Genomic DNA, 72,089 nt, shown 5'->3' with positions numbered 1-72,089 from the left:
AATGATTTAAAATTAAATAAAATTTGAAATTTAGCTCCTTAGTCACAATCGCCACATTTCACATGCTCAAAACCATATGCACCTAGTGGTTACCATATTAATGGCAAAAATTATAGGACCTTTCCATCATCATAGAAAGTCCTATTGGACAGCATTGATGGATAGAAATATGGCTCTGTGTTTATATGATGAGTGACTGTTTTTGCTTTAAATAAATTTATTACATTGAATATATTGTGTTGTAACTCTTTTGTCACTAAATAATGTGTCTTTCAGATTTTTTAACTCCTCTGCCTGTGTATCTTCCATGTCCTTTATGCAACTACCATTTCTAAACTAATGGAGTTTATGTTGTTACCACTGTGATTTTATTTTATGTTTGATATTACAAATTATTTCATAATTAGCATCCTTATACATTCTCTCTACCTGTCCCTTCTTCAATCTGGGTGATTATATTTCTAGGAGAGTTATTAAGAAGTGGATTTCTAACTCAAAGTGCATGATCATTTTTAACTTTACTTATTGTAAAGTTGCTCTTGAAAGCAGCTATCTAAATGTACAGTCCCAACAAACCCAGCACTCTTTTACCAATTTTATCAAACTTTTAAAAGTTTGCCATGCTTGTGGTTTAAAATCATATCATTGTTGTTTCAAAAGGACTTTTTCTGATGAGAAATTGACTATAAATCAATACAAATTACTGCCAATTTGTACTCCTTTTAGTATTTGTGTTTATCAGTTATTGAATAAAAGAGGTCTTCATATATTTAGGACATTGGTCTTATATCTATTACATGTTAATATTCACTTATTGCTTATTTTTAACTATTTTAAGTAATGTCTGTTACATTTGTAACCTTTTAAAAATGTTTTTGAGAAGCCTCTAGCTCAGAGCCTGAGTATAGCACCTCCTGCTGGGGTTGGAATTGAGGCACCAGTGGGCTCAGGTTTCTAGGAGCCAGTCCAGGACCACTGAGGGCCCTTTACTCTTGCCCCTAAGGCCAGTTGGGAAACAACCTTACTGAGGGCCCCAGTGAGCAAGATCTGTGGCCCCTGGAAACTGAGACTGCAGAGCAATGGCAAGAAAAAAGTTGGTCCCCACAAAGGCCCAAAGTGAAGGATCTAAAATCAGTCTGATGGCAGCTCCACAAGAATAGAAAAAATAATCATTGAAATTAGACCCCAGGAAGGTGTATGAAGTGTGCTTATTCTCTGTCTCTGGATTCAGAACAGCTCAGATCCAGGTACATGCATTTTACCTGAGATGAAATCTGGAGAACTTTTCTCTGTAACAGTTTGCTCCAAAGCACTCCTGAGATCAAGGATGGTGATGGAGTAGGTAAAATTACAATCACCTCCTCCCATAACCAAAATTACAACTAAATTATAGAACAACCAACCTGAATAACCAACTGAAGATTAGCTGAACAGAAGTTTATAACCAAGGATTTATAGAAGCCACATCAAAAGATTCCAAAATGGTGGTGGATTGAGTGAAAGCTACACGGACACTCTCCCAAGACCAAGCTAGAATTATTAAAATATAGAAAAACCATCCTGAATAATCAACTGCAACTGAACACATTGTTTTCAGGTAGTTTTTATCTCCTGCTCTACTACCAGTCAACGTAAAACGTATAAATACATTTCCCGCATACAATGTGTGAAGATGGGCTCCTGAGAGCACCCTCAGAACCAAGGAGGAAAAGTGAAGACCACACAGAGACCAGTAGGAAGTGTGGAGGCATGAGAGGGCTGGCTGGGCTCCCACAGGCAGCAGCTAAAGGTCCAGAGGAATGTCTCAGCTGTGGGTGGTTTCCTCTGAGAACTCTGGGGTCTAAACCTCAAGCTCAGCTTCCCAGCCCAGAGCACCAGAACTGAGAAAGCTGCCCACAAAATAGCGGGCTCTGAAAAGCAGGAGATTTCTGTCTGCCAGGGAGAGACAGCTGGAAATGTAGGCACCTTCTTAAAGGGACAACACACAAAGTTTTGTGTGCAGCCACTCACCTTGGGCTCCAACAATAGGAGGGCAGAGTGGACTGGAACTGTGTAGGAGAATCCAGGGATCCTGGATTGGGGGATAGAGCTCAGAAGGCAGCCATCTGGATTTCTATGCTGAGTCATTCTCCAGTACTCCAGAGGACATCTTTCTCAGGCAGATGTCCTAGCAGCTTTTGCTTGGGAGCAATGCAATTGCCCCTCCTGTTGGAAAACCTCCTGCCCCACCCTGTGAAGTTTCTACAATCCAAGGCTCATCAAGAGACTGAATAACAATCAGCCTCTGAGTACTTTGAGTCTTCGCTTGATTTGATTCTGGACCTAGGACTTGCTTGGAAAAGCAGACTTTGGTGCCCATCTTGGTCCTTTCCAAATGCATCCAGCCCCAGCAGAGAGAACTACAAGCTGTGGAGTGCAGAAAGCTTCGAACAAGGAACTCAGGGCAGTCACAAGCTGCATCTAACATTGGCCTGCACCAGAGACCAGCTAAAAGACTATAAGTCCTAGCAGATCAACCTAATATATAGAAACAAAGCCAAACAGGCAGCCAGATTGAGGAGACAAAAAAAACAAGCCCCAAATGAAAGAACAAAAGAATTCTCCAGAAAAAGAGCTAAATGAAATGGAGATAAGCAATCTATCAGATATAGAGTTCAGATTACTGATTGTAAAGATGCTCAACAGGAGAAAAGAAATGGAAACCATGAAGAAAATTAGGGATGACATAGTAGAAACAAAAGAAAAAAACATTGGAAGGAATAAACAGCAGGTTAGGGGAAGCTGAGGATCAGATCAGCAAATTAGAAGACAGGCTCAAAAAGATCACTTAATTAGAGAACCGAAAAGAAAAAACAATTAAAAAGCAGGAGGACAGTTTAAGGGAGATGTGGGAAAACATGAAACGTAACAATATTCCCATCATAAGAGTTCCAGAAGATGTAGAAAGTAGGCAAGGGTTAGAGATTCTGTTTGAAGAAATAATGGCAGGAACCTTCCTAACCTGGTGAAGAAAAAAGTCAGACAAGTTCAGGAGCCACAGAGAGTCCCAAGCCAGAAGAACCCAAAGAAGCCCATGCCCAGACACATCATAATTAAAATGCCAAAAATTCAAGGCAAAGAGAGAATGTTAAAGGCAGCAAGAGAAAAGCAATCTGTTACCTACAAAGGAGCTCCCATAAGTCTATGAGCTGATTTATCAGAAACTCTACAAGCCAGAAGGAAATGGCATGAAGTATTCAAGGTAATGGAAAGGAAGGATCTGAAACCAAGACTATTCTATCCAGCAAGGCTATCACTCAAATAGATGGTGAGTGATTGCAAGAAATGTTAAAAGGACTGCTGTAACAAGAAGGAGAGAGAGACAGAGACAGAGAGAGAGGCATAAAGAAATAAAATGGCAATAGATAAGTACCTATAAAAAATAACCTTAAATATAAATGGATTAAATGTTTCAATCAAAAGACAAAAGGTAGCTGAATTGATAAGAAAAGAAAACCCAGCCTGGCCAGCATGGCTCAGCTGTTGAGCATTGACCTATGATCCAAGAGACTGAGGTTCAATTACCAGTCAGGGCATATACTCAGGTTGTGGGCTCAATCCCCAGCAGGGGGCTTGCGGGATGCAGCCGATCAATGACTCTCTCATTACTGATTTTTCTTTCTCTTTCCCTATCCCTCTCTCTCTGAAATCAATGAAAATATATTTTAAATAAGGAAAAAAAGACTCAAATATATGCTGTCTACAAGGAACTCACCTCAGAACAAAAGACACACAGGCTGGGGCGGGGGGAGGGGGATCAAACTTCTGGAGGACTCTAAAGGAGAGATCAACAGCAGCACAGTCATACTAGGGGACTTTAACACCCCACTGACTTTACTGGATAGATTTTCCAGACAAAAAATCAACAAGGAAACAGTGACTCTAAATGACACACTAGATCAGATAGATTTATTTGACATTTGCAGAACATTTCACCCCAAACCTGAAGACTATACAGTCTCCTGAAGTGCACATGGGACATTCTCAAAGATAGACCACATGTTAGGACACAAAACAAGTCTCTACAAATTCAAGAAGACTGAAATCCTATGAATCATCTTCTCAGATATTTACACCATGAAAAATTATGCAGCTGTAAAAAAGAAGGATCCCTTGCCCTTTGAGACAGTATGGTGGGATCTGGAAGGTATTATGCGAAGTGAAATAAGTCAGTCAGAGAAAGACAAGTGTCACATGATCTTACTCATATGTGGAATCTAATGAACAAAATACACCAATGAACAAAATAGATCCAGAGACATAGAAGCATGGAAATGACTGACAAATCTCAGAGGGAAGGCGGGGGAGAGTGTGTGGGTGGGGACAGAGTAACCTAAGAACTTACATGCATCTATGCATAATCCATGGACACAGACAATAGTGTGCTGAAGGCCTAGAGAGGGGATGCAGGGTGGAAGGGATCAATGAGGGGGGAAGGGGGATGTTTGTAATACTTTCAACAAGAAAGATAAATTAAAACATCAGAAAAAGAAAAAGCCACAAGACTGGTAAACACGACTATAACTGACCCTGCATGCAGTGGCTGAGAATGAGGAGATGTATTTCAGCTGCAAAGGTACCTGCTGACAAGCAGCAGTATCCATTTCATGCTGGGGTTCCCCAGCCTGGATCATCAGTGCCTGGAAGAGGATCCGGCATAACATCTGGCTGTGAAAATCAGCAGGGATTTCATCCACCAGGGAGAGACAGGAGTCTTCTAGAAACTCAGGTGCACTCTTAAAGGGCTAGAGCACAAAATCTTGTTCTCAGGCATTGACCCTGGGCTCTGACAGGGGGACAGTGGCTCAGAGGGGACTGGAGTCATACAGGGAAAGATTGAATTGTGTGGTTTCACAAAGAAGCTACAGGGACAACCACTGATGTCCTTGTGCTGAGTCCATCTCCCACACCTCCTACGGACACCATTTTTCCTGGCTTGAATCAACCTTTCATGCTACATCAACCTGGAGGAATGAACTGGACCAACCCTCTCGACTCCCTATGGCCCAGCCGTGCCAAGCTTGCACACTGCTGAGGGAGTCTGCTTCTTTCTGGCTGCAACCCATGTGAACCCTTCTGTGTAGACTTTCTTAAAAAGTACTCAAAGAGGTTCATTCTCCCACCTCACCAAGCCTGACAAGTGCTACCATTCTTGTGCAGAACTTGCCCTCCACAGAGCCAAATCTTAACCTGTTTTAGCCTGATAAACTCTACTGGTCTCACTGTGATGACTTCCTGGGACCCTGCCCCATCACAAAAGTCCAAAGGTCCCGGGTAGATGGCAGCTGACCTTGGTGTGCCTTGAGACTTTTGCTGAATGGCCTCAGAACCAGCACTAGCAACAAGCTTGAATTTCTATCAACCTGGTGAACACTTTGCTAGCTGGTGACTCACTGAGAACCTACTTCACATAACTCACATATGACCAGAGACTCTTTAAGTGACTGAGGCTAACAGGCAGTGGGCAGGTGAAGGTGAATCACAGGGTTCTTTGGGCCTTTTGCTGAGTCTGCTACCAGGCTTGGTGCTGGTGGAAGCCAGCATCAGTATGCAACTTAGTCCCTCCCACATGCACCCAGGCATAACAGAGGAAGCCACAAACTGTAAATTTCTTTGTAGCTCCAAAAAGGTAACTGAGGGCCAGTCACAGGCAGCACCTGACATTGACTTGCAAAGAATTCCCTCCCAAGAAGCTCCAGAACCAACACACCCAGTGCCTATCTTCAGACAACACCGAACATGACCCGATTAGACCCACTCACTCAAGGAGAGATCTCAGCAGGCAACAGACCCTGCTGGAGCAAATTCCACTTTGTAGGGTCAACCACTACAAAAGAAATATGCACACTGAAAATATAAAATGGAAAAAGATATTTCATGCAAATGGAAACAAAAAAAAATGCTGGGGTAGCAATACTTACATCAGACAAAATAGACTTTAAAACAAAGGCTATAGCCCAGCTGGCATGGCTCAGCAGCTGAGCATCAACCTATGATCCAGGAGATTGTGGTTTGATTCCCAGTCAGGGCACATGCCCAGGTTGGGGACTCGATCCCCAGCAGGGAGCATGGAGGGGGCAGCTGATCAGTGACTCTCTCTCATCATTTCTATCTCATCATTTCTCTCTCTCATGTTTCTATCGCTCTCCCTCTCCCTCCCTCTCTCTGAAATCAATAGACATATTTTTTTAAAAAAAACAAAGGTTATAATAAGAAACAAAGACGTTACATAATGAAAGAGGGATCAGTCCAACAAGAAGATGTAACCCTTGTAAACATTTATGCACCCTACGTAGGAGCACCTAAATATATAAAGCAAATCCTGATGGACACAAAGGGAAAGATAAACAGTAATATAGTCATAATAGGAAATTTTAACACCCTATTGACATCAAGAGATAAATATTTCAAACAAAAGAATCAAGACAAAAGCAGCTGCCTTAACTAACACACTAGACCAGATGGATTTAATTGATATTTTTAGAGCATTTTACCCCAAAGCAGCAGAACATACATTCTTTTTAAGTGCACATAAAGCATTTTCTAGAATAGACCACATATTAGGCCACAAAACAAGTCTCAAATAAATTTAAGAAGATTGAAAACATATCAAGCATTTTCTCCAACCACAGTGGTATGAAATTAGAAATGAAATTTTAAAAGATGAAAATCACACAAGCACAAGGAGGCTAAATAGCATGATACAATGAATGGGTTAACAATTAAATCAAGGAAGAAATCAAAAGATACTTTGAGACATACAAAAAGACAACGATGCAAAACTTTTGTGGTACACAGTGAAAGCCATTCTAAGAGGAAGATTCATAGCAATATTTCAAGAAACAAGAAAAATCTCAAACAATCTAAGCTTACACCTAAAGGAATTAGAAAAAGAATGATAAACAAAACCCAAAGTGAGTAGAAAGAAAGAAATAAAACAGATCTGAGAGGAAATAAACAAAATAGAGTCTAAAAAAAAGAAACAATACAAAGATCAACAAAACCAAGTGCTGGCTCTTTGAAAAGATACGTAAGATTGACAAATCTTTAACCAGACCCATCAAGAATAAAAAGAGAGCCTGGCTGGGCGTGGCTCAGTGGTTGAGCACTGACCTAGGATCCTGGGAGATCTCAATTCCATTCCTGGTCTGGGCACATGCCTGGGTTGTGGGCTTGATCCCCAGTCAGGGGCTTGCAGGAGGCAGCCGATCAGTTATGACTCTCTCATCATTGATGTTTCTATCTCTCTTCTCCCTCTCCCTTCCTCTTTCTGAAATCAACAAAGATATATTTTTAAAAAAAGAATAAAAAGAGAGAGAACAATCCTATTTACAAGTACATCAAAAACAAACCAAATTCTTTGGTTAATCTCTGCCTCCCCCCACACACGTACCCCACCCCCACCTTCCCTCTGAGATTTGTCAGTCTGTTCCATCCTTCTATGTCAATGGATTTATTTTGTTCATCAGTTTATTTTGTTCTTTAAATTCCACATAAGTGAGATCATGTGATATCTGTCTTCCTCTACCTGTTGCTTAACCCATGGACACAGACAATAGAGTGGGGAAGGCCTGGGGTGGGGGGTGGGTCCTGGGTAGAAGGGGTCAATGGGGGAGGAAGAGGGACATCTGTAATTCTTTCAACAACAGAGATAAATTTAACATAAAAAAAACCCCTAGGAATAAATTTAACCAAGAGGTAAAAGACCTATACTCATAAAATTACAAGGCACTGAAGAAATAAATTGGAGAAGATACAAATGAATGGAAGTATATACTGTGCTTATGGAGAGAAAGAATTAACATCATTAAAAGTTCCATACTACCCAAAGCAATCTACAAGTTCAAAACATTTCCTACCAAAATACCAATGGTGTTTTTCACAGAAGTTGAACAAATAATTCAAAAATTTATATGGAACCTCCAAAGACCTCAAATAGCTACAGCAATCTTAAGAAAGAAGAACAAAATTGGTGGTATCATGCTACCTGATAACAAACTAAATTATAAGGCTATAGTAATAAAAACAGCATCATACTGACATAAAAACAGACACATAGAGTGATGGAAGAGAATGAAAGCCCAGAAATAATCCCAGGTCTATATGGTTCATTAATATATGATAAAGGAGGCAAGAACATACAATGGGGTAAAACTCTATTTGATAAATAATGTTGGGAAAATTGAACAGATAAATGCAAAAAAAAAAAAAAAAAAGAAGAAAGAAACTAAACTACCTTCTTATACTATATACAAGAATAAACTCAAAATGGGTTAGAGATTTCAAAGTAAAATTAAAACCACAAAATTCCTAGAAGAAAACATAGGCAGGAAAATCCCTGACATTTCTCTTAGTAATTTTGTTCTGATATATCTCCTCAGGCAAAAGAAAATAAAAGAAAAAGTAAACAAATAGAACTACATCATACTAAATGGTTTTTGCACAGCAAAGAAAACCATCAACAAAATGACTAGACAACCTACGGAATGGAAGAACATATTTTCCAAGGATATATCTGAGAAGGGCTTAATATCCAAAATATATAAAGAATTCATACAACTCAATACCAAAAAAAAAAAAAGATCCAATTAAAAAATGGGCAGAGTACCTGAATAGACACATCAAAGAAGGCATATAGGTGACCAATAAGCATATGAAAAGATGCTCAACATCACTAATCATCAGAGAAATGCAAATTAAAACCACAATGAATATTACCTCACACCTGTCAAAATGACTCATCAATGAATCAGAAAACAAATGTTGGGACAATATGGAGAAAGGGAACCCTCTTGCACTGTTGGTGGAAATGCAGACTGGTACAACCACTATGGAAAACAGTATGAAGTTCCTCAAGAAATTAAAAATGGAATTGCCTTATGACCAAGTGATTCCATTTCTGGGTATATTTCCAAAGATACCCAATATATGCAATTTGAAAGAATAATTGCACCCCTATGATTATTGCAGCATTATTTACAATAACTAAGATATGAAAGTAACTCAAATGCCCATCAATAAGTCAGTGGATAAAAAAGTTGTGGCACATATATACAATAGAATATTACGTAACCATAAAAATGAATGAAATCTTGCTATTTGCAACAGCATGGATAGACCTAGAGGGTGTTATACTAAGTGAAATGTCAGATGAAGAAAGAAAATTTCACTTACATTTAAAATGTAAGAAAGAAAATAAGTAAGCAAACAAAAGAGAAACAAACTCATAGATATCATATTCTGATGGTTGCTAGATAGGAAAGGGGCTAGGAAATGAATGAAAAAGAGGAAGGGATTAAGAAGTACAAATTGGTAGTTACAAAATAGTCAAGGCGATATAAAGTACAGCACAGGGAATATAGTAATTAATATTGTATTAACTACGTATGGTGTGAGATGGTTACTAGATTTATCAGGGTGATCACTTCATATATTATATAGATGTCTAATCACTATGTTGTACACCTAAAACTAATATAATATTGTATGTCAGCTGTAATTGGGAAAAAATATTTAAAAATAAATTAATTACCAAATTGTACCCCTATTCTGTAGTATCACTTGTAATGTCTCATCTTTCATTTAGGTCTTCTCTTTTTTTCTTGTTTTGTCTAGCCTATAGTTTGTCAATTTTATCTTTTTAAAAAACTAACACTTAACCTTGTTAATCGTTTCTATTGAGCTTCCATTTTCATTAGTTCAAGATATTTTCTAATTTCTCTTATTTCTTTTTTGACCCATTGTTTGTTCAGGAGTGTGTTATTTAATTTCCACATATCTGTATTTTTCAAGCTTTCCTTCTGTTATCAATGTCTAATTTCATACCATTGTGGTTAGAAAGATGCTTGGTACAATTTCAGTCCTCCTAAATTTGCTAAGACTTATTTTGTGTCCCATCATATGATCTATCCTGGAGAACATTTTATGTGCCCTTGAAAAGAATGCGTACTCTCCCACTATTGGATGGAAAGTTCTGTATGTGTCTGCTAGGCCTATGTGATCTAAAATAGGTTCAAGTCAAACATTCCCTCATTGATTTTTCTCACTGAGTATCTATCCACTGTTGAAAGAGGGACATTGATGTTCCCTTCTATTAATGTGTCATTTTCTATGTCTCACTTCACACTTGCTAGTATTTGCTTAATTATTTAGGTACTCCAATGTTAAGTGCATATTTATTATAAATTGTTACATCATCCTGGTGAATTGGCCTCTTATTATTATATAATAACTTTTGTCCCTTGTTATCACTTTTGACCTAAAGTCTATTCTGTCTGATGTGAGTATAGCAACCCCGGCTCTTGTTTGGTTTTAACTTACACAAAATATCTTTCCATTTCTTCACTTTGAGCCTGTGTGTGTCCTTATAGCTAGCATATAGTTGGGTCTTGTTCATTTTATCCATCCACTCACTCTATGTCTTTTGAATGGATAATACAATTTACTTACATTTAAAGAAATTATTGATAATAAGTACTTACTAACTCTGTATTAGTAATTGTTTTCTGATTGTTTTGTAGTTTCCTGGTTTTTTCTTGCAGCCATTCTTTGTGAATTGATAATTTTTTAGTAGTATGTTTGATTCCATTCTCTTTATCTTCTGTAAATCTACTGTAGGTTTTGCTTTTTGGTTACCATCAGGCTTACATGAAACATCTTATATACATGACTGTCTATTTTAAACTAATAACAATTAACTTTAATGGCACATAAAAACTCTACCCTTTTACTAATTCCCTGGCATTTTATTTTCTTGATGTCACAATTTACATCTTTATATATTGTGCATCCATTAAAAAATTATTGTAGCTACAGCTCTTTTTTAACACCTTTGTCCTTTAAACTTTATACTAAGGTTAAGTAGTTAACACATCACCACATTATAGCATTAAGATATTCTGGATCTTACTGTATACTTACTTTTGCTTTTTTGTTGTATATTTTCACATGTTTTTATGTTATTAATTAGCATCCTTTTATTTTAGCTTACATAATTCCTTTCAGCATTTTGTGTAAGGTAGGTTTAAGGGTAATGAATTTCCTCAACTTTTGTTTATTATGGAATGTCTTTATCTCACCTTCATTTTTGAAGGATAACTTTACTGGGTAAATTGTTCTTGGTTGGCAGTTTCTTTTTTCAGCACTTGAAATTCCATTCTCTTCTGGCCTGCAAAGTCTTGATGAGAAATCTGTTGATAACCTCATAGGGGTTTCCTTGCATGAGAGATTTTTTTTCTCCTTACTGCTTTTCATATTCTCTCTTTGTCTTTGATTTAGACAATTTTAGAATAATGTGTATGGAGAAAAATCACTTTGAATTGAAATTCTGGTGGCCTATTAACTTTACGAATTTGGATGTCTATATCCCACCCCAGGTTTCAGAAGTTCTCGGCCATAATTTTTTCAAATAGACTTTCTACCCCTTTCCTGCTGAGACTCCAGTGATACACAGTTTGTTTCTCTTAATGGTGTCCCATAAACCCCATTAGACTTTCTTCAGTTCGTTTTCTTTTCTTTTTTTGGTCCTTCTTAATTTTTTTCTTGCTTCATTTCAATTGACCTATTTCCTAGATCACTGATTCTCTCTTCTGTTTAGTCAAGTCTGTTGTTGAAGCTATTTATTAAATTCTTCAGTTTATTCATTTTATCCTTTGCTCCAAAAATTCTGTTTGATTATCTTTTGTATTTCCTAACTTATTGCCAAGCTTCTTATTTTGTTCTTGTATTGGATTCCCCAAGCATTTTCTTGCAGTTCTCTGAACATCTTTAGAACAATTATTTTGAATTCTTTGTCAAGCATTGGATCTCCATTTTGAGGGGCTAGTTACTGATTGTTTACTATATTGCTTTGGTGGAGTCATGTTTCCCTAATTCTTCATAATTCCTGTAGCTTTGCATAAGTATCTGCACATTTGAAGAAGCAGTCACCTCTTTCAAACCTCATGATCTGACTCTGGTAAAGGAAAACTGTCAGCTGCAGATGTGGGGTGGGAGTGCTGCAATATTCTGTGACCTTGGGTCTAGTGATGTGGGGCATCAAGTGCAGGGGCTGTGATGGTACCAGGTCACTGGTGATGTGATATGGCTTAGGTTGAGGCTGCTGGGATCCACAGCATTGACAATGACATGGATCTTGGTGAGCACTGTGGAAGCAATCCACAGTGGCTGAAAGTACTGTCGGGATTCTCAACAGCACCTGCAGGTCCAGCAGCTAAGTATCAGAGCAGGCTTTGGTGGTAACTGGAGTTGATGGTGTTCACACTCAGCTGCGGGGGCCAGCTGCAGGGGCCTATATAGGGGCAAGAACCAGTTACAGACACTTATATAGCGGTATGGGCCAGAGAAGGCAGAAAGAATTGGAGCCACTGAATGCTCACTGAAAGCTCACTGGAAGCTCCAGGGCTCTAGCTGCCAGCACACTCCCCCCAAGCAGGTTCACTGCAGCAGAAGCCACTGATGAGCATCAGGCTGACAGTGTGCAGCACATAGCTGGAAAGCTAAGCCCCAAGGGAATACTCAGTGGTAGGAGGGGGTCTACACTGCGGTCTTGCACTTGGGGAGTTGCCAGTGGAGTTCCTGGGCTGTGGTGGATGTGGGGGAGGTACTCAAGCTGATGGCATCAGAAAACACAATACTTGTGGGACAAATGCTGGTGAAATCTGCTGGACTTGTCTACGAAGCAAGTCATTGTAAATTGCAATCACTCCCACTGTGTGGCTAATACTGGTATCCTTGCTTTTTTCCTTTTTCCTAGTCCTCTCTGTACATTTCAGTTTTGCCAGTCTGGGTGGGGTGAAATTGAAGTGGGACCTTTGTGTGGTGCTGTGAAAGGCTGGAGAAGTTGGCTGCTCACCTGATCTTCCTTTCCTGGTAAGAGGAATACTTTCTAGCTGGGAAGTTCTGTCTTAGCACTGAACAATGCCAGCTTGGGAGGTGAGATGATGTTGGCCAAATGAAGCTGTCTTATTTTTCTTCTTGTGTAATTATTTTCAGAATTTTTATTCCACTGTGTTGCTAGAATATCTTAGGTGGACTCCAGAGCTCTCCCAGAGTCATTTTTGTTTATGGAGCAGTTTTTGTGTAATTGTTGATCTTTGTGTGGAGAAGAGAAGGCAAGAGTCTTCTATGTTGCTATTTTGGTGGCATCCTCCCTATATTGTCTTTATTAAGTGAATCACTTTTGTTCATTAGCAACCATACAGCTTTTTAGGATTAACAGTTATCATTTCTATTCTACTTCTTAAATGCCAGAAATATTGCACCATTTAGTGTATTACCTTCCACTGGTATCCCATTCCTGTTCACCACAGGAGGGAACTTTAATAATTGCTCCAATACCACCTGCCCAGAACTGTCAACACCCATTACCACCAGTGATGGAGTTCTCATTGCCAGCCAGCCTGTGAGTGATCCAGCTTCCAAATCCCACTATAGACTGTCACTACTAGTATCACTCATGGCACCAACAATATTCCATAGGATTCTTAGGAAACAGACTCTGAGATGAGTTCTGCATGAAAAATCTTTACTGGGTTGACTCTCAGAAGATACACCCATAATGGAATCTGGGAGGGAGAGGCTGGGCCTCAGTGCAGTTGAAATGAGGCCTTAGATATACCTGCAGGTGCTCCAGCATTGACATAACCCTTCAGAGTTGTCCTAATGTAGGCAAAGCATCCAGGCCTCTTAACCTCCAAAATGGCAAAGCATTAGTCATGGTCTGTTAGGAAAATTCCCTGTGAGGAAAAGAACATAAGATCCTGAGAGAGTAAAAAGACTTATCTGTAATACTGTCAACAGTAAAAAAAAAAAAAAAAGACATTATTGGGAAAACTGATGGAATCCAGTAAGATCTGTAAGTTAGTTAATAGTATTATATCAGAGTAAATTTCTTAGTTTTGATAAATGGTCTCTGGTTATAAGGGTGATAACAGAGGGGAAGCTGGGTAAAGAATATAAGGGAACTCTGTACAATTTTTGCAACTTTACTATATATCTAAAATTACTTTAGTATAAAAATAGTGATAAAAATAAGTTGAAAGGAGAAATGAATAAGTGAGAGAATGAGCAGTAATTTATATGCACTATTAAACAAAACAAAGAAATTTTAAAGAAAATGGGCATATAAAGAATTAAAAGTGTCAATGTCATACATATGTCGATGAAGTCTTCAAAGATATTAATAAGTAGTTTTAATAGTTCAAGGATGGTTGAAGACAATTTTTATTGGGTTGTAAATGAAAGGTTAAATTTCTCCTTTGGTAACTATATTTCTCTTTGGGGAACCATATATATAAGAATAGAAGAGACGTTATATAGTTAATTGAACTATTGTTTGCAGGCTTAAATGAGTTCTAAAATGTAGTGTAAGTACAGGACATGATGAGTAAGCCTACTGATGGATATGGAGTATAAAATTTTACCATTTGCCTTTAAAATTCATTTCCAACTGAAAATTGGGAGGAGTTTCCTGATATGAATACATCTCTTGTAATGAAACAGAATTCAAAAGAGAAATTGGATTTCCTCCACAGAAATTTCATGAGAACATTCTATACCTAATCTTTGTTTTCTAAATGTTCTCCAATTAAGCTAATTATAATAACTTTCTAGCAATAATTACAATAATATCTAACATTTATCGAGCACTTGTTATGTCTCAGCACTGGCTGAATATTTTAATTGCCTTATTTGAGAGAAATAAGGGATTTGCAGAATGAAGGAGACGGCAGAATAAACAATTACCTCAGGACAAGCTGGCTTTGGAAAAGAAAAGGCACCTCTGTAGCCACTGAAATGAGTGGGAGATTAGATTAAGAACCCACTAGAAAGCACAAACCCCGACCCAGGAAGGCTGATTTCTTCCCATTTAAGTGCGGCTTTCCCTTCTGGAGAGGCTTGCAGGGAATCTGTACACGTGAAATTTCTGTTTTCCTGCCCACCTATTAGAAGCAGTGCCTGAGGAAAGCAGCCAGATTTTCTGATATGGAAGCTATATGTGCAACGCTGTGCCTAATTCCAAGTTAGGTAGTGCATTTGAAATTCACCTTGAGGGGCTCTGGGTGCGTTTCTAAAAGCCCACTCAGCCTTCAGAGCAGCACAAACAAAGGTGCAAGGAGAAAACAGTGCAGGAGGGAGCGTGGCAGAGAGAGTTTTTTCAATATTAGTTAATGCATTTCGAGCAATTCTAGTAAACCAGTATTTGGGATATATAATTCTGGAATTATATCCTATCCTGCTTTGTTCCTTCAAAATGAAAGGAGCTTTTAACTCCTGGAGAGTGTAAGATAAAGAAGCAATTTTCATACAATCCATAGCGCATTTTTGCTGCCTAATCAAATGAGAAAAATAAATAATTAAATTAAATTAAAAAAGAAAATGAATGCACACCAAAGGGTAGAAGAGCCTTCTTTTTCTTATTGTTCAAAATATTACAGATGTCCCTTTTTCTTCCCATTGACCCCTTCCCCATTCCCTCCCCTGTCCCTCGCCACACCCCATTGTCTGTGCCCTGGGGTTATGCATAACCATATAAATTCTTTGGTAAATCCCTCCTTATTGGAGGTGGGCCATTTCCCAAAAGCCACTGACCCGCCTGGGGCTAAAGGCAAACTGAAAGACAACTGCAGGCCATGAGCTTTGGAATTGAAAGGACATAAGGTAGAATCAGCACAGCTCTGCAGCAAACAGAGGGACAACTTGTACAGAAGTGTTGGTGAGCAGAGATGTGAGGGACCAGCCAGAACCAAAGGACGACATCTGGTCCCAGTTTACCTGTGTTGTATTTCCATGGCTGCCGTAAGAAATTACCTCAAACCAGGTGGTTTAACACACAAATGGCCCTGGCCTGTGGCTTAGTTGGTCGGAGTACTGTCCAGTACACCAAAAGGTTGTGGGTTTGATTCCCAGTCAGGGCACATACCTACGTTGTGGGTTCAATCCCTGGTCAGGGCAAGTACGAGAGGCAACTGATTGATGTTCCTCTCTCCCTCTCTCTCTCCCTTCTTCTCTCTCTAAAAGCAATAAAAGCATGTCCTCTGGTGAGGATTAAAACACACACACACACACACACACAGTGTGTGTTATCTTACAGTTCTGCAGATTGGAAGTCTGACATGGGTCCCACTGGGCTAAAATCAAGATGTCAGCAGGGCTGCATTCCTTCAGAAGGCTCTAGGGAAAGATGTCTCTCCTTGCTCAGATCGTTTTTCAGTTTCCAGACTTCAAAGTTTGTAACATTCCACCTCTGACCCTGTTCCTCTGACCCTGCTCCCATAATCACATCTCTCTCTGTGACCACAACTGAGAACTTCACCCATGTCAGGATCATGCTTGGGCCGACCTAGCAAATCCCAATAATCTCCCATCTCACCATCCTTAATCACACCAGCAAAGCCCCTTTGGCATGAAGATAATGTATTAACAGGTTCCAAGGATTAGGACATGGACATCTTTGGGGTACCCTTCTGCCTGCCTCATTACCGGATGTGATAACATAAGGAGTTTGTGATGAGAATGGAAAGTGAGATAATTGTATCTTAAACAAATAACCATGATGCCTTGGTTTTATTTTCACCCGAACTAAAGATCTTTTCCGAGTAGCTGGGTTCATGCAACATGTTCCTGTGGCAGTACATTATCCAGATCCATCTGTCTGCAGAGGGGTCTGCTAGGTTTCTCCCACAAATGTGCCACTCTTGGTGAAAAGTGGGCAAGTGAGGGCCCAGCAAGAAGGAAGGAGGGGGTGTCCCAAGGAGCATGCTGGGTACTTGGGTAACTGTAGAAGGAAGCAGCCGGCATAAGATCCTGCTCATTGTGTACACCGAGGGGGCCAGCAGGCCAAGGAATCCTTGAACCATCTGAGGCAGAGAGAAAGGCAAGGGGGGTGGAGGATGGCGAGACTGGTGGGTTTTTAGAACAAGTTTGTTCCAGAATCCAGGCTCTGAGAGATCTGAAGTGACCACTCTCTCTGAGGTACTCCAAGATGAGGGTATTTTGACATGCCCACTGCAAAGAGAACAAAGTGTGCTCACATTGTTTCTGTTAAACTCTTTTCTACAAGATATTCCCCTAACGAAAGAAGAATTTGGGCTGACTTGAGAGTCACTTTGCCAGAGGTAAAGTGACTCTCAAGGGATCTGAGGCCCACTGAGTGGGAGCTGAGGCCAGCTGAGAACATGCCAACCCTTGTTGCTTGGCAGAGCTGCTTTATTTGTGGTACCCAGCTGGTTGGAGGGATGAGAGCCCAGACCTGTTTGGCCTGAAAGAGACGGAACCAATACTACTCAACCAAGCTGAACCATGAGAAGGGCGGTTCTGTGATTAGCATCTTCCACCAAACTGTCTGTAAAACACAGATTATGTTCAGAATCTGCAGGCCTGTCTGAGGCTGGTGCATCTGGGCACGTGTGTAATTTTTTCCATGCCCAGATCTCATTAATCTGCCGTGGCGGTGAGCATAAGGGAAGTGAGGGAGACGAGGAAAACCAGAACCTAAGGATAGGCAGGAGCTCAGCATCAGGAAAGAGAGCTTGTCTGCCCACGGAGAGCCTCCTCTAAGCTCCAGACTCCTTGCAGGTGAGATGCAGGGGGATTATGACCAGAAGGGCCACGGTCCCCTGAGGACACAGTCACTGGGAGGCACCACAGCAGATGCAGGGAGCATATCAGAATAAAGCAGGTGACTGGGAAGAACAGGGCCAGAGCCACCTATCCTGGCTCATCCCTGCTAATTTCCATTAGTGTCTCGGTATGAAGCACAAGAGAAAGAGGAATTGTGACCATTACAGGGCGAGGCAGGCTCTTGGAAGGGAAAGAACTTGGGCTAAAAATCAGCAGATGGGGTAATTGGGGTCCCTTCCACCTCAGTTGAGGACCTCTGGGTGCGAACCACTGACTACCAAGCTCTAACTTCAGAAAAATACCACTTGTCCTTTCAAGACTATCCTCTTTCGTGTGTCCCATCTAGCAAGTGCCACCATCATCATCCAAGTCTCTTCCCCCCTCTGGCTGACTCTCCATCATCTAGTCAATGTCTAAGTCCTGTCTATTCTGGGACCAATTCAGAGTCTGGCCTGAGGGAGCACCTAACTTGTCTCTTCTCTGTGTTGGACTCAGTCTTGCAGCATCTGCCTTGTATTCTGAAAGCAGAAACTTCTTATTCTCACTTTCTATGGGCATGGCAAGCAAGCCATCCTCTAGACTTGCCTCAGTGCCAAGGAGGCTGGGTTGCTGGGGGCCTGGCAGTGGAGTCCAGCTCCCGTGAGCGTGGCCAGCACTGCTGAGGCTGCAGGGCCGGTGGGGCTTTCAGGTGGGGCAGGTGGGGCTCAGGGGTCCCACCAGACCACCTCTGGGTATGATTTTGGCAGTCATCCTGCCTATGGCTTAGCTGAATTGTCTAAGTATATTTCCATGGCCTTCTGAGGGATTCTCTGAAGTGTCCAACAGCCTTGCAACAAATCCCTGTTTTTTATATGATCAGCCAGGGCCCGTTTCTGTTGTATGCATACAAGGATCTTGCCCAAATGAGTATCTAGGTTCTGGGTATCATTTCCTGGTGAGGAGAAGAGAGGGGACAGAATCAGAAGTGGTGCTTGAGATGTGGTCTCAGTGACAAGGACTGGGACAGACAAGGCACAGGCCTGGACTGTGAAGTGGCAGGTGGGGCCAAACAGAAAAATACGAAATCTGAATGAGTGCTCACAGCTAAGCCAGAGAGGAAGGATCTGCAATGAGTCCCCAGGAGTCCTGTGGAACCAAGATGTGACCGAATGACCAGAGCAGAGGGAAGGTAGACAGAAGCAGTGAATAGAGAAGCTGAGAACAGAGACAGGACAGCCCAGAGCATACTGCAGCTGCTCCAGGGGAAAGTGAGGAGACCAGACTCCCGTGGAGCTCCCGTCACATCCTTTGTTCCCTGTGACTTCCAGGCTGTGTTGAGTCAATCTCCTTTGCTCCTCAGTTCTCCTGGGTGCAGAGCCCCTGAACCTTCCACACACAGGTTCAGTGTCTCTCTGGCTCTGTGCACTGCTATGCTGGCTTCCATGATCGTTTCAGAGATGTCAGTGTCTCCCACCGGACTCCAAGCTGCAAGAGGGAAAAACTCGTGTCTGTGATGACTTAGCACCATATCCCCAGTGTAGACCACACAATGGGCACTCAATGACTATTTGTTAAATTAATGTCTGAGAAAGGAAAAATCCATTTTTACAGTAATTAATAGTTGTCTTAATATTGCATCCTCACAGGTCGGTGAAGTAGTCACTGTTGCCCCATCTCACACTCGGGAAATCTCACACTAGAGGGGTGATGCCGTTGACCCACTGTCGTGTGAAGCTGACCCAGGTCTGCTCTCCCCTGTACGCAACCGCCTCCTGACAGCTACTCAGACATAACGCAATGCAAGGGGCCCAGGACTTGCAGTAGGTGCACCCACTCTACCCGTTTGACTTGTGGGAAATCGCTCTTCCTCTCTGATTCTAATCCGCAGCCAAGGACTTTAGGCTGAAGCAGGGTGAAGCTGTTGGCAGCTGCTGCCACAGGCCTATTTTGTTCGACCAGCACATTGTTATCATTGAATCTGAATGTCCTCGAGCAAGTAAGAGCTCTACAGTCAGTTTTCAAGTTGCTCACTACACTCAGCTTTCCATTTTTAATTCTCAGGACACAATTCAAACCTTGTTACCTACTTGGAGTTTGTAAGCTTTTGAGCCTTGAACTTCCGGACTAGCTGCCTCTGCACCCTAATTATTCACAACTCTGCAAACATGCTTGTCACTTTCTTCCTCGCCACATATTTCTTGATGAACCCAGAGTTTGCTAGGATCCAGGCCCCCAGGCCCAAGGAGAAGACAGTGTCACAGTACAGTTGTCTCCTTCACTGTGTCAGTATATCTAAGGGTTATTTTGAGTATTTTTAAGATAAGCACTCAAAGATGTGTTCAGACCCACAGGAAAAAAAAAAGGAATGCCTACAAAAATACCTCGTATTATTCAGAGGAATTTAAACCATATGTTTCTGCTTCTTTTATTGATTCTTTTATAAGCATACCATTAAAATGCACTAGTCTAGGAGTTGTTTGATGTCCCAACAGCTCCCAAACATTTTACAAGCTGCTTTCTTTAGAACCAAAGGATATGTTCAACTTACCTAAAAGATGTGGAAAGCACCCAAATCTGAAGGATTCTTTCACAATCTTTAAATTGGATGCAATAAATTGCCTGCCTTTAACTCTCCATGATGGATAAAATTTGTACTAGTCCTTGGGAAACCAGTCTGATTTGGTTTCTGGGTACATTGGAAAGAATGTCCATGAGGCAGCTGGCCCTTTAGGAGAGCTGCAGAGTTTGTAAATGTGCCTTTTCTGATGCTGGGTCCCATTCTCTCAACTGCAAGTTGCTATGGAGTAGGTGGAAAACAATCGAAGGCCAACGTTAATAATCTCTTCATCCCAGGTATCTCCCTCTCATATTTTACTTTACAAGTTTGTTTTCATAAACAAATGCCATTTCCTTTTTTGTCTAATCATCAGAGAATAATCATCTTGTCCCACCAAGTGGATTTACATCCAGCAGAAAGCAAAGGCACGCTATGTCTTCAATAGTCTATGTATCTTGTTGAGACTCAATGCATGGCTTCAACTTGGCTCCTGAAAAGAGTTTATGAGTCTCTTACCTTCACTTCCTGGAACTCCTAATAGGTATGTCTCCCTCCCAAAGTAATATTTTTCATTCTGATAAAAATGATACAGTAATAGCTTAGACATCTCTATTTGTACAGAGGTTTAGTCTGCAGACTAAACCATGTAGTCTTTCTTTTTGCATTTATTAAGGTACAATTGACATATAACATGACATTAGTTTCAGCTGTACAACATAATGCTTGGATATATGTATATATTGTAAAACAATCACCACAATATGTTTAGTTAACATCTACCACCAAACATAGTTACAATTTTCTTCTTGTGATGAGAACTTCTAAGATCTGTTCTCAGCAACCTTCAAATTTACAATACAGTATTACTAATATAGTCACTGTGCCGTATATTACATTTCCAAGACTTATTTTATAACCAAAACCACTAATTCTCTTAAATCTTACTAAGTATTCTCACAGCAGCCCCGGAACAACCTTCTCCCATCCCATTACCCAGAGAAGTTGAGTGACACCCTAGGTGAGAAGTTAGTAAGGAAAAGCTGAGACTCAGGTTCCCGCATTAAAAAATCCTACCTTAGGGTTTTCATGCATGAACTACTTGGTGGTTACCACAGCACAGTGACTCTACCCCATGAATATCTGGGTTGGATCAGTGAGTGAATGAGCGAACCTCCAGCACCAAGGAGGCCCGAGGTGGGATGGGGGTACCTGATAGGTGGCATCCACCAGCCTATTGTAAGGTGAGCCCAATGGTTGGACTGCCTTTCCAGTGAGTTGATGAGAACCTGAAAGGCTGAAGGGAGGGAATAACGTAAGGCTGACTGGGTTTGTTATACAGCAAAAAAATACAGACCAGTCAAACTGGAGGACTTCTAGAACTGCTCAGTCATGTAAGGTAAAAAATAGCTTTGGGCATCTGGTTCTTTTCGCAGTGAAAGAGCAGTTTAGAGAAAAGCCAGTGCTTTTGCTGTAATTACCGATTATCTAATACTTTGAAAAAGGTCTCATGTTTGCAGTTCCAGGGTGATTCAATGTGGAATACAGCTTAGCTGGTACTTTGGTCCAGGATGGCCCTTGCTCTGGCCCCAGCAACACTGCCGCCCTCCCATGTCCAGGGTGCAGGGAGAGGATGACTTAGTGGGCTCTAAATTCCCCAGGGATAAGCATTCACATGGGACAACACCGAGCCCTTCTACAAAGTCCCACCAGCTTGAACTTTAATTCATACTCAACCAGGCATTTTCAGTCCAATGTCTCTTGATATTACAGGAAGCAAGGAGCTCTGCTTTCTGTCTGTCATCCATCAAAACTGCCCTCTTAACCTCCAGCAACAAGCTTTACTTTCCTTGAAATTCTTATGTGAGATGTCACTTTAAAAAAATAAAAAGGACTCTATACATTCTTAATGTGGTCACAGGCTCAGATTAGCAGAGATTTAATATTGCCCACGCCGTTCGGAGGAGTCACCCACCTCATGTCGGCCTCTCACGGAGGGAGACTCAGAAGCTCTTTGCCCATGGCTTCAGCCTTGAGTTCCCAGGCTCCTGCTTCTGACCCCATACATCTCAGCCATCTGCCCATTAGCCTATTTCTCTTATCATCTAGCCTTGTTGCAGTTTTCTTGTGTAGGACTTAATTCTCCCTTCCTACCTGACACCCCCAAGACACACACAAAGACACAATGACACACACAGAGATACACGAAGATACACACATGACGTACAGATGCCTGCACACACACACGCTTCTCTTGACCACACTTCTTGTACTTTATGGTGATGCTTGTGCGTGGAGAAAGCTCTTGACATTTCAACCTGGCATCAGAGGCAGGCGGTGCTCCCAGGTGTAGTCCCGGCTGAGGTCTAAACCCTCCCGCATTGCATGTTACATAAGAGCACAGGTTTAGGAATCAGAGAAGCTGGCCTCCCAATCATGTATGCACTGCATCGTGGTTGTGAGATCTTAAACAATTTCCCAGTCCTCTGATCCAATTTTATTTTTAACATGAAGACAATCTCTTATCTCAAAGGGTGATTGACAAGGGTTAAGTAAAATGATCCATGCCATTTTTGTACATTCATACATACTGAACACAGGTGTCTGCTGGTGTCATCGTGTATTTTCTGTGATCATGGGCTTTGTCCTGCATATTCCTAGAGGCATTTTAAATATCAAGACTGGCTGTTGTGACTCCTCACAGACAAGGCAGTTCCTTGCAATGCTGAACCATGTCTGAACCTTTCAGATTTTTGGAATTCACTCTCCTTCCAGAGTCATATCCTGAAGAACCACAGAGCCGGTCTCTGACATCTGAGCAAACGTCCTTTCTCATGTCTCAGGCATAAGGAGCCGTGCTGGGCCTTCTCAGGCCGGCTGGCTGGACACCGCAGAAACTTGACCAGTCAGAGCAGCTCCTTGGAGAAGGTGACAGCAAAACCAGGCTTGCTCTCAAAGATTGCCGTATGTCCTTGGCCTCCTGCCTCCCTCTCTGTTCTCTCCATTTCCTTTTGTATAGTCTCTGCCCACAATCAATGGGGACACTGCTCAAGAAGCAGTTTCTTGTGTTTTCTCATCTCTTTCTTCTCTTGACATGGTCTATGTCACCCAACCCCGCAGTGTCACTTACCACCCACAATCAGATGATGCTCAGATGTGTACCTCCAGCCAGGCCCCTTCTCTGAGCTCCAGATATAGACATCCTACCACCTCTTTGACACCTGCTCCTAGATGACCCAGGGACTCTCAAGTCAACATTTCCAAGATTAAAAGCAACATCCTCCCTTCCTGCCAAGACTGCTCACCTTTCTCGCCATGAATGGCAGTACCACCCATCCATTTCTTCAAAGCATACCCCTCACCACATCACTTGCTTTGCTTGCTGCCTCTCCAGACATAACTGTCACCAACAACTGTCACCTACGTGCAACAGCGAAGGGAACCTCGATGCTGTGAAGCGGAACCCAGCTTCTCATAGCTTTATTGACCTATTGACTCACTTCATCCATTCATCCTTTCAATAAACATTGTCTGATAGTACACTTTTCTTTTAAAAGAACTGCAGCTTATTTTTTGTCATTTGGATTTTAAATAGTTTTAAACACTTAATTTAAACATAAATAATATTTAGATAACATTTTATTGCCTCCAAAGGCTTTTCTCATTTCTCGTAACAACACGACAGAGTAGAAAAGCAGGGCCTGGGTGGCATGGCTCAATGTTTGAGAGTCAACCCATGAACCAAGAGGTCATTGGTTCGATTCCCAGTCAGGACACATGCCTGGGTTTGGGCTCAATTCCCAGTAGGGAGCGTGCAGGAGGCAGCCGATCAATGTTTCTCTCTCCCGTCGATGTTTCTATCTCTCTATCCCTCTCCCTTCTTCTCTCTCTAAAATCAATAAGAACATTTAAAAGAAAGAAAGAAAGAGAGAGAGAGAGAGAGAGAGAGAGAGAGAGAGAGAAGAAAGAAAGAAAGAAAGAGAGAGAGAGAGAGAGAGAGAGAGAGAGAGAGAGAGAGAGAGAGAGAGAGAAGAAAGAAAGAAAGAAAGAAAGAAAGAAAGAAAGAAAGAAAGAAAGAAAGAAAGAAAGAAAGAAAGAAAGAAAGAAAGAAAGAAAGAAAGAAAGAAAGGAAGAAAAGCAATGCTTAGTAGGCCCATTTTTCATATGAGCCAACTGAATCCAACTTACTCAAGGTTACGGCACAAATTACCATCAGAGCTGGGAGGAAACCTGGATGGCAGGTCTCTATGATCACTGTTCTTTCAATTCCATTGTGTTCCCTCTACACTCACGAGGTTCCAGCTCATTGATCCTTCCTCCTTAGCACCGAGTGTCTGGCCTACCTGCAGAGCTTCCGACTCAGCTGGTCTGGGGTGGGGCTGAGAATCGCATTTCTAACAATTTCCTAGTGATCCTGATGTTGCTGGTGCAGGAGCCACTCCTTGAAAACCACTGATGTGATCCAACCCTTTCACCCGTGTGCTTGTCCCCACTCCTCTTCACCTCCTATGGAGAATTTGGACACTCTCATCAGTCCATGCCTCCAGATTACCCAAAAGATTAATTTTTGGATTGAGCTAACCAGCTGAAAGCCCCCACCTGGCCCCACCCTCGTTGTATGTCCTCCTGAGCACAAGGTTCTAAGAGGTACTGGATTAGTGACCTGAGCAGAGGGCTGGGCATCAGGGCACGCAGTAGGGCCTTATGGGAAACTGCCTCCAAGGGACGTGCTGTGTGTGCTGGTGGGCATGGCGGGCAGCACTGGTACCACGGGGATGTCTCCCCAAAGTGGGGAAGCATCAGCGTGCTTTCCCCAAGCAGAAGGCTTGGCTTTCCCTCATGGACGCTGCAGCTCTCATCACCAGTGAGTTCCCCTTCTCCTTGGCCGAGGGGACTTGGCACCACCTCTACCTTACAGCCATCCCTGGAGGTTGTGGGCCTTGAGGCTCCCACTCCTCCCTGACCCTCTGTCTCTATTTTCCCCTTGTTTTATTAGCATGCTTGTTTGCAATGTGTGGTGTTTGGTTCTGCAATATGAGAGCCTTCGATCTTTCATGACAAACGGACCGACAGCTGGGTAGGCAGAGAGACGGGTGCCCTAGAGGGCTTGTTGTTAGCCCATGGCAGGTCCTCTCCCAACCAGGAATAGTGCACACGCACAGAGATGACGGCATACATGGTCTGCCATCGACTTTGTATCAGACCTTCAAGATGTCACGTTGGAAAGGGCTTTGAAATGTCACAGACATCCAATTGCCATTTTTTCCAGCCAAATTAGTTCATTAAATTAGTTAATCCATAAACAAACCCAAAATTGCCTATGAGTCTTGTATACTCATATTTTTTGGCAGCATTGCAATTGGTATAATCTTCTCACAAAGAAATTTGTGAATATATATTAAAGTAAATTCAAAGTTCTGTACTCGTTTTGATATCTAAACTAAATATGAAAGATCAAATCCCCATGATGCTGCTCATCAAAGCAGTATTTCTCATCACGTAACGAAGAGGTTAGTCAGTAATGACTCACACCTATATGGAATATTATAAAGTTATTAAAAGTATTGGTCAACAAAATTGTAGACCACCTGAAAAACATTAATATTAAGCAAATCAAACACAAAGAAATAATTGTGTGACAATAAAAATCATGATAAGAAAAATTACTGGCAGAATTGATGACGGAGTTTCTATAAGGTGCTGAGATTTGCTGTGATCACTTCATCTTGTGTCTATTTTCCAAAACTTTTTATCATGTAGTCATATTATTTTACAATAGAAAAGCACATTAAATAAATGTTTAAATGTTTCTGTTGAGAGCAAAATTCAAGGTACTTGAGAGGATCAGCAGGCAGCCACAGGCCTGGCGTGGAGGCCAGAAGTGGGCAGAGAAAACAATAGCACGAGCCCAGGCTCCGCAGGAGCAGCTGCTGCCAATCATCAGGGCTCAGGGAAACGAATGTCCAGTGTATCTGAATCTCCACAGATCAGCAAATCGGACCTGACACACCAGCTGTGGGTCTGAAGCTCTTATTGTCATAGCTCAGATTCTCATGGAGCATGCGGCCCTGTCCCCTGGGCTGCAGTCTGGACGTTTGCTGGCTGAACTTTTCTAGGGAACACAAAAACCAGCACGGAAATGCAGGGAATCATGCATTTGAAAGGGGGCACGATTTATTTCAATCCAGTAGCTTTGATTTTCAGATCTGAGAAGATAAATGTGACTAAGAAGCACTGTGAGTGTGGAGGTCGCCGAGAGACTGCAGAGAAACCCCCAGCCTCAGGCCCACATCCAGGGAGATGCACCCAGGAGGGCCTCCCCTTCCCCCTCAGCTCTCCTTTATGAGGGGACTGTCCACCGTGAGGAGCACAGACATCTTCAGGTTCTCAGGGAGGTTCGTGGACTCCTCTCTGAATATTTTCTCCACCCCTTACCAGTGAGGCAGCCTCTGAGATGATTTGTTTTAAAGGGAAGCTCCCTGTTCCTGAAGCTCCGAGATGTTGGCTGGTCTCCTGGACAGTCCTGAGTGGATGGATGCTGTGGAATTGCCTGGACCCATCAAAATTAACCTTTTGTGAGGAGCTTCGGGGGGTTTGGGAGCACTAGGAAACCTACACCAAAGGTAGCCTTTCAGCATTGGCTGCATTTTCCAAGGGGAACCCCGTCCTCTGAAATGAGAGAAAAGCTGGAGGCTCACTCAGTAAACACAGACCCTGAAGAGGAAGGGAAGGAAGGTAGAAACCACCACTTTCTCAGCCATATCCAGGCTTCCTGAGCCCATTTCATTCAGTATTTACCCACGTCCTTTGCAACCAGAGGCTTATGCTCCAAATTAGGGCTTCTGAAAGCAAAACATCACAAGCATTTGGCGTTTCCCTCATCCCTCCTGTGCTCCCCAGAGCCCCACACCCTGGAGTCAGGCATCGGTTACCCACATTGTCTCTACACTAGTCAATACCAAAGCGAGGTCCAAGGACGGATATTGGCCTTGACTTTGGAGACCCGCAGGATTCGACCTGACCTCCTGCCTGCACACATCCCAACCAAACCACACAGCTCTAATAAAAACTCTGGGCAAGGGACACTATTTGTGTTTCAACTCTGAGTTTTCTTGAGGGCAGGAAGTGACTTTCTTCATTGTCCCCAGTGAAGTCCCCCAAACCCTTTTGCTTTTGCTTTTTTTTTCTAGGCTAGATCTTTCCAGCATCTTAATCATTTCTGGGACCATTCCCAAGACTTTCTCTGGTTTTCTAAATCTTTCCTAAAAGCCTCTCTTTAGTACTAAATAAAAGCAAGCTGAAACATTCCTTGGACCCAGAAGCCTCTAGCTTTGCATGGCTTGCAATCTTTCAAGAATGAAAATAATAATAATAATAATAATATAGTAATAATAATAATAACATCTTTGAGAAATGAGTCAGGCAATAAAGTAACCCCCCCTCTCAATGCGCTGTCTTCACGGGCTTGATACCTGGTCCTGCTCTACACGTTTTACACACTGGAGAAAAGGCTGAAATGCTAACGCCTTGGGACCCTGCCACAGTTTACAGAAAGCACCTTCACCTTCAAAAGCTTCTGTGTTAATCAAAGGTGATTAAAACCAGGTCCTCGCCGAGGGCGATCTTTCACAGTTCGGAAGACGTAAGGAAAAGCAGAGATGCTTATCTGGCCAGCTCGGCGGAGATTTGCTCCTTTCTATAAAAATACACATGCTGACAAAACCACAGCTGTAGATTTACAATTTGTCTGATTTGACTACCTTTCAGCACAGGAAAAGCTGGCTCGTAGACTCCGTTAGAGGGGCTGCTACGGGAATTGTCGTTGAAGACGAGGCCCAGCCTGGAACACAAACCAGAGATCAAGCTCAGGCGACACCTCGAACACCACCTTCGGGATGCACCGTGAGTGCTGCCTCCCCCAGGCAGAAGCAGCCCCCCATTCTCTGTGCCCCCACAGCCCTTGGTTGGCTGTTAGCAGCACGTTGAGGGGTCTGTTGTGATTCACGATGATTCGCATTGTGGGCATGTGTGCATCGCCACCTAACCCGGTCACCCAGGAGCCCCTTGTATTTCAGTGGCATCCACTAAACCTTTCCCGAACTGCTAAAGGCTCCTCCTTGGAAACCCAGGAGAACTTCTCTTTCTTCTAAAGAGACATGAAATGGGAAACATTGGCATCTTCGATTCCATCTAGACACAGCAACTCATCCAGGCTACTGACAAGGCAATTCATTGTAAGACAGACCCTAAGACACCTCTCTTCATGGGCAGACTTCAACTGAAAATGCCCCAGCTCATAGGGACAAGATGCCAGGGGGTGAGTGGAGGCTCCCGGCCAGCACTTTTAGCCATTCGGTAGCACCCAGACAGGCCTTAGGAAAGAGCACTTCCAAACTTATTAGAAATCAAAAACAAGCAAATTAAAGCAATGAGGTGCTCTTCACAATCTACAAAGTTTTTAAAATAGTAATTTTGATAAGGCCAGGTTTTAATGGTTACTCTCACACACTAATTTGGGGGGGGGGGGAGCATGATATATTGGTACACGTTTTCTAAAAATCAGAAAATATTCAAAGAAGGTAGTCAGCGGTATAAACAAAGATATTTGCTTTAATAGGTTCATTGAAGCTTTATCTTTAAAATAAGAAATTTTAAACAAATAGCTATGCGACAAATGTGGTGATGTAAGTACTAGTATATGCCAAGCTATGCAGCAGTAACAAGTAAATGTTGAAATTTCAGGGGCACAACACAACGAAGGTTTATTTCTCACTCAAAGTCTGATGTAGGCTGGGCAGCTCCAGGCAGCTGTCTCCCGACACGGACCCTCAGAGCCCTGCTGCTTCCATCTGCCATCTGCCATCCCTGGCATGGGGAGAGGTAAGTGCTGTGCCAGGCTCAGAGGTGGCATCCCCTCTCACTTCTGCCCACATCCCACTGCCCTTCTTAACCTGCTGGCCCCAATCACACTGCGAAGGAAACACAGCCTTCCTACGTGCTCGGGGGGAGGAGGCACCGTGAAGGCCCCGTGTCCCGGCTCCACCACAAACCCTAAGTGAAGGCCGTACATTCGGACAACGGAGCGTGGTGCAGCCATTGAAGGCGTTCGCAGAGGACACGAATGACATGGACACCTTCACATCACACCATGGTGAGCGAAACAGGGGAGTCACGACAATAAATACAGACAGTGCATTATCCCGAGAGCGTGCAAACATGCATATGTGTGTGCACATGTGTGTACACACTTAGCACCACGTTCATAGCTGAGTTATTTCTGTGTCGAAGTAAATTCTTTTTTTATTCTTTTTCAGCTTTTCCCTAACTTCTCTTCAATAAGCGTGCTTTACTCTCAGAGCAAAATGTAATAGTAACTGATTAAAAGTATCATTAATAGATATGCTACATACAAGAGCATAACAAGTAATAATAATAAAGAGGCTATGAAGCAGCTAAAGCTGTACATATATTTACGCCAGTCCTCAGACCAATGTTCAAAGTGTTCCTCCAGCCTCCGGAGAGTCACTGCTAAGTGAATTGTTACTGATGGGAATATGTATATTAGGGGAGCAGGCAATTTTCAGAATAAACTGATAATACAATTTTGGCAAAAGAAGGTTTGGAGTTGGGAGCTGTGGGCTATTTTCCACACTATCATGTGTATGCTAGCTCCTGGAAGAGGAAACTTCACATCTCAAAACCTAAGTGCTTTTCCAGGGTTGCCATGAATATGCAGTATTTCCAAAATGTGTTCTCAAGGTGTTCAGCACTAAAAGCATCCCTTAATTCTGGGACAGGCTGGATTGAGCCAGGACAAGCAGGGTCCTTTACTGCAGAGCCTAATGAGCTCAGAACACACTCACATGTCTCCTGAGTATCCAAGTAGCAGATCTAATTACTTGCCCAAGAACACTTGTTCTAAGAACATCTTATGGAACTACAGCTCGGATAAACACTGTGAAAAATGTTTATTGACTGAGATACTGAGATTAAAGCTATATGTTGTTTTTGTAGGATTTGTTATTTTTCCATTTGCATTTCTATTAACAAGGATTTGTTAATTTTTCTTCATTTCCATTTGTAGGATAAAAGGTCATGTAGCAGGAACTCAGCTGGAGCTGTGCCGCTTCCATCCCACGATTCCACCCTGACACAACTGGAGGCCGGCAGAGGCCTGCTGGAGGCTGTGCGTGGAGGACCATGGGGCCTCCCGATGTTACTCATCCGAAGGAAAAGACTGTGATTCAGGGCTGTGTCCGGACTGGATGGGATGAGGGAGCATGAGCACAAGGCGTGAGCAACGGTGATTCCAGCTGTTCGCCGTAATGGGACAGATCACAGGCTTCAGGAGAGATGTGTGGACTGCAGGCCCAGAGGGAAGGGCAGATCCAACCCAATAGCCCAGAAATGCATGAACCACACCCCGCATCTCCCAGGACTACGGGGAGGGAGATGGAGGGGACTAGAGCTTCCACAAAGTGGGGAGGGCCAGAACCTTTTCATCAGCTACATGTAGAAGGAAGGGAGGGAGGAGAATAAGGGGGAAATTTTAACAGAGGTGATCAGGATCAATGAGTGAGAGCCCATAAAGCAGCTCAAACGATAAAGCTCTGCTCATAGACCAAGCTCTGCTCATAGACAAAGCACAGCGCAAGGCAGCTCTAAGGGGAAGGATGGAGAGCGAGAAAAGGGCATTTTTCTTGGTGTGAAACTGCCTTGTCCTCGTGCCTCCAGGTGAGTGTCCCCTGTCGCAGCTTGATGAGCTGGGGAGCACCAAAAGGCCAGCGATCTCCTGGGTGTGGAGAAAAGGAAGAAAGTGCTCAGGGCAGAGCCAGGAGACCCTGCGCCAGCCACAGCCATGCTTTGGGTCTGAGATTTTCCTACTGGGAAATCAGAGGGCTGATACCATTAAGATTTTTAAAAATTTTTAGGAGCTGACTTCTGTATGTATAAGTGAGATGTTTCTGTTTGGAAAATGGACTGCATGAAGATTAAGTAGGCTCATTGCCTTAAAAACACACCTTGGCAGCGCTCTCCTATTTCAGCATAAAACAAGAAAATGATCTCTGCTTCAGACCAGCAGGACAGAGTCATAAATCCCTTGCTGATCCTGGGATACATTTCCATGTCTATTCTTAGTTAATCTGGAATTGCTGAAAACAAATTCTCAAGGGGAACACTGAGGCAGAGAAAGGCTAAGCGAGTGTTCCTAGTCAGATGGGGTGAACACACAGCTACTTTCAACCTCCTGCACCCGGACCTAACTTGAGTGGGTACTTGGACTCGTAAGGCATAGCCTTTCAGGAGGTGGTGCTGCTTCAGAAAAGTAAAATAAAAATTGCCACAACTCTGTTTTTCTTCACCAAATGTGGCCTACATACAAGGGGTCTCTAAAAGACAACGGGAGTGACAGTCAAGTACCAGGTGGAAACAATTAACCCAATGTCCTGTAAGCCCAGGTGGCTGCAGGCCCAACCACTCCGTCTCCATCCACCAAACCATTATGACGGATTAGGAGAGCCTGCCCCCAACAGACAGACATGTGGGATTCTCAGTCGTGCCCTCGCGTCACCTTTAAGAAGAACCAGGACATTCTTCGACATTATGTTCCCTACCCAAAGGGGACTTTCCCAGGCTCCTGCTGTTCTGTGACTAGTGGGCTCATTTAACACGCCACAAAAGCAATGCTGACGGTGTGCGGTTTTAGGGATGCCATCGCCTAACGTCTGAGGATCATCACCAGGCCGGAGAAGACGCCTGCGTTCCCCTGTCCCTGGGCTCGCTGTGGTTCCCCTCCCTCGCTGCCTGCCTTTACAGTGGCTCTCTGAGGTTCGGTAAGGGGAGCGTAACCATGTGGACTTGCTCCAAAGAACCGACTGAGAAGCCACAATTTCTGTGTCCCTAGATGGAAACTGCCCCAAGATCTTAAAATAGCTACAGAGGATCAAAAACACTCTGCACGTATGAGCTGGGAGCCACTCCGAGCGCAATAGAGATGCACAGGAGACCATCTAAGTTGGATGGATGAGAGACTGAGACACGGGAAATAAAAATACAACTTTACCTGATTAAATCAGCTAAGGAAAAACTACCACTGCAAAGTAAAATAAATCAGTAAACAAAATGAAAGAAATCAATTGTTCTGTATCCGTATTTGAAATCGATGCGAATGGGCTGAATTTCCTTGGCCCACTGTAGAGACGTTCAGATCAGGCTAAACTGAGACCGACCAGTGAAGCATCTGGAAGAAACGCATCCAAACAGCGGTGGAGGGCGCGGTGGAGGCCTTCCGCTGCCACAGAGACGGTGACGGAGAGAGGGCGCTCACTCCCCCCCCCCAATACAGCGAGAAACTCGGGCCAGAGAGCAAAGGGCAGAGACAGCAACCTGGTACAGAAGAAAGCAGCCCTAAGAAAACCTGTTTTCTCTGGCCAAAGGAGCAGAATGGGGGCAGCCTCACAAGTCAGAAAAACTCTGACAACTGTTTCACTCCAGCCAAACACTACAGGAAAAAATGCAGCCAAATCTTAATTACAGAAATAAAATACACAATAAAAAATATGAAGAGAGACTCGGGAACATGTGAAACTATAGCTAAAGATCTAATTCTTAGGTCAATAAATTCCCTGAAGGAGAGGAGAAAAAGTATTTAAAAAATAATGGTAGAGTATTTCCCAAGTATGAAAAAATATATAAACTTACATATTCAAGAAGCTGAGCAAACCCCAAACAGAGTAAAACCAAAGAAATTCATATCAGGATACATCATAGGCAAGTTTCTAAAAATGAGAAATCAAGTTTTAAAGGCAGCCAGAGAGGAAGAGTAAGTTTTCCCTGTACAGGGGAAACAATTCAAACGACAGTAGATCTCTCATGAGAAACCAGTGAGTCAGAGGAAGTAGCACATATATAATCCTAAGCAATCACTGAAAACTCTACACATAAGAAGTTACACTGACAAACACTATAGATAACTCAAAATGGAATTCTAAAAAATGTCAAGTCACCATAGGAAGTGCCTAAAAAGAAAACAGAAATACAAAAAGTAGACTCAGAAAACAAAAAATAAAATGGCAGACTTAAGCCCTAACATATGAATAATTATAGTAAATGTGAATTATCCAAATGCACTAATTAAAAAGGGATTTGCAGGGTGGACTAAACAAAAAATATTATCTAACTATACACTATCTACAAAACAACTCACTTCAGATACAGTCACGTATGTAGGTTGAAAGTACATAATGGGAAAAATTTACCTTGCATGTTTAATGAAAATAAATCAGGAAAATAATTACATTAATATCAAACAAACCAGACTTCAGGAAAAGAATTACCATGGACAGAGAGATACATTAACTAATGATAAGATGGTCAGTCTCCCAAGAAGACATAACAGTCCTAAAGTGTACATACCAAACAACAGAGCTGCAAAATATATGAAGCAAAGCTCGATGTACATCAAAGGAGAAATAGATGCTTCTGTCATTATAGTTGCACATTTCCACCCCTCTCCCAACAATTAATAGAACAATTGGATAGAAACTCAGCAGAATAAAGAACTCAATAGCACAACCAATTAACAAAACCTAATTGGCATATACACAACACCACCCCAAAACAGCAGAATACACAGTCTTCCCAAGCATTTGCAGAAAGTATAGAAAGATGACCGTAGTCTGACCCATAAAACAAACCTAACGAATAAAAAATATTTAAATTACGCAGAAATTTTTCTCTGACTCAAATGGAGTCAAACTAGAATGTAATAAAAGAAAGGTAATAGAAAAGTCTCCAAACATTTGGAAAGTAAACAACACACTTCTAAGTAATCCATGGGTCAAACAAAACAAACCATAATTGTAGAAGGAGGAAGTTAGTTCAGCAAGATCACAGGGAAAAGGTCAACACGAAAGGCAATCATATTTCTGTATGCTCACAATGAACACACAGAAACCAGATTACAAATACAATTTACAATAGCTTCCCCCAAAATGAAATAGATGGAAATCTAACAAATCATGTACAGGACCTGCATGCTAAAAACTACAAAACACTAATGAGAAAAAAAAGATGGTCTAAATAAAGAGATATACTATGTTTATGGATTGAAAGACTCAACATAGTAAAGATGTCAGTTCTCTCAAATTGATAAGGTTAATGAAAACCAGGTTAATGAAATTTCTATCAGAATTCCAGCAAGAATTTTTGTAGATATAGACAAACACAGTTAAAAGTTTCTATAAAATGCAGAGGAACTAGAATAACTAAAGCAGTTTTGAAAAAAAAATTAAATAGGAAAATTTACTTTACACATGATATAGCTTTATTACTCAAGGCTATGTTGTTTTTTCAGAAGGATAGACACATAGATCCATGGAGCAGGATAAAAGCCAAAAAATAAAAAATAAAAAAATAAAATAGGCTCATAAAGTACACCCAACACAGTTTTTATAAATTGAAAACATTTCAATGGAGGAAGGAGAGTCTTTGCAACAAATGCTGCTGGAAGAATTGGGCAGCAATAGGAAAAAAAAAGGTAACCTCAACTTAAACCTCACACTTGTACAAAATTAACTCAAAATTCATCATAGATTTAAATATAAAACTATAAAACATTTAGAAGGTAGCATTAGAAAAGATCAGTTCCTAGAGCTATGTGAACAGTTCTTAGACATGACATCAAAAGCATGATCCATTTTTTTAAAAATCAATAAACTGGACTTCATCAAAATTAAACACTTTTGCTCTGTGAAAGAACCTGTTAAAAGGGCGCAAAGACAAGCCAGACTTGAAGAAAATATTTGCAAACCACACATCTGACAACGGCCTCATATGTAGAATTTATAAGAACTCTCAAAACTCAACAATAATAAAAACAAACATTCCAATCAGAAAAAAAGAAAAGATACGACAAGATATGTCAGCAAAGGATACGTGTTGGGCAAACAAAGCACGTGAAAAGAGACTGGGCACGGCTAGCCACTAGGGAAGCGTAAATTAATACCACAGGGAGCCACACGGCACATCTCTGAGGGCAGCTAGACTGACAGCCAGTTACAGTGCCAAATGGGAGCGTGGGTGTGGAAAAACGGTATCTCCCACATTGCCAGTGGAAATGTAAACGGGCACGGCCACTCTGGAAAATAGCTTAGCAGGTTTTCTAAAAATAAATAAACATACTCTTATCACATAACCTAGCAATTGAACTCCCAGGCATTTATCACAAGGAAATGAAAACTATGTCCACACAAAAATCTGTGTGACTGTTAATAGCAGCTTTATTTGTAAAAGCCAAAAACTGGAAACAACTCAAGTGTCCTTCAACTGGTGAACAGTTAAACAAACAAACTGTGGAGCACCCATGCCATGGGTACTGGTCAGCAAAAAACCAAAATAACTATTGTTATAAGCACAACTCAGATGACTATCAAGAGCAGTGTGGCAAAAAGCTGATCCAAAAAAGTCTTATACTATATGCTCCCGTATATATGACATTCTTGAAATAAATTATAGAAATGAAGAAGGAATTAGTGCAAGTTGCCAGCAGTCAGGGCTGGTGAGGCAGAGAGAAGTGGAGATAATTATGAGTGTCCAGCATGAAGGTCATGTTCGTGATGATGAATCGGTTCTGTGCCTGAATGGCCTGGTGGTTACATGAACCTGTACCTATGATAAAATGACATCGCACTACACACACACACACACACACACACACAGGTACCACCGTCAATTTCCTGGTCTTGATTAGGTAAGATGTAACCCTACGGGAAACTCGACAAAAGCCACAGAGAACCTCACTGTGCTTTCTTTGCAACTTCCAGTGAATTTATCATTATTTCAAAATAAAAAGTTAAAAAATAACACACAATAACAAAAATGGATTAAAAATGAGGAATGGGCAGGAATATAATAAGTAGACTATAACACAAAAGAAATGGGGTTAATCAATATGAAAATCAGATAAAGTGGAATTCAAGGGCAAAAATTTAAATTGAAACAATTAATATTAATAGCACCAATAACAAGAGATATGATCCAGAAAAATATATAATAGTCATTAACTTATTTATACTTAACAACCTAGGAGTCAAATAAATAAAATAAAACTTTACGCAAATACTTTTAAAACCTTTAAACAGCAGCTGAATCATAGCAGAAGATTTTTTATATATTTCTTTCAGTTCAGGTATAGAAGATTTTATAATATAATCAGGGAACTTGATTTTATGAATATGTATATAAAAACTTACCTGTTATAGCAGCTCTGCAAAGAATGTTTTCTTTTCTTCATGAAATATTTGTAAAAGTAAACCATGCTATTGATCACAAAAGAAAATCTCAATGAATTTTCAGAAATAGGAGTTGTACAGTTGTGTTTATAATCACTGTTCAATAAAATCACATACACCCAAAAGATGACTAAAATGCCCATTTGAAAATTTAAAAACTGTCTATCCCCTGAATCAAACAGAAAATTACATATAGAAGACTGACTTATAATTCAATGAAATGGAGACTCTTTCGTATCAATGTCTATGTTCTACAACTAAAACTATATTCAAGGACAATGTTTGGCATTGAATATTTTTCTACTTGTAAAAGGTTGACTAAAACTAATTAAAGCAACCACAATATATTCTTTATCTGTATGAAAATGTGTGGGAGACAATACAGAAAAACCTAACAATTCTCTCTCTAGAGGAAGTTGGAATTGACACTGATGGTTGAGGAAGACTTTAGAGCCTAGTATCCCCTGAGGCCCAGAACCAAGAGGCACAACTGCCTTCCCACCCCCTGTGCCAGTAGTGACCAGGGGTTATGCAGAGGTCAAAAGAGGACATGGGAGCTGAGACCTGGTTCCTTTTCCCCTTAAAAGAAAATCCAAGTGTCTTTCTGTGGGTCCCTAAGAAGTGAGAAAGCCCTGAAGGCCTTCACTGAGGAGTCAATTTATTATTTAAAAGTTGGTTGTCAATCAAAGGTTTTCACATCAAGCCATGCTGAATGGAATGCAAATATCCCACAAAGAATCTATGGATTCTTTCAGGAGACCACAGTCAACACGGCAAGCAGATTGGCTGCAGAGCAGAAAAGGAGCGGCCCTGGAAGGCAAATGGGGATATGGGACATGCTGGTGGGGGCTGAGGGCTGGCTGCCAGGGCAGGGACCACTAGGGCAATCAGAACCAGCCACCCCTCAGGAATTGGGAACCGGACCCTCGCATGGGACAGGAAATAAGACAGGACTCTGTATTAGTGTGGTGGCAATTATCCTCCCAGGATGTGTGCGCATGTGTTGTATGTATATACATATAATTTGTTTACCCGCTTTTCACTTAAGAGGTAATTCTGATCACCCTCCCTTCTGCAGATCCCGACAACTTGTCCTGCCCGCTGTCAGGAGGGTTCCCTGCAAGGCACAGCTGTCAGGTTCCTGGTTAGTGGCGCAGCCCAGGGTCAGCAGAGGCTCCCTGTGCCCCCCCACCTGGGCTCCAGCCTGCGGGCACACCTTCCTTCTCCTCCACACACGGAATGAGCAATGAGAAGCTCCGCTGGGTCCCCACAGTCCCTCCCTACACGCCTACCTTCTGCACGGCCCCACTGCCCCCAGCCCTGTGCTCTAAGCTGGGTGTTTTAGGCTCTCCCAGGGTTGAATCCTAGAAATTGCTGGTTCCAATGCCATAAACCTCCTATCACCCAGACTTTATGTCTGGGGACTATTTACAACACCATGTTCAGCCTTGCAACCCTTTTGCAGACTTTTTTCAATGTCTTCATTTCAAAGATAAATACATGGCCCCACTCACCCTTGTAAAACTGGGAAGTCTGCGTCCTTAAAGCATGATGGAAGGACAGAGTGCTTGTTCAGAGACCCAGACCCAGGGAAGATGGTGCTGTAACCAGAGAATCTTAAGAACCTGGGCAACAGATACAGCAAAGGTTGGCAAGGGGAACATTCATTCAGCAACATATAAATAGCTCCTTCTGGGGCCAGGCTTCTCTGCCAAGTGGCAGGGATGAGGTGAGCGGGACAGCCAGACCCTGGGAGGTGCAGGGCTTGGTGTGGCCCAAGGAGGTTTCTTTTGTGGAGTTAAGGTCCCCTGGAGAACTGTATTTGAGTCGCCTGGTCACATGACATCAGTGTCCCTGTCCAGAGCCTGCAGCACCCGTGGGAGCAGGTGCCATCCTGGTCCAGCTTCACAGAGCAGGAGAAGCAACTGCAGAGGGGAAGCCCTTTGGCCAGAAAAAAAAGCTCAGACAAGTGTAAAATTCCAAAAAAGCTCAATTTTTAAATAAAGTTATCAGATCAGAAATCCAAACAGTGAGCACTTAAGAGCAAAGAAGCACATAAAATAAGACAGTGCGGACTCGGCACTTTTTTGGATGGTGAGAGGGTGAGAGTAATGGTCACTGCTTTTAGCGCCTGGGAAGGGTTATAAATAGCCAGAGGAAAGGAATTTTCCCATCTGCTCTTTCACACACACACACACACACACACACACACACACACACTTTTACACTGTCTTCATTTTTCAGATGGTCCAAAATTGAAACAAATGAGTTACTCGACAGGAGACGCGGAACATGCCAAGTTTTCACCAGCAGTGAATTACTACCCCGAAAGGGCTCGGCGCGTGAATGTGCGCAGCCGCAGCAGGACACAAAGCAGCCAGGCTCCTGGGAGGGCGGCTCGGGAGGGAGGGCTCCTGGGAGGAACCGTGCTCCACTAACAGGACAGGGCCCCTGGAGCCAGGACTGTGAACGCCCACCCTTCCCGGCGTGCCCAGAGAGCTCCTTCCGTGGGCAGAGCCCAGCAGTGGGAAGAGAAGACTCTAGAAAGCCAGGAGGGCTTCCTTGTTTCTCATACAGGCTTGTATTTGGGACCTGAGGGGTGGGGATCAGACCTGGAGGGACATGTCCCACTTTATAGTCAGTGTCACAAGGAGCATTCTCCAAAGGGGAGTGAGGAAGGCCAGGATTAGAGACAAAGCCTCTTGTAAGGACAGACGACAGGCAGATGTGGAGGCAGGTCTTGGTGGCGGCTTCCTCTTCCGGCCACTTCCATCGCCACTTGTGCCTTCCGTGGTTGACCACTGGACAAGCTCCCAGATGGCTGTGGCCCGGACTCTGCTGGCCTGAGACCCACTGATCCAGAGCTCCCCAACCGCTGTGCCCTTCCTGGCGCGGCCTCCGCTCTTGCATTTGCACGGGCGTAGGAGACCCAGTCACTTTTGTTTCGATCTAAACCATAGAAAGGAAAATCAGAACTTTTCTGTCTCATTTATGGCCCCACCCACGGGCCCCTGATGTTTTCCATCTCCACGTGACTCATTCCTGTTCTGAGACCGGTCAAAGGAAGTCAGTGCAGCGGGAAACAGTGCTGCCCCGTGAACAGGCGGTCCAGGGGGACACGGGAAGGCGTGCGTGCCCAGGTGCTGCTGCACTGCCCTTGGGGGCATTTGCGACAGAAATACTCATCTGTTGATTCGTTCGTCTATTTCTTTTGCATTCAGTAGCTATTTTCTCAGGGTACTGGGCACCGAGGGCTGGGGAAGGGACAAAAGTTAATTGGTTTAACAAGTAAACACTGAGTACCTACTACGTGCCTGGCTCGGTGCTCCAAACAGGCTGGGACTCAGGGGTTGGTAAGGCCAGCGAGGTCCCCCCCTCACCGAGCCTGGCTTCCGCTGGGGGAGACAGGCAATGGGCAAGGGACCACGAGGGAAGCAACAGGGCAAGGGGAAGGCATGACCTGGGAGAAGCTACTCCGGAAAGGATGCTTCCACTGACATCTGAAGCTTAAGGGGGAAGTCACCTCAAGAAACAGGACGTGTTTCCAGTCCGCGTGAGAAGCTGAGAGTTGGGAAAGGCCGCGGTGTGTTCAGGGCACAAGGGAGGCCGGCGGGAGTGCTGAGCCAAAGGGCGTGGTGCTTGTCGTGAGGATGGAAAGCAGGGAGTGACAGGCGGATGGGCCCTCTGTGGGTATGGCGGGCAATGTCCTGGCGCTTTACACAGCAGAGAGATGGGCGGGGTTCATGCCTGCAAGGCCACCTGCTGCTGTACCTGAGTGGCTGAAAGAGGGGGCCAGGGGGGCAGCCGGGGGCTCCTGTGGAGATGGGGAGAGGCGGTGCTCTCACACAGGGGGCAGGTAGAGTGGAGACAAGCGGAGAAGTATGCGGCTTATTTGGATCTGCTCTGTTCTTTGCGGAAAGGGAGTGAAAGAAAAGAATCCATTCAAATGCTCAGGTTTCCACATTGAACAAACAATGAACGGTAGCAGTCATTCCTGAGATGGGACTGCCGGGAGGACTCTGCTGGGAGGTGGGGAATGGCGGGATATCGGGCCCTGCCCTGAAGAAGCTGAAATGCAAGTCACGGTGACAGGTGTCCTCTTGGGTGAGCGGGAACACGGTGTGATCTCTGCTACGGAGTGGGTGCTGCTCACTGGTCACGCAGCTGACCTCCTCCCTCCTACCCCCGCCTCCATCTGTCAGCAAAGCAGTGACAGGACATCAGATGGGGCTCCCAGGCCCCCTGCTCGGATATTCGTCCTGGGCTTGGAAGTATGGCCAAGAGAAATTGGAGGCTCGAAGTCTGTACTCCTTGGCAGGTGATGCAGCTCCCTCAGTTTCCAGCAGCTAGGAAAGGACGCCCGTGCGGATTCCTCCCGGTCAGATAGCAGGCCCGGCTCGGAGAGCGATTTATGACACTAACGGGCATTGAAAACAAAAGCAGCTGTCCCCCAGGAGAGGGTTCACGGGGTGGGGGAGTGTGTCCAAGGTCCCACAGCCAGTGTACGAACCCATCTGAGGGTAGTAGGGTGAGCCAGAGTGAATGAACCACCATACTTTACACCAAGCACAGTGTTTCCAAGGGAATCTTGAGGAAATTATAAAATCTATATTTTCAGTAAGAGTAGAACCTTGTTTGCTGAGGCAAGGGAAAGAACTATAAATATTATCAATGTCACTAACACAGGTTCACTACATTCCTTTGACCTCCCAAGGCAGTTTGACTTGAGTTATCACAAAAAGAAAAAAACACACACAACATTGCCTGGCTGCAGAGAAGGCTTACACTCCGCCACACATGCGCCCCTGAGGTGTGAACGTTGGGAAGCGCATAAAGACTTTCCTCCAGAAAAAGTGCAAAATTGGCATCCATCCTGGTTGGATAATGAAACTATTTGTTCCCGAAATATTAGCAATGAAGCTCACTTCTTTAAAGATGATTGTAATAAAATTGCAAGTAATTAGCATTTCCAAAATTTAATCATGGTGTGTTATCAATTAGACAAAAGTGAACTCTCTATTCTCCGGAGAGTAAGGGTGCACCTTCATCTGTTCGGTTTTATCTGCACCCCAACTTCAGTGGACCTCGTGCAGCTTTGGGCAACCACCGTTCCTCTGAGGCTGATAAGGTTATGCCACTAGGGAAAGAGAAGGCTACTTCTGTGTTGTAATAGCTGGAAGAGATTCGACAAGACAGGAACTTCCTACCAGGGAATAAACGATGCAGTAACTTGCAACAAATAGACAAAGTGCTGTAATCCATTCAATTACCAAAACAACCCCATTTATGATGTCACTTGGAATTCCAGTCCTACTGAGTTTGATGCTATGCATGATTTTCTGCCTGCCAATGCAACAATCTCAGCTTGAAATGTGACCGTGTGCTTGACTTTGGAACCAATGCTCTAAACATAGCTTATTTCATCCTCGTGGCCACACATTAATGCCAGCTGGATTGAAAAATCTGACATACAAATGTAATCATGGGCTGTTAAAAAATACAAACTTATTTTAAACCCATGGCCTCTGATCCTATATGTTTCACTTGGTGCCCAGATGGGGAGCACATTTTAACTACCATACATGTTCCAGGTTGCATGTTAACAATGGGTACAAGCTTTGGCATTATGCCAGCCCTATCTCAGCAACCATTTTTGAATGGGTTATTTCTAGCCAAAACAATGATTCGCCAAGCAGTTCCAAGTGAAGTACCCAATGAGGAGCCTAAATTTGCAATGTTTAATAGACTCTCGGCTGCAAGAAATAAACCAGTCACCAATTTCAAACTGTCTGAAAAGAAACCACCCCAGAATAAGAAATCACAAAGTGCAGCTATTATCAAAAGCAGCTCTTAAAATTCAAAGGAAATATGAGGCTAAGAAAGCTGCAAAGCAGAAAGTAAGCAATGGCAAGAACCAAGATTTGGCACCTACCCCTGCCCCACAGAGCCCACCATGAAATACTGTGTCTCTGTTAACATCTGGAGACCCTGAGATAGATGCAAAAGGAAGAACTTAAAGAAGGCCTGAAAGCAATTCAACCTTGAAAAACCAAGCAGCAACTGAGACAGCTGCAAAAGCAAGGAGTTGGAAAATTTTAAAAGATACCTTCCTTTTCCAGTAGGTGGGAGATTTGGAACTGGCCCCGTTAAGATCCGCAGAAAGGAAGTTGTTAGCTTAAATCCATGGAAACACGTCTTCTGTATTCAGTCTTGTTCTGGAGAACCCCGAGTGTCACCTGCCCACCACGCACCCACATCTCATCTATAACTCACCGCTTATCCAAGCTTTGGCCTATGTGTGAAATTAGTTACGAATGTCCATTAAACTGACTTCCTACCTTTCAATACATGTTATAGGAAAGAGAGGTGAAATTGGTAGCTAAGCTCAACAGACTGAAAATCAAATATTATTTTATTTAGTATTGTGCATATAAATGAACAAAGCATTTCAAATTAAAGCAAATAAATATATCCCATTAGATTGATTTTAAAAAGTCAGCATACAACAAAGTGAACAAAAGTTTGTTTCTGTGACTTTAGAATGAGTATTAATTTCTTTTCCTTGAACTTGCACTAACTCACAAACTTGTTCAGTAGAAACTCAACACAGTGATTTTGTGCACAACTTCCTTCAGGGGTCTTTAAAATTTCCATTATTGTATTTTTAAACCAAGACTCAGGCTCTGCTCTCTCCAGTGAAAAACCCCAGATGGAGTCTGAATGTGTGCTTCAGTATCATTTTTCTTCTCAAAAAGGAGACTCTTTGGTGATCTGGGGTGGCCAGGATGGAGCTGGACACGGATCCTGGTGCGCTGAGCCTCTCATTGATTTCTCATATGTATATTGCGCCTCCCACAAAGCACAAAGCATAGTCAAATATAATAAAAAATCCCATTTGGAGTCTGTCAGGAAGGATATTAATAATACACATGAAAGTTCCTAGTAGATAACATAATTTTAGAAAAAAAATAATAATGCAATTAAAGTAGTGGAACATTGAGAAAAGAATACAGCGTGGCAAGAAATAGTCATGGGGATGGGGTGTAAGGCACAGCGCAGGGAATGCAGTCGATAATATTGAAATAACTGGAAGGGGCCAGGCGGGTACTGGAAATGTCAGGGGAAACACTTTGTAAAGTGTGTCATTGTCTAACCGCTCTGCAGTGGGTGGCAGGGTGCTGTCCTCAAACTTCATACGGTGGAGGGCAGGTGGCGCGACACAGGGAGTGGTTTCTGCTGCCCGGCTCCTTAACGCGGCACTGACGGGGGGGACCTGGCTCCTGCACTGGAGCGGAGCAGAGGCGAAGGTGGAGGTATCCTCTTTCCTCTTCTTGCGGCCCCCTCTCCCCCTCCCCAGGGAAGTCCCGCTGGACCTTGAGGGCTCTCCCCCCGCTGCGTTCCTGGCGGTGAGCAGGCCTGCCGACGCCCCAGGACACCTTAGGACTGAGGTTCCTGGGAAGTGAATGGTTCGCAGGGCAACAGCTGAGGAGGCGGGGCTCTTTCAAGGGGAAAAAGTGATTCTCATGGATGAAATGCAGGCAACATTTCTTGCCATTCCCCAAGAAGAAAAGTAGAAATAAAGGGTTTAATTTTCTTCCTGTGTGTCTTCCCTTAAAAAAACCCACCAAGCGAGCAGTGCCACCGGCTCCTCCGCACAGACAGAGCCTCTGCTGACTGAGTCCCGCGGGCGTAGGAAGTGAAGGGTGGCTGGCGTGAAAGAGGCAGGCCTCCCGCAGATCCCAGAGAAGGTCCTGGAGGAGGGCCTGGGGGAGGGCCTGCAGAAGGGCCTGCAGAAGGGCCTGCAGAAGGTTCTGGAGAAGAGCCTGGAGAAGGTTCTGGAATTCCTTCTCACTCTGCTGCAGCTCTACAACCCCCTGTCTTTTCCTTAATTCCATGGCTAGAGAAGCTTTAGGACAAGCCTGTACTTGCCTCAGCCCCCGGAAAGCCAGTTGCAGTCCAGTTCCTATCACTCCTGCAGCCGGGTCCTTTCTCTGGGAGCACCTGATGGAAGAGTGTGACCAAGAGATTTAGTCCCAGGGCTGAAACCAGAGGTAATGAAAGGGTCCAGGAATGCAATAGGGGCAAGAATCCTCAAGATCCAGCTGGACTTCACTGGGGAGGGGGAGAGGGGAGTGGCAAGAAGAGGAAAGAGGATACTTCCCCCTTCGCTTTGCTCCACTTCAGTGAAGAAACCTGGAAGCGTCCACCGTGTCCCACCCCTAGGATGCTCCGGGAGGTGTGGGGACCCAGGTAGTGCACTTGTCATTCATGCTCTCTTAGAATCAGCAATATCCAAACACAGCCCTCTTCGGAATCTGCTTTCTAACCATTTCACAAGAAGAAGCTGTCATTTGGCCCTGGCTAGTGTGGCTCAGTGGGTGGAGTGTCGGGGCCCATGCACCGAAAGGGTTGTGGGTTTGCTCCCACTCCCGGTTGGGTTGGGTCCCCTGTGGGTGTGTCTCTCTCACACCCACGTTTCTCTCACGCACGCCACCCTCCTCCCTTCCACTTTCTCTGAAAAGCGATGGGAAACAAACAAAAAAGCTGTCATTTGTTCACAGAAGTGTACAGTTTCACATTTGTTCACTCAAATCAATTTACTGAGACACTCTGGGGACAGCATCGTGTGAGACTCCGGGGAGCTAACAATGAGCGAGACAGGGGTGGCCCCTATCCCCAGGGAGCTCGCAGCCCAGTGGGGAGACAAGCAGCAAAAACGTTCCTCAGTCAGTGGTAGTGAAGTGAGTGTGCATTGCAAAACATGTGAAGACACCAAGTAGAACTTGCGGTGCAGCGTGTGGTAATAATTATAGTAAATGCAAATGGGAGCAATTCCTAAATTACAAGGCAGAGGTGGGAGGCGCTGCAGTAAGCCCTGGACATGGTTCTCCTTGGAGGTGATGAAATGGTTCAGAACTGGGGTGCGTGCATGGGGGAGCTTATGTGTTGGAGAGTTTTGCTGCAGATTAATGGGATGGGCTGCCAACAATGTTTGTGACCTTCAGGTGTCAGAATATGTAGGTCTTTCTCCGTGAGTGGTTCAGTTATTTCAGGAAAAGACCCTACAATCTCCTGCCTTGGCATTGGGGCCTCGGGGTGTCTCTAAATCAGTTAGCACCTAAGTTATTTCTCCTTTTTCCACTCAGTTTTCTTTTGTGTGTGATGTCTCCCAATATGGAGCCTATTTGTCCCAGTTTCTTCAGCAAATCTCGTCTCCTGTGTGTGAGTGACAGAGGAGGCTACATAAACTGTGGCTCCAAGTGCAAAATGAAAATGTGGGTCTCCTTGTTCAAAAGCTGGGAAAAAGTGCCGGTAAAGTTCTTAAACATAAAGTTTTTCCTTTGTTCCACAGTCTGAACTATTCTGAAATCATTTAGGATTATGGGTTCAAGTTTCTATTAATTTTCATTAACTACTTTAAAAATAATATTTATTTAGAATTAATAATTAAATATTTCTTTGGCTAAACACTATTCCCCATATCCCAAGTCTTCCTCAATTTAATTATCAATAGTTTTATTTTATTTTGCTGGAATAGATTCTCCAGAAATTTCTTATTGGGCTTCTTTCTGATTGGTAAACTTTCTGAGTCCTTAAAGGGCTTTTTAAAAAAACAATTTTTACCTTGTATTTAATTTTTTTGGGAGGGGGGGAATAGATTCTAGTTCAAAATCACATTCCAACAATTTTGAAGATATGCTGTGTTGCTTTCAGAAATCCTCTCTTGCTCTTGGGAAATATGATTCCAACATGAGGCTCCTTTCTTTCTAGAGAAGCTACATTCTCCCCCTCTCCGTCTTTCTCTCCCTCTCTCCCTCTGTCTCTCTGTCTCTCTCATTTTGCTTTGTCAGCCTTCAGGACACTCTTTGCATCGCTGATGTTCTGAAATGTCACCACGGTGTGTTTACCTGGTTTCTCTGTTGTCCCACCTAATGTCCAGTGGCTGCCTCAATTTGAGGGCTCAGGTCTTCATGACAATCACCATCTGTTATTTATTGCCTCTCTTCAACTCTCTTTCATTTGTTTCCTTTTGAAAGTTAAATTAGGCAAAATTTGGAACTCTAGAAAACTCACTCTGTCTCAGGGTTCCTTCAATATTTTCCGTTTCTTCGTCTTTTGGGACTCCATTTTGAAAGAATTCTTTGTTGCCAGCTTCCAGCTTACGAAGTCAATTTTCAGCTATTTTAATTCTGCTCTTTAACTCACTCTTTTATTTTGTTGATCTTGTTTTATCTTCATATCTCCAGGGTTTTGCTTTCATTTATAAAATACTCTCATCCATTTCTGTAATAGTATATCATATGTTAACATTAATCAGACTTGTTCTAAAGAATATCCTGGCACTCTAAACTGTGTTTCCTACGGCAATTTCTTCTTCATATAATTTATCGTTTCAATCCAGTGTTGAGATTCTTGGCCATTTTGGCATTTTTGTCCTTGGCTGCAGAGTAGGTGCACATGCATTTCTGCTGGGGTAGGTCTGATATACATAGTTATACTTCTACTCATATCTATATGTATTGAATGAATGGCATCAGTCTTCCCAGGTGGGCAGCCTGTTCTGGTATTTAAGCGTTTTTGGTGGCAGACTAACCAGCAATGCCGATTCCTAACTCTCTGACTTTGAGTATATTATGTGACTTCTCTGAGCCTCAACTTTCTAGTCGGGAAAACCGGTGCAGCACAAGAGCAAGGTGAGGAATTAATGTGACCTTGCCAGTCTGTTACCAGTACCTGACACATAGAAAACAATACTGTAAATATTAACCTCTATTTCCAGCTGGTTCAGCACAGAGCCTGCAGTGGGGAAACCGACACAGGAATGAGTCCCTTACGGTAAAATTCGCAATGTGATGATGGAGGACTTTGATCCGGGAAGTCACCCTGTGCCTCGCTCGCTGTCCCTGCATAGGAATCTGCCCCCTATCTGTTTTCTGTCCTGAAAGTTCAGGCAGGAGGAGCCCTGGGGACGCCACACAGCCCCACAGCATGGAGATGACCGCACTAGGCCATGTCTGCGCAGGAGAGCTCTTCAGCAGTTGGGTGTTCCCAGCTTCCTGCTAAGGGTGGGGACCCATGGCACCCTTGGGGCTGCCATCCTCCACACCCCTCTGTTCTGTGTGTTTTATTTTGATTTCCACTGGTAGCTTTTGAGGACAGCTGAGCATCTTCTTTCCTCCCAAGAACTGACAAGGTAAACTAGCCAAAATCAGCAGCTGTTGGTTTGCTTAATGGGGAAAATATCTCCCAGAGCTGCCAAGGATACATGATAGAAGGGGCTCGAGGAAGCCTGAGGTTCTTTTCCCAAGCTATAAAGCAAATTTTAGCACACACACAAAATCTTCAGACTGCTCACTTCCTCCCTCTGATTCCCCAGGGAGACCCTGACCTGCTTTTCAGAGGCACTGCCCAGCAACTTATGGTGGCCTGAGTTGGTCCATAAACACATTGGCAGTTGCTTCTGCTTGTCTCTGCTCTTTCTCCATGTCCCAAAACTCCTTGGAGCTGGACCTCAGTTATCCTGACAGCAAGAGAAACCCTGCGCCCAGCCAGGAGGAAGGCCCTTTCCAGGCTGGCCACCATTCCTGCCTCTCAGGCCTACAATCAGCCTGGGTGTGCAGGCTTGGCCAAGCTGTAGGCAGTGGAGAGGGGACACCGTGATGAGATGTGACCTTGGGTGTCCATGCTACCTGACAGCAGCCCACTCCTCAGTTACAATCCCGGCAGATGAGAAACTGGGGCAGGGCACATCGTTTCTCTCAGTCCTCAAATCCCACTTCTGTCCTCTCCCTGCCTTTAGTGCCCCACCCTGGAGGGTTTCCTTGAGCTAAATCGCTCCAAGCTGCCGGACTTCCCGCTCCAGCTGCTGAGCGCACTGCTGCTGTCGGGTGGGAGCGGGCTTCTCTTTCCGGTGCTGGGAGGAAAGGAAGAGTCCAGCTGAGACCTATTCGTCTTAAGTGCTTCCAGCTCAGCCAGTCAGGACAGAGCAGGTCTGCAGACTGGGGTGAACGCAGGTCAGAAGGGAAGAGACAGCCTCTATAAACATCAACAAAACTCCCGGAGCTGGGGCCGGAGCTGGAACATCGCCACTCCTAGACCAGCTTTTACCCAAAGCCAGCCTTGCAGTAAGCAAGGCCCTGCTTCGGCGATGAGGAAGGGGCAGCGGGCCTGAACCTCGCACCAGCTCGGCCAGCCTGGCTCATGGCTGCCCTGGCTGGATTCTGCTTGCTGGGCCAGCCTCACCCGAATTCACAGATTAGGCTTCATCCAGCACTTGCCCCCCTTAGGGAAGGGCTTTTCCTGGCAATGGCCAGAGCTTTGCATGGTGCCCATGACTACTTCGAATGGCAACTGTAAACTTTTTCTTTGTGCCTTTCATCCAGGCATCTCCCGCCTGCCCATTCCTGGATAGTCTGGACAGCTTCTCAAAATGGACCCGAGCTTCCCCTTGATATCAGAAGGCATAGAGCACAGCTTTGAGCTGACTTTAGAGTCAGCTTTGTGTCCAAGTCCTGGCTCTACAAACAGCTGTGTGACCTTAGGCAGGTCACTTAATCTCCGATCTCTTCCTTCCCCCGTAGTAAGATGGCAGAATGGAAGCTGTCCTGGTAGCTTCCACAGAGAAGGAACTCTACCCTGACCAGCCCCCTTGTCCCTCCCAGCCCTTCTTTGGCAGGTTGAAGGACAAGATGTCCCCCACCACCAGTCCCTAGCACTTTCCTAAATCCTGCTCTGTCTGGGCTTCTGCTCCATCTGCTCTCACAAACCGCCCTGCAGTGTTGGGACAACTCCCCTCATCTGAGGGACCAACCTGACCACATCTCCACGGTGTCCAATCTGCCCAGCCTCCTTGTACCACCTTTATTACAGAGTCTGCCCAACACAGGGTGGTCCTTGGCTGTGGGCTCCTAGGGAGAGGGACCAGGCTGTGCAGCCTTCCTCTCAGCAGTGCCTGTCTGCATGGTTCACTCCTAGTGGGAAAGAGTTAAGAGGCAGGTGTGCCAAAAGTCAACAGCACCATTCTGGGAGTCAAGAGAACCCGAGTTTCACACTCCAAGTTACCCAAACACTTCAGCATGAAAACATCCTCGAAACTGCTCCTGCCATTGTGTCGTCTACCTGAGAGAATGGGCCAGCTTCCACTCAGTGCCCAAGCCAGAAAGAGGCCTGGATTCACCCTTCACCACCGCCTCCCCCAGCCTCTCCACCCAACCAGCCTCCGCATGCTGTCGGTGCTGTCTCCCTGGATCTCGGGTTTGTTCACACCTCTCCGCCCCGTTTCACCCTGGTTCACGCCTACATCTCTCATAGTCTTTTTAAAACACAAATCTGATCATCACATTCCTGTTCAAAAAAATCTTTCAATGTTTCTCCATGACTCTAAGGTCAACAATAGCCCTTAAGACGACTTCCAAGGCTGTGCACAACGTGGCCGCTCCCCACCTCTCCAGCCCCAGGCACACCTCTTCCCTCTTCACATCTCATGTCCGGACTCTGGAATACACTTTAATGCAGTGATCAGAACAGGCCTCTAGTGCCACGGAGCTTTCACCAATGCCATTGCCACCAGCTGTACGGTCTCATGCCAGCAATGTCCTTTTCCCAGCCTGAAAAACTCCTCTTTGCAGGGGCCTCACCTCCAATATCATCTCTTCCAGGAATCCCTTCCTCCTCTCCCCAACTTAGTTTAGGTATCTGCCCTCTCAGTGTGTGTGCTCCCTTCATCCTGCATGGAAACTGCTGGTTTTCTTGTCTGTGTTCCACCTAGTTGGAGAGGCCTCAGTTAGCAGCGATGGTCTCTGCTTTTCAGTGTGGCATCCCTGGTTCCTAGCAGGGCACAGCCCAGGGCACACAGACATTCAGTGTTTCTCTAACACATGCATTCTCCATCTCTAGAATTGAATTTGCCAAAGGTATAGGTAAGACTACTCCAGATTAAAAGAGACTGAGGAGATAAGACAAAAAATTCAACATATGAACCTGGTTTGGAACCTAGACCAGATAAAGGACATTTGTGGGACAGTTGGTGAAATCTGCATAATGCTTATAGATTAGACAAGTGTCATATTAAATTAATTTCCTGGTTTTGATCAGTGCATTTGTGTTTACATAAGACACTAACATCTGGGACGTTTGAGCAAAAGGTACATAAAAATTCTTTGCACTATTTTTGTGCCTTTTTTAAAGTATAAAATCACATTAAAATATGTTTTTAAATATAAGCAAAATAAAGTGTAGATGAACTGGAAAGAATGAGAACCAACTGCAGGATTCCCTAAGGACTTGACTTTCTTAGTAAAGTCAGCACCAGTTTTGCTTTCCTTCTGCCTTTCTCTTTCCTGTAGCCAGTAGAATCCGTGTTAGGCATGGGGAAGGGTGCTCACTCCGAGTGTTCACACGGGAAGGCTACAGGTACTGAGATCGTGGGGTCAGGGTCAGTCTCCAGAGCCCTGCTCAGTGCCATCGCACTAGTCTGCCAGTTCACTGCTGAGTTTCCCATCAGTAAAGGCAGACAAGTGCCAACTCAAGCCCACTGGCCCAAGTGCCTTTCAACTGGGCAAGTGCAGGGAAAGCAACTCCACTGGATTTGGATAAACACTGGAGCTTAGCTTTTAACCTTCCAAGGACAACGCTTAAAACATTCATGGGAATGGGTTTCACAAACAGGGAAGCACCCCAGGAGAAAGCAAGCCCCACACAGCATGTCTGCTGCCGAGCCCCCACCCAGAGCTCAAGCCCCTGCCTTTCATCCTCAAGCCAATGTGAGTCACGCTCCACCTTGTCCTCAGGACGCAGATGGGACTGAGCCAGGGTTTGGACCCTTCTCAGCAGATGTTAGGGGTGCAGGAGGGGCTGCAGGTGAAACTCCAGGCCTAGTTCATCAGCTCCAGACTTCAAGCTAAACAAACATCCCCTGCAGGCTCTGCTCAGGCCAGCACCCTCTGTGAGCACAGCATGGCCCTGCTCTCTCCTTCCATCCTCAGGAGCCGTAGGACAGACACCGTCAGCTGTTGCTCCCACAAGTATAGAATCACTCACACTCAGAGGCAAGAGACCTGGACAGTGCTCGCCCAAGCTAGAGAAGGGGAGCCAGCCTTGGCTTGGGCATTCGGGGTGACATGGTGACTGCTTTCCCATGCAGCTACCCCTGGGGCTGTTAAACAGAATGAAATGGAATCTGTCTCTGGCAACTTCCACCTACAGATCAAAGTACTACCCTATGGTGACTACACAGAATCAGTTTGTTTTCTCTACCACATTGTAGTTTTCTTTAAACATCTGGAGACAGCAACCCCAAGACTTCCTTTTCGTCAGATTCGACAGCTACTTGGAATTAGACGGTTTTTTTACTCCCTTCCACATAGCATGGTTTCTAGATCCCTCAAGATGTAAATCACTCCCTCCAATATTCATCTTCAAGGTGCTTTCTATATTGCAGCAGACAGTTAAAATATGAAGCTCCAGACAAAGCAGGCCTCACGGAAGCCAGCAAAACCTTCTTCCATCTCTGCACTAGTGCAGGCCACACATGCTGTTTTAGCACTGTGTGATGGTGTCGGCTCCCCTGAAGCTGCAAGACACCCAAACTTCAACACATTTACTCTCGATACCTACACAATTAAATTCTGTGTGAAAAATATTTTATGTGAATCGCTTTTGATTTTGTCTCTGCAGTTAGTACAAATGTAACCCCTGCTCCTGGGCCTCTGGAGGGCACTGGAAAGCCCCTGTAAGAAGAGTGGCTCCCAGGGCACTGCCTGAGACAGGGGAACACGCAGAAGCCCAAGCCTCAGCCTGGCCCAGCCCACCAGGCAAGGCCTCACTTATTCGTAGTGAAACAGGACAGAAGAGACCCCAAAGCACTGGAACTTGCAGATGCGGTGATGGGAAGCCAGTCTGCTTGGGAGGGGAGGGGAGGGGAGGGGAGGGGAGGGGAGGGGAGGGGAGGGGAGGGGAGGGGAGGGGAGGGGAGGGGAGGGGAGGGGAGGGGAGGGGAGGGGAGGGGAGGGGAGGGGAGGGGAGGGGAGGGGAGGGGAGGGGAGGGGAGGGGAGGGGAGGGGAGGGGAGGGGAGGATACTCTGGAGGGGAGGCAGCCCCAGATGTGTGGGCACTTGGCAGACAAATGCGCCAGGAGGTCTGTGAGCCTAGATACGGGGCCTCGGGGCCTCAGACAGCCTTCCCCACCTCCACCAGCAGCAGCTAAGACACAGGCTTCACTCAGGCCCTGTGCTTCCAGAAGAAAGGAGGGTAAGGGGATGGAACGTACACCTCACAAAGACTCTGCTTTTACTGCTCCTGAAAGAAACGCCAACCCTTTTCTATCTTGATAAAATCCAGGCTCTCAGGGCATCCATTCACTTCTGTGGAAGACAAGAGCATCTTCCTTGCTCTGGAAGCCTCAGTCTGCAGGGAGAGACTCCACCCAGGAAGGCGGCACCAAGCCAAGCTTCCTGCAGCAACAAAGACCACGTCACATTCACCACATTGACCCCTCACAATCACAGCTCAACTGAGAACGTCTGCCACAGCGCCCTGTCAGGAAAAAGGCGATGTGTTAGATTTTCTGTCATCACACAAAGAAAGGCAATAAAGTGGAGCCCTAGCCTTTTCCTACGAAAAGCATCAGCAGCAAGGAGCCCCCGGCAGCCTCCTGTAGGATTCCCGGATTACAGTGTCTGTGCCGACGCGGCAGGGCAGCTGGGGCCAAGCGGTTCCACAGCTGAGCCACCGTGGATTGGGTGGTGGCTGCGCTGAGCTGCGGGCCGCCTGGGCGGGGCTCTGTGCAGCCTGGTCCCAGGCGCCTGGCAGGCTCGGCGCCCTCAGGCCCCATCTCTGCTGCCTTGGCCCAAAGGCGTGGCATTTGCAGATGTTCCACCTCGTGTCTGGTTGAAGTGGTGATTTGCTCTTTCACTTAGATTGCTCATTTTCTCTCCTTTCCCCTTTAGGCTTTGTTGCTTTTGTCAGTAGTATTCAAAGCATCTTTATACCATAAATCTCAGTGCCTTTGGATTAACTGTTCTTTGATTAACAGGAAAATTAACAATATATTTAATATAAAAAGGATATATAGTAATTAAAAATGGTCAGCCTTGATAAAAGGTAGAACTTTCAAATCAAACCATTCTGAGAGAAAAAAGAAAACAGCCAATATTTACCAAAGTTTACAAAACATGAGAAAAGAGGAAAACAATAACTAGAGGATTTATTCTGTGCCAAGGACCGCTTTAAATACTTTGTATGCCCTGCCAGAGTTAGAGAGCCGCTCAGTGGCTAGAGAGTTGGCCCGCACACCAAAGGGTCTCAGGTTCGACCTCAGTCAAGGGCACATACCTGGGTTGCAGGTTCGATCCCTGGCCCTGGTCAGGGCCCATGTGGGAGGCAACCGATCCATGTTCCTCTCTCCCATCAATGTTTCTCTCTCTCCCCTCACCCACACTCCCTTCCACTCTCAAAAAAAAAAAAAAAAAGAATGGAAAAAATACCCTCCCAAGAGAATTAACCAAAATAAATAAGTATTTTTATATATTCACACAATTTTGTGAATTATGAGTCTTCGAAGAAGAGAAACCTTAGGTATAGAAAGAACTGGCAGCCTGCTCATGGTGGCTCTGCTAGTAGCTTTAAGAGCTGGAGTTTGAACCCAGAGCCCACACCCTTAACTCCTATACTCTACTGCTTCTTCCTCGATGCAGTTTATTAAATACAAGCCATAAAATCAGATTACATAAATAAGACCAAGTATATCACTGATCACAGCGTCTGTTACCCTGTTAAAATCCCCTTTTGGAGGACAAAGTCTCTCAAATTGAGTCAAACCAAATATATTATTTACTTAATACAAAATCTCATAAGCACGCACACAAGATTAAAACTAAGATAGACTGGGTATCGAGTTGTTACACAGCCTGCTTACCTGCTTGTTTCTCACAGTCCAGGGCTGATTTCCCTTCCATTCCCTCATTTGCAGGTCTCTCTTCAAAAGGAAATTATCTGACCAGTGGACGAGAGAAGGTAACTTCTAAGGGATCCCAGTGACCCATTCAAGTGCCACACATTAAAAATTAAACAGGAAGGACATGTTCCTTTCCCTGGCAGTTGCTGGGACCACTCTGCTTTATCACTGCGGGAACTTGCGGAGCTCCACCCTTGGGAGACCACGCTGACTCTACTGTTTGTCCCTCGCTCCTGGTCTTGGGCTGATTACGTGACTGGGTCATCCCAGTCTGCAGAACCAAGTTTTCTCAATTTAAGGAATGAAAAGGAAATTTCAGTTTCCCCTTAGACCTAAGACTAGCTCTTCATAATGAAGCCATTAACCTTGCTACTTGGGGAGTTCACCTGGCTCTGTGTGCAGTTAGTTAGGAACCCGGAGAAGACATGAAAGTGTTTACCTACCTTTCATGGTCAAAAGAAGAGTGGAGTTTAACAGACTTAGTTAGGAAACTGAGAGAATAAGAATGCAGAAGACGGAGGATTTACATAATAAAATTAACAACCTTAATTGCATAGCTTAACACACAGCATGGAGGTGGGCAAAGACGCGGAGAGTCTATGTTAATCCAAAACAGTGATGGTTTAAAACTCGATGGAAATATTATAAATATCTAGTGTGTACTCTGCTATAAATCTTAATTAATTTGAAAGGTAAGGATTATAACAAGTCCATATGAAAAATAAATCCAGATGCTAAGAATAAAAAGATAATGTCTCTTCACAAAATAAAATTAACATTTAAAAATACCCAAGACAAAATTAAAGTCTACTTAAAAATGAATGTGACTGAGCCCTGGCTGGGTGGCTCAGTTGGCTGGAGCATCGTTCTATACACCAAAAACGGTGCCGGTTCAGCCCCGTCGGAGCGCGTACAGGAGGCAGCCAATCTCTCTCCCTCCCTCTCCCTCCCTCTCCCCCCCTTCCTGTCTTTCTAAAAACATCAATAAACATATCCTCAGGTGAGGATTAAAAAATAATATTCATAATAAAAGTGAATGTAATTGTGAATATTATATGTCAAAACCTTTCATATGTGTCCAAAGAAGCAGTCTGAGGCAATACCTTAAAAACATTTCCCTTAAAAAATGCTGAAAATACTGAAGTAAAGATTTTATTTCAGTAGATCTGCAAAAGAAAAAAACAGTAGACAAAGCTGAGGAAGGGATTCATAAAGATAGAACAAAGGAGAGTGAAGTAAGAACAGAATGTAACAGCATCAGGAGCCCTCGGAGTGCAGGCTCCCTCCAGCCCGCTCAGGATCGAGCCCGCAGGCCGCCTGGTGCAGCACAGCCGGGTGGCATCCCGGCCCCGGGGTGCCCAGCTCACTGGTCTCTGCCCAGCCCTCCTCAGAAAGGGCTTTCTCTAAACGAGCCACACCCTGGCAGCTCCTGTGCTCAGACAGGGGGGAGGGATGTACCTGTGGAGGCAGAATATAATTCATATAAAAGAAAAACTTGTTACTCTAATAGAGGGTTTTTTCCCTCCTAATGATAAAATTTGGCCAGTTTCCTCTTTCCCCCGAGGACCTGGTCTCCTGGAGGCACACACCTGGGTCCTTTCCAGTCTTGCCTCTCCTCCGCCGTCGGGGACGGAAGCCAGCTGTCCCCTGGAACTCAGCACCCAGCACAGGGGCTTCCTCCAGGGGTGGGCAGGCGGTGTCCCCTGTGTGAGAACATGGGTCCTCAGAGTGTGCCTCCCGCAGGGTGGCCAGAGGGCAGGAGGCAGGTCCTGAAGCTCCCTCGTGCTCCTGTAGGCCTGACCTCCCCCGGGTGGCAGCACCCGCAGCTGAGCCACTGGCACGCACCACTGCCCACCCCTGGAGGAAGCCCCTGGGCTGGGCGCTGAGTTCCAGGGGACAGCTGGCTTCCGTCCCCGGCGGCGGAGGAGAGACAAGACTGGAAAGGACCCAGGTGTGCGTCTCCGGGAGACCAGGTCCTTGGGGGAAAGAGGAAACTGGCCAAATTTTATCATTAGGAGGGAAAAAAACTTCTATTAGAGTAACAAGTTTTTCTTTTATATGAATTATAAAAGAAATAGAGGCTCAAAAGACCCATCCCCCCCAAAGGCAGCAAAAACATAAATATAAATGTTGCCTATTTTATTATAACTGCTCTGTAGCAAGCTTAAAACTATATAAATGATAGAATGTCTGATGCAAAGAATAATAAAGGCGATCACATGCACCCCCTCACTTGCTACCTGGAGCCTGAGTGGGAGGGGAGGCCTGACCTAGGGGATGCCACACAGGTGAGCCCAGCAGGCCACCTGGAGCTGCTGTACCACATGGCCCACTCTCCCTTCCGGACAGAGCCGCGTCCTTTCACGTGTGGGGGGCAGAGCCCACTGGGCCTCTGTGGAAGTCCCCTCCGTTGTCCGTGCTTTGCAAGAGCAACAGCATCTCCCTCAGCCTCCGTGAGGCCCGTGTGCCGGACGGCGCGTGGCTCTCCGGCCAGGGGCCAAGGGACCAGGGGCAGCTGCCCAGGAAGTGCCCTATCACAAGAGCAAGACAGGCAAGTAGGAAACAGAGGGACCTCTGTTTTGATGGGACAGTCAGCTCAAAACTGGAGGACCCTCTGGGCCTGGGGACCTGGGGAGCACAATGCTGACCTCACTGGCACTCAGGCTCTCTCGGCTGCTGCCAAGCCCAGCTGCCAGCCTCTTTGCTGCTGATCACATGGCTCTAGCTGGGGCCGAGTTAATTTCTAACCCTATCACTTACCAGCTGGACAGATCATTTCATCAGTGAGAAACTTCCCTTGCTTATCTCATTCAGCAAATAACATTATTATTAAATGAGCAGTTGTTTGATGGCAAGTCTTGCAAACTTACTGATCATACAACACTAGACAGACAGTGCTCCTCTGCCATTGTGGCCCATCTCACATGTACGTAAAAATTCTCTCAATCAAATGGGTGGGCGTTAGCATTCAAAGACCTGGAAACAGACACACTCGGAACTGCTGTCAGGGTTCTGGGGGGTGAGGGAGTCAGATGAGGAAGATGGATGGAAGTCAGGGCTTGGGTTCCGCAATCAGACCAGCAAAGTCCTTCAGTCCCTCTGGAAGGGAGGGCTGGGCACCGTGACGTCGCCCCATCCAGTGCTGTGAGTCTCTGGTTCGGACTGTGGCCTGCACCCCACCTGCTCAGCAGCCCTGAGGGCGACACCAAGGAGCTTAGGCCCACGTGAATATCTGCTCTTTCTCTGCTCACAGTCTCCCCGGGGGGATGGGCTACCTCAACTGCAGAAGCCTCTTTCTCTCCGAGCGGAACACGGAGAGCCGGAGCCCAGCTAGACCGCTGAAGCCCCGGCTGCGGAGACGCCCCGCTTCCACTGCCAAGGCCGCCGTGGGTGCACAGGCCTCCCGGGGATGGGCAGGCGCTCTGGGCCGCTGCGGGGCCTCCCCATGTTTGGGCAGGAGGGCCATGTGGGACAGGGATGATCAGATGATGTACCCAAATTGCGGATCCTCACTGTGCTCAATCTGAGGGAGGCCTGCGGGTTCTCTGCTAGGAGGAGGCTGTTTGCTCACAGCTGGCTGAGTTCTGGAAAATAGGGAGGGCAGAGGACCCCGGTGGAGACCCTAATTGGCTGTCAGGAGAGGCCTGGGGACGCCAACGCCTGGCTCCCTTATTAATGTGCACGCAGAGCCGCAGGGCCAGATAGGTCTGTCTCAGGACAGGTGATGGCTCCGCGGAGGAGGCAGCGCAGTCTGGGTCCTGGCCTCCCGCTGTCTGCAGGCAGGGGAGCTGTGAACGGAAGGGTCAAGGTGACATATAAACAGAGTGATGGCCAAGCAGCCTTGTCAGGTGCTTATGTCATTGTGTCCTAAGACATTTGGAAACAGGTGTCAATACAAGAGCATTTTGTCAGCTAGTGACAACCCAAGTTCTCACTGTTCTGCCAAGGAGACGTGCCCTCCGCCCGGGCCAGGCATGGTGGTGTGGAGCTATGGACCTGCCCGGGAGGGGGCAGTCTCCAGGCTTGGCGGGTCATGAGAAACCAGAACTGCCAGGCCATCACGCTGCTCACAGGACCTGGTTGGCACTACTCGTGTGGAAATATTAAGAATAGAGGGCAGAAAAAGAGTTAAAAGGGAGCTTTGGGTGCAGCAAAGAAAGCAAGAATGCAAGACCCGAAGCAAGGAGAGCAGTCTACAGACATGTCTACTTGCGTCTGTGCACTGAGCGTCCCTCCTGGCTGCCATGGCCCCGCACGGTCTGCGGCATCCCTGACGAGCCGAGCCTCTTCCGCACTGTCTTTAGACCAGGCACCCACGCGGCCTGTGTTCCACCTGTGGTGATTTTACACACATCCCTCCCAGCAGGCTGTTTCATGCATGGAGACCGGGCTCTTCTGCCGTCTCCACTCACACAGCGCCTGGAACACAGGGAGCCCCCAGTGCATTCACCTAAAGGATCATCCTATGGGACAAGAATAACATCCACATTTTTGGACAATAAACTGAGACTCTTTTATTGTTTTTTTTGTTCTTTTGAAATGTATCTTTATTGTTGAAAATATTACAGATGTCCCCTTTTTATTCCCCCATTGGTCCCCTCCACCCTGCACCCGCCCCCACCGCAGACCTTCACCACACTATTGTCTGTGTCCATGGGTTATGCTATATGCATATAAATTCTTTGGTTAATCTCTCCCCGCCCCCCGCCCCTGCCTTCCCTCTGAGATCCCTGTCTGTTCCATGCTTCTGTGTCTCTGGATCTATTTTGTTCATCGGTTTATTTTGTTCATTAGATTCCACATATGAGTGAGGTCATGTGATACTTGTCTTTCTCTGCCTGGCTTATTTCGCTTAGCTTAATACTTTCCAGGTCCCTCCATGCTGTCCCAAAGGGTATGAGATCTTTTTTTCCCCGTAGCTGCATAGTATTCTAGAATGGTTACCATCAACAAATCAACAAATGACAAGGGCTGACAACCATGTGGAGAAAGGGGAACCCTAGTGCACTGCTGGTGGGAATGCAGACTGGTGCAGCCAATATGGAAAACAGTGTAGTTTCCTTAAAAAATTAAAAATGGAACTGCGATTTGACCCAGTGATCCCACATCTAGGAATATATCCTAAGAATCCCAAAACACCAATCAGCACTACTTACAATACCTAAGATTAGGAAACAGCCCAAGTGCCCACTAGCAGATGTCTATATATCTTTTGACCTCACCTTTTATTTCTTCTTTGACCTAGTCATTTTTTTTTACTATGTTGTTTAATCTCCACATGTTTGTGGATTTCTTTACTTCCTTTTTGCAGTTGATTTCTAATTTCAAGGCATTGTGGTCAGAGAATATGCTTGGTATGATTTCAGTTTTCTTGAATTTGTTGAAGCTAGTTCTGTGACCCAACATATGGTCTCTCCTCAAGAACGTCCCACGTGCACTGGAGAAGACTGTATAACCTGATGTTCTGGGATGAAAGACTCTGCAAATGTCAATTATGTTAATTTGGTCTAAAGTGTCATTTAAGGCTGATATTTTGTCATTGATTTTCTGTTTGGTTGATCTGTCTAGAGCTGTCAATGGACTATTGATTGTGTTTTTGTCATTTTCTCCCTTTAGTTCTGTGAGTAGTTGCTTTATATATTTTGGTGCTTCTTGAATGGTGCATATATGTTGACAAGTGTTATGTCTTGTTGATGTAGTGTCTCCTTTATCATTATAAAATGTTTATCTTTGTCTTTTGTTACCTTTGTTATCTTTAAATCTATTTTATCAGGTGTAAGTATGGCCACATCTGCTTTTCTGTGGGTACTATTGGCTTGGAGAATCATTTTCCACCCTTTCACTTTGAATCTACCTTTGTCTTTGCAGCTTGGATGTGTCTCCTGAAGGCAGCATGTGGTTGGGTTTTGTTTTTGTATCCAACCTGATACTCTGTGCCTTTTTATTGGTGGATTCAGCCCATTTACATTTAGGGTGATTATTGACGTATGAGGATTTCCTATAACCATTTTCTCTTTTGTTTTCTGGTAACTCTGTGCCTCCATTGGTTCTTTTCCTTTGTGTTTCTGTTTGTTGTTTTTGTTTGGTGGTATCCCATACCTCTTTCCTTTGTTTCTTCTTTTTTTAATTTATGTGTCTCAGTTTTGGAGTTTTTTTGTGTGTGGTTACCATTAGGTTTATAAAAAAGAAAGTTTTATATAGCCAGTAGTTCTTTTATTTTTAATCATTACCCGAGGATATTTTTTCCATTGCTTTTCAGAGAGATTGGAAATGAGAGAGAGAGGGAAACATTGATGTGAGAGAGACACATCGATTGGTTGCCTCCTGAAGATGCCCCTACCAGGGCCGGATCAAGCCTGCAACTGAGGTACATGCCCTTGGCAAGAATCAAACTCGGGACCCTTCAGTCCACAGGCCGATGTTCTAACCACTGAGGCAAACGGACTAAGGCCAGTATTTCTTTTTTTTAATGCATCTGATCTCCACCCTCCTTTGCAAATTCAGACTACTAACCTCTCCCTTTCTATGTTTTTGTTTTCACAAATTATCCCTGTTTATACTGTAAGTTTGTTAGTACTCTTACTTGTAGTTTTGTGACCTCCTGTTCTTTGTTTTAGGTAGAATAACCCCCTTGAATATTTCCTGTAATGGAGGTCTTCTGGTGATAAATTCCCTCAGCTTCTGTGTGTCTGGAAAAGTTTTCATTTCTCCTTCATATCTAAAGGATAACTTTGCTGTCTATATTATTCTTGGCTGCTAATTTCTCTCTTTCAGTAGTTTAAATATTTGACTCCACTATTTTCTAGCTTGTAGGGTTCTGCTGAGAAGTCCAATGATAATATAATGGTCTTTCCTTTATAGGTTACTTTATTTTTTTCCATGGCTGCCTTGAGAATTTTTTCTTTGTCATTAATTTTTGACAGTTTTAATATAATGTGCCTTGAGGAGGAAGGCCTTTTTGGATAGAGGTAATTAGGTGTTCTGTTCACTTCTTGGATTCAAGGATTAGCTCTTTACATAGGTTTGGGAAGTTCTTGGGAACTGTGTGTTTGAATAGGCTCTCTGCTACCTTCTCCCTCTCTTTTTCTTCTGGTATGCTTGTTATTCTTATATTGCTCTTTCTGATGAAGTCAGATAGTTCTCGTAGAGTTCTTTTATTTATTTATTTATTTATTTATTTATTTATTTATTTATTTATTTTTATATCTTTATTGATTTCCTAGAAAGGAAGGGAGAGGGGGAGAGAGAGAGATAGAAACATCAGTGATAAGAGAGTATTAATCGGCTGTAGCCCACAACAGGAGCATGTGCCCTGACCAGGAATTGAAACCCGATCTCCTGGATCCTACGTCGATGCTCAACTGCTGAGCCATGCCCAGCTGGGCTCTTTTATTTATTTTTTATGCTCAAGTCTCTCGTTTCTTTCCTCTCTCAGTCCTAGATTTCTACCTTTAATATCACTAATTCTTTCCTCTACCTGACCAGCTCTATTTCCTGTGCTCACTAGTTCATTCCTGATCTCTTTTATTGAGTTCTTCAGCTCCAGAATTTCTATGTGGTTCATTTTTTAAAGTTTCAGTCTCTTTGGTAAAGTACTTCTTTTGTTTGTTGATTTGTTTTCTGAGCTCATTAAACTGCCTGTCTGTATTTTCTTGCATCTCATTGAGTTTTTTTCAGAACTGCAATTTTGAATTTTCTGTCATTTAAATCACATATTTTTGTGTCTTTAAATTTGTTTTCTGGTGATTTTTTTCTTTTTTTTCTCAGCTGCCTCATTACCTTGGTCATTCATGGTAATTGATGAATACCTTCTCTGTCTAGGCTTCTCTGTCTAGGCATCTCTAGTAGACTGATACAAAGAAGTCTTTCTATTATTTTTCAGCAGGTGGTTCTGAATCACAAGTTTTTTAGCTCTCTTGCACTTCTCTGGCTTTTCAGATCTGAGCAGTGAGGTGAAAAATGGGAGATGGGTGCTTCCCCTATGATCTAATTGCCCCAGTCCCAGGGGACAAACCCTACAGAGGAATGCAGTGGGTCATGGGGCTCCAAATCTGTAAAAATCCCAGTTCTGACCCCCACAGCCAGATGCTGCTGCCATCATTATAGCTGTGATATTTGGAGGTGGGTTGGACTGGGGTAACCCAACTGCCTTCTAAGTTGCTTTGCCCTCCTGGTAATGGCAACCTTAGACCTCCACAGAATTCTCCTTGCACCCCTATTCTGGGACCAGTGACAGAGCGTACCCTTTTCTCATGAAAAAAGTGATTCTGTAGTATAATTCTTGGGTTTGCACATAACGTGCACCACAATCCAACACCAAGAGCAAAGGCAGGCAAGCTCTGGAAGGTTAAGGGGTGGTCAGGCTCCATGGATTTGTTTCATTGTCTGAAATGCCAACCACTGGACAACCATGGTCACACCTTTGTGCCGAGGTCTTTGCCAAGGTCACTGGGCTCAGGCACAACTTGTACTTCCCCCTCCTGCAGTAATGCCCACCTAATCTCTTTGTTCCTCCCAACTGAAGGGAGTTCTAGCCACAATCTGATTCCTCCCCTCTCCAGGCTGAGCCCTACCATGTGCTCCCAGCTGTAGGACCCTGTACATAGGTCGTCTCAGGGTTTCTCCCTTCTCACCACCCCAGTTCACTCCCATTTGCCCACCTTTAGATGTCTCAATATGTGGAACTCTCAGACATGCTTGTGTGTTGAGCAGAGAATCTTTTGTTGAATTATAGCTGTTCAAATTATTGAAACATCAAGGGGATCTCTTACTTCGCCATTCTGACATCACTCTAAACTATTACATTTTAAGCAACTAAATTTGGGATGATTTGTTATGCAGCAATAGATAAATAACAAAATTAATACCTGACTTAATCTTTGCAAAAAATAAGGAGTAAGTATACTATTATCTTTATTTAATAAGTGAGGAAATAAGGGCAAAAAGCCAGTGTACACTTGACAGAGCTATATGATTTTTTGAGTCCATATGGTTTGTGTTTCACTGCACTATCCAATACAGTAGCCACTTTAAAAAATGAAAAAAGTCAATATCTCAGTTTACTAGTTAACATTTACATTTCAAATGCTCAGTGTGGCAAAAGCTACCATATTGGAAAGATTGAATATCAAGCATTTCTGTTATTGCAGAAAGTTCGATTGGCAGTGCTGGCATAGAGGGTGCTATTAATCACTAAATAATCTGCCAGCTAGAAATAAATTAGATATCCTTGCATGAATTCACTAGGAGGTTCACCATCTTGTTAGCTGGTCCTGGAGTATAAGGCATTGGATTGTACAGACAAAAGACTCTAGGCTCAAAAATTCACTTCCTACTCTGGATGCACCAGGCTAGAAAAGACTCATAACTCATAGAGACCCTGCATCTCCTTCCCATTCTTCCTCAAGTTCCCCTGGCATTCTGTTTCTTGTTCTGTCCATGAAAGTTCAGTATTCCCAGGCACCACCCTCGGCTTGGATTCCTATTTTCTCAGGCCCATTACTGCTTGGTTTTATGCCCACTCATCATTACCCCCCACATGGAGCCCAAGTTCACTGCTGTGCCACAAAGTCTCCAAGGAAAGTAAGACGCAGCCTCTTCCTTCGTGGACCTCACATTACATTGAGAGATTACTGCAAGGTGATGCTGGCCCTGTAATAGAAGAATCTCTGAGGAGCTATGAAAAGACAGAGAATGGAACAGGAAGCATGCATCTTCCTGGAGGTGTTTGGGAAGAAAACATGAAAATATGGCATTTAAACTGCTCTGTACAAGCAAACAGGCTCTGGCAACAATGAAGAAAGACAGGGGCATTTCAGACACAGAGAACATGGTTTGCTCCAGGCGCAATGAAGTCTGAGCACCACAATAATGAGGTAGAAAAGGAGCCTGGTGCCAGGCTATGCAGGGCCCCACACGCATGCTAAGAAATGTGAACTTTGTGTAGAAAAAGGACATATTACCTTTGCCCTTGCATTTCTATTTGGGGGGCTGCTTTCTGGTGTAAACCTATCTGGTAATCCATGTACACTGGAGGGTGATTGAGGTGGCCAATGCCACTTGGGATGTTATTTTTCCACCTCCCGCTTACTCTCAGCTAGGCTAAGGTGGGTGGTAAATAGCGTGTAGGGATATGGCGGAGACTGATGGCCCTGATATAGGGGGACTCTGATTAACTTGTAGAGGGCTCTATACCAACTCACTGAAAATCATTTTGCCAAAGCCAGTCCACAGTGTCCATCATATGAATATTTTAAACATGGTGAGGTTAGGCTGTTGCAACTGCCTTGCCAACAGAAGCAGGGACGGGGGCAAGGCCGTGCCAAGTACCTCCGTGAACTGCGTTAAGGAAAAGCCCACCCATTCATATATCAATGGTATATGCAAATGCACAGTGAACTAAACCTTGGACTAAAATCCTCAGTAAATCAGGGAACGTGTCATTCTGTGATCTGGAATGTGGTCACTTGATTGTCAATGAACTCTCCCTTGGCATATTGTATTTTAGTGACTTTACCTGCTCCCCGGGGAACAAACACTAAGCACCTTTGACTTCCAGAGCATTCACTCTAGTCAGTTACCCAGGTGTAAGTAAGAAATTTCAAAGGAAACTGAACTTAATTTTCCACAGTTCCTCTCTTTCTCGCCTCACAGCTCGACTCCTCTGTACAGAAGGCTGATGTCATTTTCCGCCGTTTGTTATGATCCCTTTTCCATCTCCACTAAAGTGTTCTCCTCCAGGTTTCTTTCTCCTTTAGCTCTCACCCTCACTCTCCCGCTCTCTCTTGCTCTTTCTCCCTATAAACAATGATATAAATTACCACTTAGTTGAGCTACTCGGGGTATTCCCGGTCTGTATGGAGACAGCATGCTCCATAATGGATCAGCTCTGTGGAAAAGCACAGCCCTGTAATGAGAAGCACTTGGAAGCAGACCCACGCTCTATCGGGAAATCATAAGCATTTCTGCTCTGGTTAAGTTCAGTTTAATGCAAATTTTTTTAAAAATGTGTTTCCTGTTCTTTATTCTAAACTGATTGGGCCATTTGTCTAATTTAAACACTCTATAAATTGCACATATCCTCCAAAGATAGGGATGAGGTTGAGGTATTTGATAGATGCTTTTTCATATGGCTTGAATCCATCACTGTCTTCCACAAAGTCCCGTAGCTTTCTCCTGAGTGGTTGGAGGCCCCATAACTCTCTGATCCACTCCATTTTCTCTGACACCCCTTAGGATCCTTGGTCAGACAATTTGTCTAAAGAATTATGGCTGCCTTTCGGAAGCATGGACTGCACCCCACGCTATCCCATGTTTTGTTAGCACAACCATCAGATTCTCTTCAATTTCTTTTCCCATCTTATCCATTATTCTAAGAGACTTGACAAAGAAAAGCATCAAGGAAGGTAGACTGGGTGTGGATGTTTGTGGTAATCAATTATTCACCATTATTGGCTGATTTAGCACAGCTTACTTTAGAAAAGAACTCTCGTTTCAGTCATTCAGTTTCTCTGGTATATGAGCCTTCACAAAGGGTCAAGGCCTCTCTTTGGGATTTAGGATCTCCAACGGGCAACTTCCCTTGGCTTTTCAAATTTTTTTTAGTGAAAGTATAGCTTATTACCAATTAGACTCCATTTTATCATAAATCAATGAGACTTCATTTTATTTTAGTTTTTGTTTTTCAAGAGCTAGTCTTTGTTCTCGTGTCCATCCATTAAATCTCATATTAAAAGAATATATGAACTGGAAGGAAAATAAGATCTCAATGAAGTCAAGCCTCTTATTTTATAAATAGGGTAGAAACAAGCAAGAGGTAGCAAAACTAAAATGGAAATAGAAATAAAATTCCGGAATAATGGTTCATTTCTACATGTTAGAAGATATGACAAAATCAGGAATGAGACAAGCCTATAGTCACTGCTACTACATGGCATTGCCCACAGGTTTCAGTTAATGCAATCAGCCAAGAAAACTAAAGCTGTCATTTATTTTTTAAAAAGAGAGAAAATTTTATATTTGCAGTTTGAAAGGCTCATGGACCTATAATACCAATAAAAAAATAACTAAATGTTAAAACTATAATAGAATTCAGTGAGGTGGGTGATTAATAATAATAGTAATAATAATACCACATAGAAATAATATTTTTTTAAAAAATTATAATAAGAAAAGTTCCTTTTAAAAAATTCACAAGCCCTCAAGATTTCTGAAAATTACTAATAATAAATGTATATTGTGCATATAAATAAATCAGTCACATATTTTTTAAGGCTATGATGGACTGGATCAATGAAAGACAAATCATGTTTCTGGATGAGAACCCTTCATAGTATAAAATTATCATTTCTACCAAATCATTTAGTAGATTCAATACACTCATCAAGATTTTCACAAGCTATTTTATGAAACTTGACAGCTGATTCTAAAGTTCTTTTCTGATAGAAAACATAAGTACAACCAATACAATTTTGAGGAAGAACAATTATGAAGAGAGATGTATTATTGCAGGTTTCAAAATATATTTTGGAAACAATATTGATGAAGGAATTGTTAATTAACCAATGAAGCAGAAAAAGACTAGAAATAAATACATGCATAGTGTATTATAAAAATGGCATATGAAAACATTGGGAGAAAATGCAATCTGATAAGTAAATAAACTAACTTCTGTACAATTTGCAATTCAATGTGAAGAAAAAATAATAAAGTGAACTCTCTCTTTGACCTCATATGCAAATGTGAATTCCAGCTCCAATAAAGGGCTGAACATAAACTGTCAAAGGGGACTTCTGGTCGCTAGGGCAGAGTAGGTAACTGCCGTGCTTGTCTTTTATTTATATATGCCATTTACATTTCTTATTAGTAATCTTTTAGAAGTCTTATGGGCTTATAAATTTTTTAGAGAAAAAAATATAACTAAACTACAAGACAACCATCATTGAGAGCTGCCTGAAATCTAGCTGAACAGACATCCTGTAACTAAGGATATACAGAAGAACCCATGTTGAGACTGGTAGGAGGGGCGGAGAAGGAGAACAGACAGTCCCCACAACCACGTGTGGTGGTGAAGAAACGGGAGGGATATCTCAGCTGTGAAGTTCCCCCTGCGGAACGAGGGGTCCCTGCACCACACCGGGCTCACCAGCCCAGGGATCTAGTGCCAGGAAGAGGAGTCTCTGTAACTTCTGGCTGAGAAAGCCAGCAGGGATAGAGGCTGAGGGAGACAGAGGGCTGCTGGAAACCCAGGTGTTCCTCTCAAAAGGTCAGCACAGGGATTTCCTCACTAACAGACTCACTCTGAGCTCCAGCACTGGAGGAGCAGCTTGAAAGCACCAGGGGCAAATAGGGAGAACTGAGTTGTCTGGCTTCAGGATGGGGGCTGGAGGGGCAGCTCCCTCCTAAAGATGGAGGTGCCATTGTTCCCTTGTTGTGCACTCCCTTCACCTAGCCAGCAGGCACAGGTGGGCACCGAATCTGAGTCTCCCTCAGCCTGGCTAACATCATTCACCCTGCCCTGGTGATTCTCTGAGGCCGTGCCCCGCCCAAAATCACAGGCCCACCCAAGCTGCTTCTATTCGCTTCTCCATATAAGTAGCCTATCTTGGCTCACATTGGGAACTTTTCTAAATTCCCTCAGAAGTTCACAAACCCCAAACAGCAGCTGGCTTCAGCATACCCTGAAAGCAGGAACTAGCTTGGGTCCTTGTGCAGAAGACGCTGGGCCCTGCACAGCAGAGCACAGAGGCGCCCTCACTCCACGTGAGAGGACATCCCAGGATGGGCCAGAACCAAGAGTTTCCTGCACGCACCACATCCCTCCTCCTTTTTACCTCCCTCCCTCGAAGCCTAAACCCTTGAGTTTCTCCCCTATATTTTCCACACCATTCTTCTTCCCCCAGGTTGACACTTCAGACCTTTGGGCCTCTTGACTGGAATACAAGCCTTGAAATACATTGCGCTGTGCAGGAAGGCCCTTTGTCTTCAGGTCCCATCATTAGCTTTACCTGGATGAGTGTGTGAGCTCTACCTTTGGCATTTGCCCTCCTGGACTTGGACATCTCTTGACACTGCACATTGGAAACCAGATTCTAACTGTGTTTCTCCCCCTTCACTCTGGCCACTTGATATAGCTTTGGGCAACCTCCCTCTTATCTAATTCTCCAGGCTTCACCTGGTTTTCCTGGCTGTCCCACCTATCTATTTAGATATCTTGTCCAGGTCTCCCCAGATCTGAGGGCAGATGACGCCTCTACCAATGCATATTTACACAGCTGTCCTCCAGAAACAGCAGTGACTGGACCTTCAGGCCCATGTGCATTAATTCTGTTTAGACCTGTCATTAGCACTATGGAGCCAAGCGACCTCAGAACATTTGCAGCAGTGAATGTGTCCTGATGGATGTTTCCTATGCTTTTCTTACTTTATCCCAGAGAAGTAACAAGTTGAGAACTTAAAGAAAGCCAACATATCAACGCAACCCATGTCTGTGGACACTTAACAGAATAGCTCCCATGCTTTAACCAGTAGCAAAGGCCACATAAAGAGATCACAGTAAGGAAAGCCACCTTTACGTAAGGAGACTCACCTTGAATTCACCCCGCTCCTCTCATTCCCAGGAGATGGGCTGTGATGACCAGCACATGAGAACGAGAAGAGCAGTCCCAGGAATTCGGACGATCCAGGGGTCCCATAGCAGGAGGTGGACCATCTCTGAGAAACGAGTGGACCCCTCACTCAGTGTTGGTTTCAGCTTCTCATGTATCTGCCTGGAAACAGAGTTTGTAAGGTTAAAGGCAGCTTTCCTAAACTCCTTACCAGATAGGATCCTGGGTGATTTCGTTTCTGCCACTCAAATGAGCTTTCATCGCACTTTGATTTGGAGTAGAATTAAGTAAATTCTGTAAGTAGATTAAATGCACCAACTAAATGACAAGAGATTGGCAGAATACATTTTAAAATATGACCCGAATATATGTTGTTTGTAAGAAATTTACTTTAAGTATATCAATATAGGCAGATTGAAAGTAAAAGAGTAGCAAAAGATATCACTCAAACATTTATCAAAGAAAGCAGGAGGAACTATATTAATATCAGATGAAGTAGATTTGGGGGCAAAATAATTAGCAGAAGCAAAGAGAGACATTATTTAATGATGAAAGAGTCAATCTGTTCAGGAGACACAGTAATATTAAATGTGCCACCAAACAACAGAGCTGCAAACACGCAAAGCAGAAAGTGACAGAGCTGAAAGGAGGAAAGGACAAATCATCAACCGTAATAGAAAAGTTAGAACCCCTCTCAAACATGGATGAAGCACCTCGGCAGGAAATGGGCAAGGACACCTCCAGCCGACAGGAGCCGGTCGGCGTGATGGGCACTCATCAGGGGAAACAGCCTTCTCCAGTGCCCGCAGAGCACATGCCAGATTGACGCCTAGGAAATTCAAACTTCTTAATAGTTATGGGCTATTCAAACTATTTATTTATACTGGGCTCGATGAGATAAGTTGTCCTTTTCAAGGAATTGGTCCATTTAATCTAAGTTTTCAAGGCTATTTATTAGGCTATAGAACGAGCCGCAGCACATTAAACAAATTGAAAGCACAGAGTATTCTCCGACCACAATAAAATCAACTAGAAATTAATAATAGAAGGATAACAGGAAAATCTCCAAATACCTAGAAACTGACCAGCTACCTCTAAGTAGTGTATGAGTCAAAGAGAACATTTCAGTGGAAATTAAAAATACATTGAACAAAATGAAAATGAAATATAACATCAAACGTCACGTGACACAACTAAAAGTAGTGCTGACAGGGAAACTTACAGCACATACAACTTATAGATGCATACTATAAAAAAGGCAACGTCTCCAAAACCTAAGCACCCCCTCCTCTCAAGAACCTGGAAAAAGAAGAGCAAAAAAATCCAAAGCAAGTTTCTAGAAATAATAAAGGTAAGAGCAGAAATCAGTGAAGTTGGCAATCAGTAGGGAAATCAATGCAACAAAGAGCTTTGGAAAGCTAATGAAAATGACAAACCTCTAGCAAAATGGACAAATTAAAAGGAGAAAACACACAAATTACCACTATCAGAAACATAACAGAGGATATCAAAAGGATAATAAAGGAATACTATGAACAACTCAGCACATAAACTTGAAAACTTAGATGAAATGGACCAATTCCTTGAAAAGGACAACTTACCTCATCGTGCCCAGTATAAATAAATAGTTTGAATAGCCCATAACTATTAAGAAATTTGAATTTGTAATTTTTAAATCTAAAAAAAAAACTTCAGGCCCAAATGGATTCACTAGAGAATTTTACCAGATGTTTAAAGAAGTAATACAATTCTACACATCTTTTCCAGAAAGTAGAAGAGGAGGGAACACGTAATGAAAATGTTAACTTTTGTTAAGAGAATAATAAGACGAAGTACAGTGTGTGAGAAAATATTAGCAAACCACATACCCAACAAACGACTAATATCTAGAATATATAAAGAAGTCTAAACAGTAAAAAAATATATATTAAAAAATCAACGCCCAAAAGGCACAGAGGCATGTTAACAGAGCAGATATACAGATGGCAAATAAGCCCATGAAATTATATTCAAAATAGCTTTTAAGGAAAGGCAAATTAAAACCACAATGAAATATCACTATGCACCTATCAGAATGGCTAAAATAAAAAAATTGTGGCAACAGCAAATGCAGAGGTGAATGCAGAAAAACTGGGTCACTCATACACTGTTGGTAGGAGTGTGAAATGGCACAGCTGGTCCTGAGAGTAACTTGACAATCTCTTTAAACTAAACGCACAACTACCATATGACCCAGGAATACTTGGCATGAAAGCTGGAGCTGAATTAATCAAGGGCTGAAACTTAAAGCAATGAGGACTCGTGTTCACATCAAACCTTGTTCACAAATATTTATAGCTGCTTTATTCATAACAGTTAAAAACTGGAAACAACCCAGATATCCTTCCACGGGTAAGTGGTTAAATAAGTTGGGTATTACATACCATGGAATGCTACTCAGCAATGAAAAGAAATAAAGTATCGATGCACGCAACAACTTGGATTAATCTCTACAGAATTATTCTGAGTGAAAAAATGCCAATTCTGAAAGAGAACATATTTTATGATTCCATCAACATAACATTTTTAAACGAAAATATTACAGTATATACATGAGAATGGAATAGTGTTTTCCAGGGGCTAAGGGGGGGAGGGATGGGGGGAGCTGAGAGTGACTATAAAAGGGTGACATGAAGGGTCCTTGTGGTGATGGGAATGCTGCGTTTTGACTGTATCAGCGTCAGTATCCTGGTTTGTTCTTGTACTGTAGTTTCATGGGATGGATGTACCACAATTATTTCATCTGTTGGGGAAAACTCAATAAAGCATACACTGTGTTATTCCTAATACTTTCATGTGAGTCTATAATTATCTCAAAATGAAAGGTTTAATTTTTTAAAGAAAAATTTAACCCGGTAGGCAAATAGAAACTGAAAAGAATGAGTTAATTAATAGATAAATGATAAGAGATAATTCTTCCCACTACAAATTGTCTTTCACAAATTCCTCAGAGTCTATCTGAATAGAGATTCTAGTTTCAGTCAAATAAGCTACTGATCCTAAAG

The 72,089-nt window shown here is 43.9% G+C and overlaps 1 pseudogene; it reads left to right on the top strand.

Annotated features, from left to right (window-relative positions):
* Positions 1 to 40,710: 40,710 nt before the first annotated feature.
* LOC148091497 (eukaryotic translation initiation factor 2A pseudogene) lies at positions 40,711 to 42,503 on the top strand (annotated as a pseudogene).
* The last annotated feature ends 29,586 nt before the right edge of the window (positions 42,504 to 72,089 follow it).

Source organism: Miniopterus natalensis, chromosome 14 (genome assembly GCF_054644295.1).
Source record: "Miniopterus natalensis isolate mMinNat1 chromosome 14, mMinNat1.hap1, whole genome shotgun sequence".
NCBI classification, from domain to species: Eukaryota; Metazoa; Chordata; class Mammalia; order Chiroptera; family Miniopteridae; genus Miniopterus; species Miniopterus natalensis.
Note: the sequence above shows the minus strand (reverse complement) of the source record. Positions and strands in the feature narration are given on the sequence as shown.